This window comes from Euleptes europaea, chromosome 13, assembly GCF_029931775.1.
Source record: "Euleptes europaea isolate rEulEur1 chromosome 13, rEulEur1.hap1, whole genome shotgun sequence".
In the NCBI taxonomy this organism is placed as follows: Eukaryota; Metazoa; Chordata; class Lepidosauria; order Squamata; family Sphaerodactylidae; genus Euleptes; species Euleptes europaea.
Window position 1 is genome coordinate 20,935,930 of NC_079324.1, and position 70,287 is coordinate 21,006,216.

The following is a 70,287-nucleotide window of genomic DNA, read 5'->3' on the forward strand; positions in this document are numbered from 1 at the left end:
ATTCCTTTTAAATCATTGTATTTAAACTTCTACAGTTTTGTATTCTAATAAAATGTGGTGATATATAAAATCTGGTTTTGGTATATTTTTGCAGTGGGGGTTTGGTTTTTGTTTCTATATGCCAGCATCCATGCTTGCATGAAGTGCTGAAAACTGACCATAGGCTGTTCTGAGTGATCTCTTGAAGCTCTCTCTCTGCTCTTTCTCCAGGGAACTCAAGAAATCGACTGGGGACTGGTTCTATGACCAAAAAATAAACCGTTTTGCTAACAGGCTGGGCAGTGACCTCATTCGAATGTCCCTGCGGCGCAAGCCCCAAGGTAAAGTATCTTGACAGCTGTCTTTTGGGGATGAGAGTAAAGGAGTGAAGATCGCCCTCCCCCAAATAGTCCTTCATTGCAGCTGATAACTTGGCCAGTGAATGTTCTCTGCATGCCCCTAACCTGGCTCACTTGCTTGAGCTATCTGGATCAGTTTGCCCTGCTCGTATCAGTGAGTTTCCCCCCCTCAATCTCCTTAATATCCTTGCTCTCCCTCTATGTTCAGAGGGAAGATGCTTCAGATGATTAGATCAAGGAGGGCGGGGATTTGGGAACTTCTTGAAGCATTCTCAAATTCAGACATCCCATTCTTTGGTGCAGAGGGTGGGCTTTGTGGGTTGCTACCCATGGCTTCTCTTGACCCTGCTTCCTTTTTTTAGCTAACAAAAGGGAGACGGTTGGGCAAACCCTTCTTCAAAAGGCCCAGCTCAGTGATCCCAAAGCCGGGCAAAAGAGTCCCCAGCAGCACCGCAAGGCAGCCAGGTGAGTCTCCTCAGCCTCAGGTGGCCCAGACAGCGGCAGGGCTCAGCGGCTGCTCCAGGTCCCATTTTTCTTCCCTCCCCATCTCTCAAGTTGGGGCATGTTCTGCCGTTCGCCAAGTCTGCCCTTGTCAGTTTGACCTTTGCTCTTCCTTCCAGCTTAATCTCCAACTCCTCGGAGCCCCGAGACACAAAGAGTGACACAGAATCCACTGAGAACATGAGTCTGGATGGGTACCATCCCGCCTCTCCTCCTGCAGTAGCCAGGTGAGAACGACTGCCTCTGGTGCTTTTTGGCCATCTTGATCTGTCAGTCAGCATGTTATGGCCTGATGGATCTGAAAGGTTTGGGTGTCGTGAAAGGGGAGTACCTGGTGGAGGGATGTATCTTGCTCCGCTCACATCATGCTTTTGTCTTGCTGTCTCTGCTTGCAGCCCTGGCCCAGAGAAAATGAGAACTCTCAGCCCTTCTGGGTCCAACGCATCCAGCTTGACTGTCCCTATCCGCTCCAGAGAGGCTCTTCCCTCCGATTCAGACAGTGTAGGTTTATCCTTCTCCTTCTCTTGGGACTTTTGCAAATGAGCATGGATGGATGGATGAACTCCCCTATTTGGAACTGCTTCGGTAGTAATGTGCTTTCTGGATAAGCGGCTGGAGGTGCCCAGCAGTGAAACTGGGTCTCTTGGAGACAGAAGCAAGTCTGTGCCGGGCCTCAATATTTTCATGCTGAATCGCCGTCAGAAGGGAATTGCACAGTTGTTGGTGTTACTATGCAGAATTGCTCTCTCCATTCCTGGAGGGTTCTAGCTTAGTGCAGGATGGTATTGAGGGCATTCTTTCGGTCAATTTTAAGATGACCTAGAGAGAGATAAGGGAAGAGGTAGTCCCTTAAGTGGAACCCTCCAGTCCTATCAGAGATGCAGAATAAGTGATCACTTGGGGTACCCATGGGTGCCTGCCTTGGTCATGTTAAAGTAAATGCTTTCTTGATAAGTATTTGTAAACAGCTTGGTTTTTTAAAAAAATAATTCTTTCCCAGCTGTGTGCTGGGGTGTGTGTATTGTCCAGATGGCCTTTGGGAAATTGATTTTGGTTTCACCTGCCCTTCATTCACTCCATGGTACAAGCTGAGGGAAATTTATCTTCTTCCCCCTTTCCCAATCTAACAAACATGCCCAAGAGTGGATTTTTGATCCAGGTGGGGGAAGCACTGCCCCTTAAAATATTTGCAGCAAACAGTGAAGAAGGCAAATCAACAAGATGCTTGTTAAACAAAAGGCTTTTTGGCTGGGTGATCTGGTCTTGGAGTTCAATCCAGTAAATGAGTCTCTTGGGGAGTAAAATTTCTGCCTTCTGAAAACAGCTGAAGAAGTGAGCTGTGACTCACAAAAGCTCATGCCCTGCCAGAAATTGTGTTAGTCTTTAAGGTACTATTGGACTCACGGCAGTGGTTTGGAGTGGTGGACTCTGATCTGTAGAACCGGGTTTGATTCCCCACTCCTCCACATGAGTGGCGGACACTAAACTAGTGAACTGGATTTGTTTCCCCACTCCTACGCATGAAGCCAGCTGGGTGACCTTGGACTAGTCACACTCTCTCGGCCCCACCTACCTCAGGGTGTCTGTTGTGGAGAGGGGAAGGGAAGGTGATTGTAAGCCGGTTTGATTTTTCCTTAAGTGGTAGAGAAAGTCGACATATAAAAACCAACTCTTCTTCTTCTTCTTGCCCTTTTATACTGCTACAGACTGACTGACACAGCTACCAGTCATGATCTAGATAAAATGGTGTGAGAGATGAGGGGACACTCCTTCTTCTATTCTCTAACATTTGGCTGTTTCCCTTCCAGGAATCTCGTCTAGGGAGCCGGGGTACTGCTTCAGCAGATGAGAGTGAAACTTTATTCAAGAAGAATCCCAGGATAAGTCAGAGATCTTCGGGTAAGTAATCTTAAAAGAGAAGCTCCCTTGATCCAGCTAGATCTGTCCTTTAATTAGCAGCATCTTTTCAAGGTCTTGGGCAGGTTTTCCAAGTCTTAGGTCTTTTATGCATGGCTGTTTCCCTTGTTGTCAGCTCTGACGACTTCGGGTCTTTGTCTTGGTTATGCATGCCGTTTCCGACTGCCAGAGGTCTCCTCGCTCTCCCCCTGAGTTTCCCCACGTTTTCTGGGACCTGTTTTATCTTGAATTTGAAAACGCAGGGGGGGAGCGAGGCGGCCTCTGACGGTTAAAAACGGCATGCATAATCCAAACAAAAACTGAAAGTCATCGGAGGGGTGACCGCAAGGGAAACAGCCATGCATAAAAGGCCTTAATAATCTGAGATGCTTTTGAGAGTAGCTCTTCCATTTTTCCCAGTTGAATGCATGTGTCCACATAGCTGCCTTATACTGAGTCTGTCAAGGTCAGACTTGTCTCGTCTCACTGGCAACAGACCTTCAGGGTCTTGGCTAAAGGTCTCTCCCATCACCTGATATTACTTTAACCGGAGATGCCATGGGCTAAGCCTGGAGCCTTCTGCATGCCAAACTGGGCTCTAACGCAGAGCTGTGATCCTTCTCCTAATACGTACTCTTTCTGGACCCGAGGGTGTGAGGCAACCTCTTTGCAGGTCAGGCATCAACAAACTCTAATTTAGTCTCAAATCACTTTTATTAACTCTACATCCATCCAGAATAGATCTGCGAATTTACAAACTAGTTGGGGATGACTAATAGACAGACTTTGTGATGAGAATCCCTGGGTAGAAGACTGTGAAAAAGTGATTGATTTGGCACATCTCTCATTGCCTCAGATCTTCAATGAATAACAAAACGACAGTTAACCAGCAGTTAACCTGACTGCGGCAAGTTGGAGCTGCCAGGAAGAGGAATTCTGTCTAACCAATCAGTGAACTAATACAGGAACATCTGACCTAGCACAGTACTAAACTACAGTACACAGCATGCAGTATTTTAAAAGGATAGTTCTTCTTTTCTCACTCTTAGCCCTAATAGACTGCAAAACCTTACACTTTGAGCTAATACTATATAATCATACCTTCAAATACTAGAGATTATGCTAACTCTTGCTGGGGGCGGCAGATGTACCTTTGACTATGTGTGATTCAGCCCTGGAAGAAGCTGCCAAGGTTGGCATCTCCTTCCTCTGAGGGCTTCTCAGAAGGAAGTTTGGACAAGCACCATATAAATATGGTGAATAAATGTGTTTAGGTAATGGTCCGGGAGCCCCATAGCGTAGAGTGGTAAAGCTGCAGTACTGCAGTCAAAAGCTCTGCTCACAACCTGAGTTTGATCCCAAAGGAAGTCGGTTTCAGGTAGCTGGCTCAAGGTTGACTCAGCCTTATATCCTTCCGAGTTCGGTCAAATGAGTACCTAGCTTGCTGGAGGTTAAGTGTAGACGACTGGGGAAGGCAATGGCAAACCACCCTATAATTATAGCCTGCCTAGTAAATGTCGTGATGTGATGTCACCCCATGGATCAGTAATTGACCCATTGCTTGCACAGGGGACTACTTTTACCTTTAGGTAATGTCACAGATCCCTCCCAGCTCTGAGACACTGAGATCTCTGCTTTTCTGATCTCTCTTGCCATCTCAGTTGCAGAATACACCAAGTCAGTGATCGACCTGCGACCGGAGGTGCCCAGCAGTGAAACTGGGTCTCTTGGAGACAGAAGCAAGTCTGTGCCGGGCCTCAATGTTGACATGGTGAATCTCCATCAGGAGGGAGTTGCAGAGTTGTTGGGGTCGCTATGCAGAATTGCTCTCTCCGTTCCTGGAGTGTTCTAGTTTAGTGCAGTATGGTATTGAGAGTGTTCTTTTGGTCAATTTTAAGACGACCTAGAGAGCGATCAGGGAAGAGGTAGTCCCTTAAGTGGAGCCAGCCCTATCAGAGATGCAGAATAAGTGATCACTTGGGGTACCCATGGGTGCCTGCCTTGTGTGATATGTTCCGTGAATACAAGCGAGACCGCTCTGGTGTCCGCTGTCTGTCTGGGGAATAGACACAGTTGTTAAGGGGAAGAAGCACAGCAGCAGCAAAGACTAAACAAAATCAGATGGCCGATGTTCTGGCTGGTGCAACATGTGGTCAAATCAGGGTGGGTGTTGGGTTGGTGGGTGTAAGACTTCAATTGGTTAGAGAGCAAAAAGCCTTGGTCAGCATTGCCCTTGTGTGGGTGTTGGGCTGGTGCTGTGTATTGGCAGACTAATTAAAACAGCAAGTGCACAACCTGATTCACGTGTAGGTGAACCTTTATTCAGGAACTAACATACTTGATGGCGAAGAGGAGAGACAGAGATGATGTCCTAACTGCATCACTAGCTGAGAGAGAGAGAAAGTGCGGAACCTCCGAGAAGAAGCAGGATATTGCCCTAAGAGCTGTCAGATACAAGTGAGATCTTAACAAATAGGGTTGCTAGGTTTGCTTGGTTAGCAATAAAAATAAGACAGCGCCAGACCAAATGTACACAATAGCTATGGAGGTATGGGATGAATCTTGTTTGGAACTCTATAGATTGTTATTTATATCAACCCTATGAATTTCTGTGTATTGATTATTTCTGTAAAGTTATATTTCTTCTACATTTTTTGAATTTTGTTTTATCCTGAATATTTGTGTTCTATCATATACCATGTAACATTTTGTTTTAATTGATGGTCCATGACAGTAATAAATTTATCATTGATTGATTGCCCTAAGAGTAGCAATCTGGAGACAGGCAAGGAGGGACGCTTAACAGGAGAGAAGGTGCTGCCCTCACTACCTTGTCTAACTGGCCTGCAGGGCCACCTTCTCTTCTTCTTTGTACACCAGACATTGCCTATTCCAATACTGTAGGGATTTCAAGGTTGAAACCAACTCTGTGTCTCTCTTCCCAGGAGGAGGAGGAAGAGGAAGACATTGACAGCCTGGTAAAGATTCACCGGCAGAGGACAGCCAGGGGCAGCATGCGTAGCGGCGTGTCCTCGGTGGGTCCTGGGACCAATCATTATTGCATGCACAGTTTAATACAGCACAAAATAGGTGATCTAGAGCAGGGGTGGCGAACTCAATTGTTTCGAGGGCCGGATATGACATAAATGTTGCTTGGTCGGGTTGGGCCATGCCTCGCCATTTCAGATTGAGAGTGGAGGTGGGTGGCTGCCTCGTGGGCTGGATAAGAGCTCTCAAGGGGCCAAATCCAGCCTGTGGGCCTTATGTTTGACACCCTGATCTAGAAGGATGACTGATCCCATCTCCATGTGGGGGTGAATACACAGCCAGTGCACTTTCTGCAGCAGTAGTGGTCCTTTTTTCCAGTTCATACACAAAGCATTGAGAGCTACATGGATAAAAGGATAGTTTTAATAATCGGGACTTCCATTAAATCACAAGCGGGTTGTGAGCAAGCCGCTGGCCCTGCAATGTCCTGGAATCATTTTCTGTATGTATTTGTGATGCTGGATGGGAACCTTTGCAGAGAAAGATGGCTGAACTGCTGTTTGGGGCTGGGCAGGTTCCATTCTTTAGTGTTCCCTTGCCGGGGGATTGTTAGGCAGAACGGACACCCTGGTGGAGCTCAGAGCCATAGGTGGGGCCAGGCCAGCGGAAGACGTCCCCGGAACGGCAGCAGTTCATACTCCTTCCTTTCTCAGAGCACTTTGGGAAGCATGGTCAGCATTTACAGCGAGGCCGGTGACTTCGGCAACATCTGCGTGACGGGGGAGATTGCCTTCTCCTTGAGCTATGAGCAGAAGGTGGAGATCCTGTTCATCCATGTGAAGGAATGCCGCCACCTGGCTTACGCTGATGAGGCCAAGAAGCGCTCCAACCCGTGAGTGCTGAGGAGAGGAGTATGTCGGAAGGGCGTGTGTGTGTGGCCGCAGCAGTGGAACTCAACTGAGCATTGGGGAGGGGTCAGTTGGGGCCTTTTACTGACAGGAAAAGCCTGGTGAGTTTTAAAGCTGTGGGAACCCAGTGGACACCTCCGTTCACACAAGGCCCCAAATCCTGTGTGAGAAAGCTGAACTATCATTTGCCACGATGTCAGAACAAACAAATATTAATTTGTAAACCACCTTTATTCTTCCTTGGCTCTGTGTATGTCAAATGCCGTCTAGTCATCTCTGACCTATGGCGACCTTATGAATCAATGAATCAATCATGCTAGGAACAGTTAAGGCAGCAGGAAAAGAGAAAGACCCAACATGAGCCTAGAAGCTAAAATGACTAAACTGAGACTATCGTATTTTGGTCACATCATGAGACAAGAGTCACTGGAAAAGACAGTCATGCTAGGAAAAGTTGAGGGCAGCAGGAAAAGAGGAAGACCCAACAAGAGATGGATTGACTCAATAAAGGAAGCCACAGCCTTCAATTTGCAAGATCTGAGCAAGGCTGTCAAAGATAGGACATTTTGGAGGACTTTCATTCATAGGGTCGCCATGAGTCGGAAGCGACTTGACGGCACTTACACACACACACACACACACACACACGAATCAATGTCCTCCAAAACGCCCTATCATTAACAGCCTTGCTCAGGTCTTGCAAATTGAGGGCCGTGGCTTCCTTTACAGAATCAATCCATCTCATGTTGGGTCTTTCTCTTTTCCTGCTTCCTTAACGTTTCCTAGCATGATTGTCTTTTTCTAGCATGATTGTCTTTTCCAGTGACTCTTGTCTTCTCATAATGTGACCAAAGTACGACAGCTTGAGTTTAGTCATTTTAGCTTCTAGGGGACAGTTCAGGCTTGATTTGATCTAGAACCCACTGTTTTGTCTTTTTGGCAGTCCTGCTGTTCCCTTATTGAACACTGGGGAATGAGGTCGGGGTTTGTGTATCCAGTGGTAGAAGGGTTCAGTGTAGGTGTTTCAGTCACTGCTGCCCCCTGGTGGTGGAGTGCAGAAATTAGTTTAGTTGTCATTTGGACATACTCATGCAGGACTGGTCCATCCGTTGCTGGCGGCCACAATGACTAAATGGGACCTCCATGTGCAGAGGTTTGCAATCATTTGAATATCAGTGGCTAGGGGGCAGCAAGAAGGGGGAGGTTTTGGCCTCTATGCCCTGCTTCAAGGAGTATCTGTTTGGCCACTTCTCTAAAAGAATGCTGAACTAGATGGCTCTGATCTAACATGGGCGCTCCTCATTTAAAAGGGATTAGCGATGCTCAATGGTACACAAAGAAGTTAATATCAGGCTTGGCATTGAGATGGGTGCTCAGGTCCTATGGCGTATGCTCTTGACATAAAGGAGCTTTGGGTTGGCATGGTGACTGTATAGCCGGCTGGCTACATGCTGAAGCAGACACTACCGCTTCACTGGTTTAGCACACCCATGCAAACCGTCTGCAAATGATTGGGGGGCTCTGTTGGATATCTAAAATCCCCCAGCAGATTTATGAACACGCCTAATTGCTTTACCCCAGGTTGACCAGTCTCATTGACCTCATCACCATTAAAAGGAGGTTGTGTGTTCATTTGTGTAGCTGCAAATAGGTGGGGTGAAGTGTACCCCTTTGATTTCTCCAGGTATGTGAAGACGTACCTTCTTCCAGACAAATCCCGACAAGGGAAGCGCAAAACCACCATCAAACGGAACACTGTCAACCCCCAGTACAATGAAATGCTAAAGGTAAGGGTTCCGCTACTAGTTTGGGGCATAGGAGGATACCTGGGGTAGATAAATACTCATTTTCCACCTGCTGGTCACCCCTTGCCCTTTATCTCCTCATAGGGTTGTTCTGCCTCCCTCCTCCCCCACTTGCTATGCAACCCCATAATGGCAGCTGAAGGACTATGCGACAAGATCTCAGTGGCCATTTTGAGGTTGCTAGGCAACCAGAAACAACATTGCTGAGGCTTCCTCCCTTGAACATAATGTAAAATTTGCTGAAGGCCTTATGTCCCTCTTCAATGAATTAAGAGAGTGTCAGTGCATTTTCCTGGTTGCCATTTTTCTAAGCTGCAATGTCTGCATCATTGCTTCAATAATTGTTTGCGAAGGAGATTTAAACCTCCAATTTCTTCCTCCTTTTCTTTTTCTTTTTTTAGGTTTTAGATTTTTCTGCCCCTTATTTCTGGGTGGCCCCACTTTGTGGATGTTTGGATCCACATGATAGGGTCATCTTGGGAATTAGGTATACTTTCCTCAACTTGCATTTAACAATTCCACTAGCATCATGAAGCAAGTGCATACCTTATGAAAGCTCTACAGGTGCGACTGAATTTTCTAAATATACCTCGGTGGCTACCCTTGTTGAAGGTTCACCTTTCCATTTCATTTTTTCCAGTATGAGATCGATAAGTCCCTGCTGATGACCAGGACTCTGCAGTTCTCAGTCTGGCATCACGATCGCTTTGGCCGAAATATGTTCTTGGGAGAGGCAGAGGTTCCGATGGACTCCTGGAACTTTGAGAACCAGTTGGAGGAATGCCTCCCACTGCATGGCAAGGTGTGTCCCGCACCCATGCTCACTATTCTGACCTTGTTTGGGCTCAAATTCCTCTTAAAGGTGATAAATATGCTATGCTCCAGGGAAACTGCAATGAAGTTGGCCTTTGAATTTCTAGCTCTCTGTCATCGTCTGTGTCTTATCTGCTAATTGGTCAAAGAAACAAATGCGGAAAGTTATCTGGAAAAATATGAATGGCATCTAGATGGAAACTGGTAAATGTCCTCTTGCCCTGACCTTGCTTGTTATGAGGCACTTATCAAGAATAACGGCAGTCATAGCAGTGCAAACTATGGAACTGTTTGTTTTCAAGTACACATACGTTTGCACGTATTACAACAAAAATAGTAGGGCTGTAAAAATTTTATGAATAGCTTTGTAGTCTTATTTGGTATTTCAGCGGTGGAGAGCCAGTGTAGTGTAGTAGTTAGAGGGCCAGACTGGACTTGAGAGATCTGGGTTTATATCCCCACTGAGACGTGAATCTTGCTGGTTGACTTTGGGCCAGGCACACTCTTAATCGAGCCTACCTTACAGGAGAGTTGTAAGGATAAAATGCGGGGAGCCATTCTGTGAGCTAAATTATGTGTTACACAATCATCAAGTGTAGGTTCTGGGTTCCTGTGACCTGATTTTGACTCTGACATTGTAATGGTAAGCTACATGTACCCAACCCCATGGGGCTATTTTGGTTCAGTGTGTGTGTGTGTTGGGGGGAACTGAAGCCTCTTTTGCCTCTGCACCACAGTCATGATCTGAATCGGGCCCCTGCATACTTGGAAAACAAGTTCCCGTACCCCTGAAGTCTGATTGTCAAAGTCAAGTTCGGGCAACTTACCCTACATGATACAAATCATAACGTGGTTTGAGCCTGAGCTCCTAGGTGGGAGGATGGGATAAAAAAGTGACAGACATTCAGACAGATACCTCCCTTTTTCTTAATTTTCCTCCCCTCCCCCTATCCTGCTTTGGAATTGCCCTCCTCCATTAATGCAGCTCACATTCTTATAATTGTTTCTTACAAATATTTTCTTCCACCGTTTTGCAACCAGTTTAGAAACCTCTTCACCATACTGTGTACCAGGAATGGGCCCGGTCTTAGGTCAACCTCCTCTTCCACACTTAACTTTCTGGGCCCCTTTCCTCTATTTCTCTCCCCCCACCCCATCAATCAGCCCTGAAAAAACCAAGCTGGTTGCATGAATCTCCAATTCACAAAGGGAAGAGCTCAGTTCAACATACTGGATTGTCTGTTTTTCTTCTAGGTTGGTGTTGACTCGGCTGCCTCCCCTCAATATAAAGGCGAGCTGGTGGTTTCCTTAAAATATATCCCACCTGCTAAGCATCCCAATTCAGGGAAGGGACGAAAAGGTAAGGATTTAGGATGTTTGAGTCGCTTTTTTTCACCTTTTCCTCCCAGCTTTTAAAAAATGTTATAATTTTATTTCAATACATAAACATATACAATCGTATTCATATAGTTTATGTGGAGCTTACTTTTAAAATTACCATTTAATAGTTCACTTCTGTTTGAGTTACATTACTCTAGCTTCTCAATACATCTTCGTACCTAATATATTTGTTGTTAAACATGTGTTACCTACATCTTTCATCTTCCATTTTAATTTATTCTTAATTTTCAACTATGTAATTAAGAAACACATTTCATTTTCCCTAAAATTCTGAAATTGGTCTATTACAGGGGTGGGGAACCTTTTTTCCGCCAACGGCCATTTGGATATTTATAACATCATTCGCGGGCCATACAAAATTATCAACTTAAAAATTAGCCGACTAAGCCCCAAGCAGGCAGCTGCCCCAGATGCCCCCCCTCGCATGTTCAAGCAGGCAGGCATCCAACCGGTGGCTCACTCGCCCACCTGGTGGCACAGGATGGTCTGTTGCACCAGCTGGGCGTAGCCGTCCAGCTGCACGTCGGAGTTGCTCCTGCTTCGTATGGATGGGGCCGGATTCTACAGCCGGCTCCTGCTACCTCTGCCTGCAGGGGTGAAATGAGGACACACTGGCTAAGAACTCCGCCCCCCCCCCCCGCGCATTCTGGCCCTGCCCACTTTAACCCCTCCATTGTTGCCACTTCTGCCCTCGGCCCTCTTGGAGTACAGAGGGAATATGTTTCTCCACGGCCCGGGTGGGAAAGGGTTAACACAGTTTCTTGGGCAGTCTTAGCAGCTCCATAGCTAACGACTCTTCTGGAAGGGGAAAAAAAGGTTCCTTTTCTCAGCAAAACAAACTCACATCCGCCTTGAATAGAGGCCATTCCTGTCCGCGGGAGGGGGCTGATCGCCAGTCTTAGATCCTTCTGAGCTAGAGATCTGCCAGGACCCACGAAGGGCCAGACCAAATGATTTCGCGGACCTTAAACACCGCCCCCCCCCCCCGGGCCTGACATTCCCCACCCCTGGTCTATTATGTACAAAGGATGTTAATTTGGCCATAGTTGCATTTTCAGTTAACTTACTCATCCATTCATTCAAATCTGGGTATTTCTTTGCCTTCCATTTTGTTGCGTATGTTACTCTTGCCGCCGTCACCGTGTACTTGAATAATTCTCACTAAATATTATTTGAATATTGGTGAGATATTTAGTAGCATATATTTCGGATCCATCGCAAACTTGCGTTTGAATATCTTTTGCATTTCATCATATATTATTATCCAGTATTTTTTCACCAGTTGTAACATGAGCCACATAGATGCCACTTTCTGGTTTCTCATTGGGAACTGCCTTCTAATTTCCCAGTTTTTCTGTCTAGAAACTTGATTTTGCTATTTGAATTCAACAACAACAACAGCAAGATTCGTGGAGTTCTCAGATTTCAGGTCCTTGTTGCATGGTTAAAGGGGGCTTGTGGGTGCTTTTGTATTGGATTGCTGCCGTTCGTCTCACCACCTGTACCTCTTGCAGGCAAAAGAGAAGAAGGAGGTGAACTGCAGGTCTGGATCAAAGAGGCCAAGAATTTGACAGCCGCCAAATCTGGGGGGACGTCTGACAGCTTCGTCAAGGGGTGAGTGAACAGGAGCCTTTTGTTTAACTGGGTGAGGAAAGGAAATGGAGCTGAAGGTAGTGACCATTTTGATTAGTGTGGTCCCGTCCAGATCCCTGATTTGGGCTTGGGGGTAGAGGGCACAGGTCGGGTCATCAGAACAGTTTCCTTGTATCGGCGCTTCTTGTTTTGTGTCCTCAAATGAGGGATCAGCTGCACACGATGCTGGGAGTAGGTTTTCTTGTAAAAAGCAGGCCGGAAGGACCACAATCTAGATCTGCCTGATCTGGATTTGGGGCCCCACATGCCTGCTTTTTAAAAAGAACATTCCCAAGCCATTTTTTAAGGAAACTCCCAGCATCTCTGGCAATTTGGCCCTGACTATTCATGATACTGTTATGTGTATTAGTCTCAAGGGGGAGCTGGGGTTCCTCTGTTCCTAGTGCTGTTTTCCCAGATCAGAAATGCCCCCACTCTTCTCCCCCCAGCTGCTTTTAGGTGGGGGGAAAGAACAATGTGATATGGGGACGTTTGTCTTTGTTCTCTCAGCTTGGGTAAAGCAGCCTGAGTGGGCCAGCTTTGATACAGGAAATCTAGTGTGTGTGTGAGGTGGGGTGGGGGGTGTAATGGGGCCTCCCACAGCTGTGAGGGATACCCTAAGATCATATATCGTTTCAAGGTTAGCAGAGTGGCTTCGGAAGACAGGAATGTCTTTGCTGGCATCCCTCCACAAAGATAAACACCAAATATCTTTTGGAGAGTCCAATAACATGCTTATGTTGGAGGGGGTCTATGAGTGATGTCTTGACATAAGGGTTGCCAACCTCCAGGTGGCAGCTGGAGATCTCCTGGGATTACAACTGATCTCCAGGTGACAGATCAGTTCACTTGGGGAAATGGGCTGCTTTGGAAGGTGGACTCTTATGGCAGGGGTGTAGTACTCAAATGTTACGAGGGCCAGATATGATATGAATGTCACTTGGTTGGGCCATGCCTCGCCAGCCCAGATTGAGAGTGGGGGTGGTAGCTGCCTCGGTTGGCTCACAGGCTGGATAAGAGCTCTCAAGCGGCTGGATCCAGCCCTCGGGCCTTATGTTTGACACCCCTGCTCTATGGCATTGTACCCCCTTGAAGCCCCTCCCCTCTGCAAACCCGACCCTTTTCAGTTCATCTGGGGAAAACGGCTGCTTTGCATTATATCCCCTTAAAGTCTTTCCCCTTCCCAGACCCCACCCTTCTCAGGCTCCACCTTCAAAATCTCCAGGTATTTCCCAACCTGGAGCTGGCTACCCTACTTGACGTGTACTTTAACCTTAAAAAGCCGTCACAAAGAGCCCCAATTGTGGAATAGGCTGTGATATGGAGAAGAGGGTATGGAATCCTTTTGCACGTTCCGTTTCCCCGACGTAAGTCTCCCCAGATCCCCCAACCGCTTCTCACCCTGGTTGTGCTGGGAGGCGGGAGCATCATGTACTGATGCTCTTTCCCTAACAGCAACTCGGAGACCTGATTTTTCCGTCAGGGGAAACAACATGGGAGGGAACAGGTTGACACCCCTCCTCCCGCTGCAGCCTTTATACAAAACGGGGCCCTTCCCTTGGCTGCTTTTTAAGGTTACGTTGCAAACTGGTGGTGGGGGGAACCAGTTATTTCGTGGGCTTTGGGCAGACAAATGCTCCCTTTGCAATTTTGCCGCTCGCTCTTTCGCAGGTGCCAGTTCTGTTGTACCGGCAGATGTTTAGGCTGTTTGTTGCTTTAATCGAGATGGTTTGTACACTATACTTGCTGTATCTTGGACAGCAAGCCACACTGACGGTCTCGCCCGTGGATAGGGAGGGCATGATGAACGTGATAACTCTTGCCTGCAGGTATTTGCTCCCTCTGCGGAACAAGGCTACCAAAAGGAAAACCCCGGTTGTAAAGAAGAGCCTAAATCCCCACTACAACCACACCTTAGTCTACAACAGCGTCGCATTGGAAGAACTGCCCCACATCTGTCTGGAGCTTACTGTGTGGGACCGAGAGCCCCTGTCCAGCAACGACTTCCTGGGAGGAGTCCGGCTGGGGGTTGGAAATGGTGAGGAAGCTGCTTATGTGGCGTGGCGATGGGGGTCTTCTCAAGGGGGCGCACTGTTCCTGCGGTCTCCCTGTTGGCCTGTCTAGCTCAGTATTGTGAATCCCAAAAACACAGCACGATAGGCCCAATAATTATAATATATTTCAACAAATAAATCTATACATGACCTCATATCTACAAAATCTACAAATCTATCCCTACGGTACCATCTGTGAAAGTCAAAGTATCAATGTTGTCCCGTATGATCTCCCAAAAAGGGAGGAAAGTCCGTTGTTAACGAGCAATACAAGAATCTTTGTCGCCGGCAGGAATGGAACCTTTCCATTGGGTGAAAACGCACGGTCGCTTTAGCCTCCATTATTCCCTGTTTCAGACAGGATTCAACCAGGATCGAACGCACGTTTGGCGAAAACGCATGTGTTTGATCCTGGCTGAAACAGGGAATAAAGGAGGCTAAAGCGACCATGAGTTTTCGCCCATTGCCACAGCAAGTTGTAAAAAGAGTACTTTGGCTGAGAGCGCTTTCGACTCTGGGGAGTTACCGGCTTAGGGAGCTATCGGCTTTCAGAGCTATTTGGATGGAAATTGCCACCCTTTTGTGAGTTCCACAGACACTTGTTGATTGGAGAGCGGCCGTTGTGGATTCACTGGAAAGACTTAATGGTCTGCCACGGCACTAGACAGGCAGCTTTTCCAGTGCCTCACAAGTGATGGTGTTGGTTGTAACAACGGACATACCTCCCTTTTTGGGAGGTGATACAGGACGGCATTGATACTTCGTTCTTACCAGATGCATTTTTGTTTCATAGATGGTACCATTGGGATAGATTTGTAGATTTTGTAGATATTAGGTCATGTATAGATTTATTTGTTGAAATATATTATAATTGTTTGGTCTATCGTGCTGTGTTTTTGGGATTCAGTTTACACTTTCTCAGCCCGGGTAATTTTTTTGTTTTGGCTTACCAATAGCTCAGTCTTTCCCAGCAACCCAAGATTCATTTCACTGGAGAGGCAGAGGATTGAACCTGGGACCTTCTAGGGCATGAATGTGCTCTATCCCTGCCCATGGGACGCCCACACACGCTGGCTCCCTTTCTCTTTCATCTTTTGCTCTGTTGCAGGAATGAGTAACGGTCAGATGGTAGACTGGATGGACTCTACGGGTGAGGAGATCAGTCTGTGGCAGAAGATGTGCAAGTACCCGGGGTCTTGGGCAGAAGGAACGCTTCCTCTTCGCCCCACCATGGCTAGGCCGAAGCCGTGACCTTGTTCTTGCTGGACTGGGGACTGAAAACGGGAGGCCAAGGAGGACCAAGCCACTGTGCTGGACAGCAGCTCTCTTAAAGAGAAGCTGGAGCAAGACTTCCTGTCTCTGAGCATGTAGCAATAAAGTGAATTTTTCAGTGCTCCTTGAAGCCAGCTCTTTCCAAAGGCTGGTTCTTGGATGCCTGCTGTATTTAATGGGTCTTGTTTCGTAACTCTGTTGGAACTGGATTCCGTGCTGGCTCCATGTGGATTCCATGGAGACCCTTTCCTGGGGGTGGGTGGATCCTAAAGTGCCTCTTAACTTGTTTTCCATGTTCTCTTTTCTTTCTGCTCTTCCTTTTCTCTGCATGTTTCTTTTTGTAAAAGGTTTCTAGGGCAGCCTGCTTTTTACATCTGTTCCTGCTTAATGCCTTCTGTTTTATGTGCTGGGCTGGGGTCATTGAAATAAAGTTCAAGTCGATGAGCTGGAGGCTGCAGGAATCAAATGTCCGTTGCTGCGTTCACCTTGTGAAGTTAAGTGGATAGGAAGGGAGAGAATGATGCACTTCAGTGCGGTGTGGGGAGGGAGTCAGCCTGCAGTCCCATTGATCTATCTCTGTGGGTTTGCTTGAAACAGACAATATGCACTTTGAGGGGTGTAGCATTTGGTCTTATGAGCTTTGGTCTAACCAAGCTAGCAAAGGGACAGAGCCTTTGTCCCACCTTGCTAGCTGACGTCTTTTGATGACTTTAACACAGGGGAGCATTCAGAATGGTCTCCCCACCCACACTTGCACAGTTGCATTCTCAAGTAAGACAAGGCCATTCTGTTGCATGTACTCCTTGCTGAGCTGAAGCCAGCTGTGCTGCCCATTTCTCCTTTTTCGTTCTGCTCCCCCCTTGGAGGCCTATCCTGATAATCCCCCCCATAAACATAAGAAAGGCCCTGCTGGATCAGACCAAGGTCCATCAAGTCCAGCAGTCTGTTCACAAAGTGGCCTACCAGTTGCCTCTAGGAAGCCCACAAACAAGATGACTACAGCAGCATTATCCTGCCTGCATTCCACAGCACCTAATATAATACAAATGCTCCTCTGATCCTGGAGAGAATAGGTATGCATCATGACTAGTATTCATTTTTACTAGTGGCCGTGAATAGCCCTCTCCTCCCCTCTTAAAGCCTTCCAAGTTGGCAGCCATCACCACATCCTATGGCAGGGAGTTCCACAATTTGTTGTGTCATGAAATACTTCCTTTTATCAGTTTTGAATCTCTCACCCTCCATCTTCAGCAGAAGACCCCACATTCTAGTACTAAGAGAGGGATAAAATCTTCTCCCTGTCCACTCTCTCCAAACCATGCATAATTTTATAGACCTCTATCATGTTTCCCCTTAACGGCCGCCTTTCCAAGCTAAACAACCCTAAGTGTTTTAACCGCTCCTCTTAGGGCAGTTGCTCTAGTTCCCTGATCATTTTGGCTGCTCACATTATATTCATTTGGATAATGGAATCACACCTGGCAGAAATATATTTTTTTTGCTTAAGAGAGAGGAGGTAAAAGTCAGAGTTGCAAATCGGTGGGATTTCAGGATGGCTGTCCATGGCATATGGCTATATGTGGGGATAGCCGCTGCCAAATAAACAGGACAGAGGACTACAGACCCCCTCCGTTGCATGTCTCCATCCTTTCCCCTGCTAACTCGTGTTCCTATGCACGGCAAAACTTAAGGATTTAAGTAACAAAAGGTCTTTCCTCCACTGCTCCCACGCTAAGAAGTTGGATCGCCCTTCTTTTAATGACTTCTCCCATTTCCCCCCTACAAAAGTCACAGGACATATTTTTTTCTGTCTGAAAGTATTGCTTCACTTCTTTATTGGTAAGAACTTCAGGCCTCCTGTCTTCAAGGTTCTGGCCCTCCTCCTGGTGTTCTGCGTTAGGGTCTAGAACTTCAGTGGCTAGATTCATAGCTGTACCATTTTGTACGACGGAGTTAAGAAAAAGTTGTAGGCAATCGCATCTGTACCAGCAGCTGTTTTAGTTTTCAGTGAGCAAGGGAGTTAAAAGAAGGCAATGGCAAACCACCTCTGCTCATTTCTTGCCTTGACAACCCCACAAGGTGGAACTTCATGGGGTCGCCATGAGAAGGTTGCAGCTTGACCTTTAAGGGGGTTAAAACAGAGCAGAGAGCAAAAGTACGTACTCTGTAAAGAGTGGGTTTCTCTACTCATACAGTGAACAGTTTACATGAACAGAACCAAAATGGAGCTTCCTCTACTGGCTAAGGGCAATGTGAAATTGAGAAAACACAGCTTTTTGGATATTGTCTCGTGATCTGTTTGAATGGGGCCCTCCACCCAGGGAATGCATACCCTACATAAAGGGTCAGTGGTCCAGTTAGGTAATCTGGACTCAATGGTCCTATGAGGGGAGCACCCTTTAGATGGGAATGGATACTTCACGTGCCGCCCGCCTCTTCTCTTCCTCTTGAGCTCAGGAGCCAGGGCCCTGGACTTCCCAAAACACCACTGCATAGGGTGGGTGAGCAGTACAGAAGTCAGGTGCGTCCTCTCATGTGGTCCCTACAAGGCATATTAATATTTTGCCTTTGTTCGTGTGAATGCAGCCCTACTTCTATAGCTGTCTGTGTTGCAGTGACAGAGCCCCGGAGAAGCAACCTGCTCTCTGTCTGAAGGTTCAAAATTGGCAATTCTTCTTCTTTTGTCCGCAGTGAAGTATGAATGTTGAAAGGAAAGGCCCAGCTGCCTCTGTACAGGTGAGGGGGTCAGAGGCCTACTGATGCCCTTGTAGGCGGTGTGACTACCATCAGTCACACAGGTCCCTGTTCTGCTCCCTCCGGAGTTCTTCCTGGCTGGTTAGCAGGTAGGTATCGACCAAAGAAAAGAGCTCCTCGGGTGTAACAGGCTGGATGTAGCGGTCGCGGTCCATGCCGTCTTTGTCAACAAACACCATGTTGAAGCGCGAACGGGTGATATGCAGGAGCTGCCTGCAGAAAGAAGAAGGAGTTGCTGCATACCCTGACAGAGAATGTGATGGTTGAGAGAAGGGGCTGCTAACTTAGTCCTGGTTTGAATTTTATTTATTTATTTATTTAAAGAGTTTGCTTGCTCCTCCATGAAAAAAAAATGCTCAGGGCAGCTCACGGCACCATAATAGCTTTAAGACAGTAATGCCGGCTGATAGTTCCTGTTTAATTTTCTTCTTTGGTCTATACGGCCCTTATCTATCGAAACCAAAAATTTTCCAGCAGAATCAGAATATAAATAGGTCATCAATAAGAAACAACTGGGCTCATGTCCCAAAGTTGGTAAATGTTATCCGTTAAGCGTGTTGAAAAATGTATCAGTTTAAATTTATCAACACACTTAACGGATAACATTTACCAACTGTAGGACATGAGCCCAGTTGTTTCTTATTGATGACCTATTTATATTCTGACTCTTACCATAATAGTTTCAGCTTTTGCAGTTACAAACCGTAAAACAGAAGCAGCTGCTTAAAAATGAGGGTGCAAAGTTGTAAAAAAACACAACAGCAAATAAAGTTTCAACTTCTCATAGAGAAGCTACTTGATGCCCTAGGGAGCTGACACATTCATGTACATGGCAAGGATGGAGAGTGGTCATTCTCCTTTAAGAACGTGTTAGGTGGAAGAGACGGGTACTTTAAGAAGGAAATGGCTTCCCTCATGCTCCCCTGAGAACATTACAATCTTCGAACGCAAATCTGCTGGTGGTCCCCTGCCCAAAGAGTGTCCCGCTGACCTTGACCAGGGCCAGGGCTTTCTCTGCCCTGGACCTGGCTGGTGGAATAGCCTCTCAAATGAGACCAGGGCTCTGCGGATTTCCTCAGGGCCTGCAAGACAGAGCTATTCCACCAGGCCTATGGTTGATGCCAGCTACACAGCTTTGGCTAGTCGCAGTTCTCTTCGAGCTCTCTCAGCCTCACCTACCTCACAGAGTGTCTGTTGTGGGAAGGGGAAGGGAAGGTGATTGTAAGCCGGTTTGATTCCTCCTTAAGTGGTAGAGAAAGTTGGCATATAAAAACCAGCTCCTCCTCCTTCTTATATTGAACAGTAGAATCTGCTTGTCCAAAAATACTGGTCCCTCGAGTGCCCAGTTGGGGTTCTCGCCCTATTGTCTTGCCCTATCCCAACTTGCTCGCACTAACCTGAGCCCTTCGACGACGTTGTCCGACAGCTGGTGTTCGTGGATTCGCCCCACCTCGTGGGGGGGCAGCCCCACCAGCTCGATGATCGTGATGTGACGCAAATCCAGGCCGCAGGTGGCTTGCTGTGCAGAAGAGAAAACGTGCCTGGTCAGAGCTCAGCCTGTGGGGCGGTCAAGTGACAAGGGGGGGGGTGGCGCAGAAGGCTAAGAAGACTCACCTGCAAGATGGCGTTCTGCATCTTGTAGTTCCGGTCGGAGGGGTCAGGAGCAGAGATGATGAGCAACCGGCGCTTCTCGTAGAACTGGTCCATGAGGCCGGCTACAGAGTTCACGTCTGCGTTGATCCGCATGGCTGAGGTAAGGTGGAGAGGAGATAGGGAGGAAGGGGTTTTGTGTGTGTCTTTTTAGTATATCGGGAGGTAGAAACAAATTTCTAGCAGCTTGGAGGAAAGCTGCCAATGTCGTATAACAGTGGGCCGTGTCACGGAAAAAGCAATTCTCTCTCTCCCCCCTTCCCCTCTCTCCCCCTCTCCTACCCCCCCCAAAGCTGTTTACTAACTATAGTACTTATTAGTATTTGTATATATTGGGCAGTAGACTCAATTTTTTAAAAGGTTAACAGTGCCGTCCTGAGCAGAGTTACACCCTTCCCCAGCTCACTGACTTGAATTAACTTTGGATGCCGTTTTTGTTGGAAAATATGCCCTTCTTAACGGTGTCACTTGCCTCCACACTCAGAGGGGGGTGGGAAATTGATCAGAGAGTCACACAGATAGAGAAGATGGAGGGGGTCGTCTCCTGTTACACACCTCACCCTCATTTCCTTTCCCCTTTGATGTTTAGAGATATATTGTCAGGGAAAACTTCCTCTCTCTTCTATTCCCTTTTGCCCTTCGCCCGAGCAAGCCTCTAGAACCGAGCGGTCCTGCGCTCAGGCCTTCCCACCCCAAAGATGGAGTGGAAAGGCAGGTTACCTTTTTATATCTAGAGAACTAGCAAGGTAGATTAGGATAGTGTACCCTGTTTGTCCTTTCCTATCTAAAGTGTATTTCTACAATAAATGTACTTTTGTTTAATTAGAGCAAACGACTGATGCTCTCATTTGTTTTCACACACGCATGCATGAGTAAACTTCTGCTGTTCGCTAAGCTTAATGCACTCTGCTAAATACTTGGAATATCAGCACAATAGATATTCCTACATTTTGCATAGGCCTTCAGTGTAAGACTCTTGTCCAGTTTCTCAAGGGCACCATTTAATCAAAACTGTTTGGAGCTGACTAGATTTTGTAGGTTTTGCAGGTCAGTGGTCCTTTCTTCAGCTTTCTCACTATCTGCTGTTTGCATGCAGCCTAGCCATGGCCTTTTCCCCCTACCTACACATGCATTCAGTGCACAATAGCTGCCATTTTATGTTTTCCGCCCTCCCGTTGTGGCTTCTTTTTTGCTTTACATGCTTCGTTCCTGGGGGGGCTGCAGGTTGACCTGGCACGTGCCTAAAGTTTGGCATCTTGCTGGTTCTAATTCGCCTTTCCTCTGGTCCTTACCACCAGTGCCCTCCTTTCACACCCTGGAGAGGGGAAAGGTGAGGGAATGGGAGCAAAGCGGGCCCAGAAAATTGGAAAAACCCTCAACAGTATTAAACATGTGGCAACTGAATCTAATACTCCCTCCCCATATCGTCTGTTCCAAACATGCCGCTGACCCCTTCCTCTTACGGTGCTGTAAACATGACCCCACTGGGTGATGCAGAATTCAGTATGTCAAACTAGAGCTGTGGAAACCCAGGCTCAGGTCTCCACTTTGCCTTGAAACCTCACCTGGTGACCCTGGACTGCTCACTCCCAGATTCACCTCCCTCACTGTGAGGAAACCATGAAAGAGGGAAGAACTGCAAAGATCACTATAAACTCCTTGGAGGAGAAGAGTTGGTTTTAACATGCCGACTTTCTCTACCACTTAAGGAAGAAACAACCTGGCTTACAGTCACCTTCCCTTCTCCTCCCCTCAACAGACACCCTGTGAGGTAGGTGGGGCTGAGAGAGCTCTAAGAGCCGTGACTAGCCCAAGGGCACCCAGCTGGCTTCATGTGGAGGAGTGGAGAAACAAATCCCGTTCACCAGATTAGCCTCCGCCGCTCATGTGGAGGAGCGGGGAATCAAACCTGGTTCTCTAGTCTACATCAGAGTCTACTGCTCTTAGCTACTACACCATGCTGGAAGGGTGGGGTTTTTAAAAAAAGGGATAGATCTATAGATCTCCCCCCAGCACTTACGTGTGCAAGTAGGCTGAGAGCCTGACCACTGGCGGCTGGACTGACAGACCCGCAAGGGGGCGCCCTGCTGCTCATAGCCGCCGTCGCAATGATATTCGCAGGTGGCTCCGTAGTTGTTGCCCGCTGAGGTACAGGTGAGGTAACCATGCTCTGGTGGCTTCAGGACGGGACAGCGGATCACTGCAGGAGGGAAGACTAGTCAGCTTTGAGGACCAACAGAGAACCCCTTCGCTTTAACAGAGGTCATGGAAGGCCCAGGAGCCCTGTGGCGCAGAGTGGTAAGCTGCAGTATTGCAGTCCAAGCTCTGCTCATGGCCTGAGTTCAATCCCGATGGAACTCGGTTTCAGGTAGCTGGCTCAAGGTTGACTCAGCCTTCCGTGGTTGGTAAAATGAGTACCCAGCTTGCTGGAGTCAAGTATCAACGACTAGGGAAGGCAATGGCAAACCACCCCGTAAACATAGTCGCCTAGTAAACGCCGGGATGTGACGTCACCCCATGGGTCAGGAATGACCCGGAGCTTGCACAGGGGACTACCTTTACCTTTTATGGACCAGGAAGAAGCCCTGAGCTGATTCCTTAAGTATTCCATATTTCTCCAAAGTCACTTTCTACAACAGGAGGCGAAGCCTAGCCATAGTGAAGCTTAAACACTGGCAGCTGTTTAAGTGGCATTCACAAGTGGCATTCACAAGGAGAAATCTACCTTTAGTCTCAGTCCGTGCAATAAACGTGGGATGGATACCCTAATAGGGACTGGTTAGCCTGAGTTATGAACTGGGAAGTCATGGTTTGAATTTCTATTAGTCTCAGCCCCCCACCCCTAAAAATAATCCCTTCTTCCATTGCAAGAAGATAATATACATAAAGGTAGTGGATAAGCACATAAGAACATAATAAGAAAGGTCCTACTGGATCAGACCAAGGCCCATCAAGTCCAGCAGTCTGTTCACACAGTGGCCAACCAGGATGCTTGAAAATACTACGTAAATACTTTATTACTTTGATCAGAAAACCCAACTTCCCTGCAGATTTTAAAGCTCGTTCCCCTTTCCCAGACAGCATAAAGGAAAGAGAATGTGAGGTGTACAATTGTTGTACTGCAGAATACTTGGAGTCAAGGGCTTGACCCCTTCAAAATAATCAACTGGCAAAGGGAGTTGCTGGCCAGTGTTTTGGAATTCACTCCAGCTACATGGCTAGACTGAAATGGAAACGTTCCAACCCACAAATACTGGCATAGGATCTAGTTGTGTGAAGAAGCCAATGGCCTCTCCTCTGTTCCTTACCTTGGACCCTCACAGCAAACTTGCAGGTGGCTCGGTTGTGTGCCTGGTCATAGACGGTGTAGCGGATCACGTGCTCCCCTTCTGGAAACTCAGAGCCTGGTTCTGGGCCTCGGAGAGTCACGCTGGACTCGAAAGACAGAGAGCTGAGTCAGAACAGGATGGTGGGTGGGAAGTGGCATTTCCCCCTTGCTGGAACTTTTGTTTCCAGACTCAAATGAAGCAGTCCCCATCAGGAAGAAGGTTCTGGGGGCCATCCCCACAAGCTCACTGTTTGATTACGCCGTCCGCAGAATCTGTGGCCCGTGGGGGGTCCCAGTACACCGTGGCCGTCAGTTTGTCGGGCTCTGCTATTCGTTCTCGAGAGTCAGGGCACCTGATTTTTGGAGGGTCGATATCTGCTTGGGTAGAATTGGAAAGGAACTCCATGGAAACAAGCCGCAAGTGAGAAAGATTTTCCATGTCAGTCTAGACTGGCAAGTGACTGTTTATGCTGTATTTTGTACTAACGCAACTTGAGTTACTGGATTAAGTTGTCTATGCCTGTTTGATCCACACCTCATTTAAGAACCTGAGAATTTCCATGCTGGATTAAACCTATAATTCATATAGCTGAGCACCCTCCATATCAGTAGTCACTAGCCAGAATCCTCAGGCATGTTTACGAACAGGCTGTGTCTAGTCCCTTCCCCTATTAAATCTGCTGCATTTGGCAGATTTCTTCCATTTCCAAAGTCATCATGGACTAGCAGCCATCGCGAGGCACATTCCTATTGATTTAAACCATCATTCTGTCTCCCTCAGGATCCATGGAAAATGTAGTTCGGAGGCAGGTGGAAAGATTTTCATATGAAGAATTAATACTGCCTTCATGAAATCATAAAGCCCAGAGTTGGTTGGGGGGGGAGCATGACAGTCAAACTGTCAAGAATATAAGAAGAGCCCTGCTGGATCAGACCAATAGTCATCTAGTCCAGGATCCTGTCTCACACAATGGCCAACCAATTCCCCTGGAGGGCCAACGCATGGACCACAGAGGTCAAGGCCTGCCCTTGATGTTGCCACCTAGCACTGAGATTCAGAGGTTTGCTGCCTCTGGCTACAGAGGTTCCTTTTAGTCGCTATGGCTAGCAGCCACTGCTAGACATTTCCCCCATGAATCTGTCTAATCCCCTTTAAAGCCATCTACAGAAAAGGGCAACCAAGATAATTAGGGGGTGTTACAGCACCAATTTAACATTTATAATGTGGACAAACCTTCATTCTCCATATAGATTAAAACTTTATAAATCATCTAAAAAACCCCATTTTGGATTGCTGTCCCTTTTATGGATGGAGGTGCGGTGCTTTTAACTGCTGCATGATAAAGAGCTAAGGCTACCAATTTCCAGCCGGGTTCTGGAGTTCTCCCCAAACTACAACTGATCTTCAGACTGCAGAAATGAGTTACCTGGGAAGAAATGGCAGCTTTGGAGGTTACCCGGTGTACCATCACATCTCCACTGAGCTCCCACCCCTCCCCAGGCACTGCCTCATATCTCCAGGAATTTCCAAAGTTGGAGTTGGCAACCCTACTGCCAGAACAGAAGAGAGCCCTATTCGTAGGTAACTGATCTGGGATGCTTTCTGAAAAACTTACTTGCCTGGTGTTATTTTTTAATATACTGGGGACCCTATTTGGGTGGAAAGGCAGCATATAAATGCTTTAAATAAAATAAGGTGGGGTATGACTAGAGACAATCGTAGTGCCTCCTTCTTTTGGACTTTGTGTGAAGGCTTAAGGCTGGCCCTAGGTAGGGGGAGAATTTACCTACACAGATTGGGTCACTGCCGCTCCAGTGCCCGTCCTCGAGGCACATGCGCCTACGATCTCCTTCCAGGTGGTATCCCTGCTGGCAGGTGTAGGAACAGTAGGAGTCGAGCTTCACCCCATTTGAGCACTGGTAAGAACCATGATATGGTAGTGGCAAAGTATGGCATCGGATCTCTGAAGCCAGGGAGAGAACTGAGAGTTAACATTGGTACAGTAGCTTTCAGATATAGAATCATGCTATTCCCACAAAACCCCTGTAAAGTAGGAAATATGATCCCCATACTGTGGGATTGATGCTGACAGATTGTGGCTTGTTTAAAAGCATGTAAGGATTTTGTTCAAGACTTTCTATTCCTTGGCTCCATCATCAACCAAAAGGGAGACTGCAGCCAAGGAATCAGAAGGCGATAGAGACTGGGAAGGGCAGCCATGAAGGAGCTAGAAAAGTTTCTGAAGTGTAAGGATGTGTCACTGGCAACCAAGATCAAGTTAATTTATGCCATAGTATTCTCTGTTACTACGTATGGGTGTGAAAGCTGGACAATGAAGAAAGCTGATAGGAAGAAAGTAGATTCCTTTGAAATGTGGTGTTGGAGGAGAGTGTTACAGATACCGTGGACTGCCAAACAAATAAAAATAAATCAGTGGGTTATAGATCAAATCAAGCCTGAACTGACCCTAGTAGCTAAAATGACTAAACTGAGGCTGTCGTACTTTGGTCACATTATGAGAAGACAAGAATTGCTGAAAAAGACAGTCATGCTAGGAAAAGTTGAAGGCAGCAGGAAAAGAGGAAGACCCTACAAAAGATGGATTGACACAATCAAGGAAGCCACAGCCCCCAATTTGCAAGACCTGAGCAAGGCTGTTAAAAATAGGAAGTTTTGGAGGACATTGATTCATAGGGTCGCCATGAGTCAGAGGTGACTTGACGGCACTTAACACACACAAGGATTTCCAGATTCATAATTCAGTTTCACGCACCAATTTGAGCATACCTGAGAATCGTGCCCAGAAGCCATTTTCAAGCAAGCTCTGTGTGCCCTGTATACTTGGTCCCCATTCAATTTAGATGAGGAAGCCATAATCTTCCCCTACCCCAAGTAGGCCCCATTTACTACCTGGGTGCACTGGCTTGGCAGTGCCCAGAGCTGCCACTTGTTGTGACACCACAGCTCCCAATCCTGCCTCGGACCCAGCAACAGGAGAAGCCCTCACCTACCATCTGGATGCACCGCTGCCCAATCCAGCAGACTGGCTCTGCCCTAGTGCAGTGCTGCCCACTATGGTTGATCCCATGATGTTGAGGCAGCTGAACTGGCTCTGGGACAGACTGGTGCCCTAGCCTAAGCAATTGCCTAAGTAGGCTTAAAGTGCAATCCTTAGGGCTGCCAACCTCCAGGTACTAGCTGGAGAACTCCTGCTATTACAACTGATCCCCAGCCGATAGAGATCAGTTCACCAGGACAAAATGTCCATTTAGGCAATTGGACTCTATGGCATCGAAGTCCCTCCCCTTCCCAAACCCCGCCTTCCTTAGGCTCCACCCCAAAAAACCTCCCATTGGTGGCGAAGAGGGACCTGGCAACCCTATGCAGAGTTATTCCACTCTAAGACCACTGAAATGAATGAGCTTAGACTGGGATTGCACTGTTAGTCGATTGCCCGGCACTGAATACTCTCCTTATATCCATCTGCCTGACGGCCAGTTTCAAATTTTAGATATGCCTTCACCTGATGCTATGATCCCAGAAATGTTGACTTGCCTGTGTGTGAGAGAGCATCTGCATTTATATTTATAACTTTTATTATTAGTACATGAAGCTCCATGGCTTTTTTCATTGCGCTACTAGTCGCCGGCTCATGAAACCAATCTGCTCATCTAGTTGGATGGGCTATGGCACAACTTGGGTGGGATTTCCTGAAAATCACCATGTTTACAAGGGTGGGAGAACAGGTCACAAGAACTACTTTGACATCCGAACACAACAGACTGTCACTCACGTCGGCAGTAGGTCATCCCAGACCAACGGCGGTTTAGCAAGCACTGGACGGACCTCCGACCGACTAAGCGGTATCCCCGGTGGCAGGAAAGCTCACAGCGTGTCCCCATGCTGCTGGGGTAATTTCCTCCACGGGGAGAGTAGCAGGTAGCCTCCCCATTTTGAATATTTAATCGGTGACACCACTGGGGCACTAGGGGGAATGAGAAAGAGAAGCTTGACTGCAGGGTCTACCTGCCAAGAGCAAAAGCTGTAATGATTGCAAGGCCGGAAAAAAAATCGTAAGGGGTTACCAAAATAATTCTGCAGCGTTATTTCCCTTTTCCTATGTCCAACTGAAAATGAGAGATGCCAGGGTTCAACCCATATAAAGAATTGGACCTGCTAACTGGAAGTCTTTATTTTAATCTAGTTCAGATTCAGACACTTTTATTGGCATAATATTTTAATCTAGTTGCGTATGAGGGAGTCACTTCGCCTATGCAGAGAACGAGATGGTAGAATGGACTGTGTACCCATTCAGACTTCAAGTGGAGGATCGCATTTTTGGAATGATCTCATGTTTTTTTTTTTTTTAAGCACTTCTGCGCCTAGAAAGCCAGCCCATCAAACTAAGTGCAGGGGCAGACTCTTTCTCCCTGCTATGCTGTTCTCTGTTCTCTGAGTGTCTCTGTTTTCATGGCTTTTTAATGTGAAAACAACACATTTGAAACAGGAATCCACTACCTGTCATCCAGAGACTGCAGTCAATTCTGCTACCTCGGCATTCTACCAACTCATTCTCCTGCATGTGTGAACCAAGCCTTGATGGCTGAGAACACGTATGGGTCCAGGTTCAATCTCCAACACCTCCAGTTAGTAAAAGGACCTTTGAGAACCACTGCTACTCAGAACAGATAATACTGCATGAGATGCACAAATAAAGAGACTCTTTTTAGTGCAGTTTGCTATATTCTGATGTGTGGATTAGTAGTAGTTCTTCACTTGAGGGGGAAAGATACTCTACACATGGGCTTTGCCTGATTATTTCTCAACTTGTTTCAGGCATTGAAAACAGGACTGAATGCTCAGTTCTTTTGAATTTCTGCTTGGATTCAGCTTGCATATTTCCCCACCAGGCCAGCTGTTGCTAATTGATTTCAGCAACTGCAATAAATTGGATTTGTGTTCACTAATTTCCTCTTTGTAATAGCAATTAGTTTTTGAGGCCAACCCAGCCACGGAGTAAACAGCAGTTGCTGCCTGTCCCCCCTGGACCCCATGGCTGGCATTCTTCAGGCTGACGAGGGAGGCCTGTTCCCAGAAAGGATGAGAGGACGCACATGGAGGTTGCCTTTCAACCTGGGCTCAGCGACAATGAGGACTCCGCAGAGGAGGAGGGTTCCTGGGCAGCCAGCCCAACCAGCAGGGAGAACAAATGCAGGCCCTCCTGGAGGTGCAGCCGACAGTCGGCTCAGAGGCACCTCCACCCCCTGACCCTGAGGCAGTAGCCCAGCCCCCGGACTTCAGCTCTCCAGGGTCACTGGCACCCTTGGAATCTCGCAGAAGATGACTGGGACCAGAACTGCAGGCCTGAAGACGTAGTGCATGCCTGGCTGCTCAGCATCAGCTGCAGATGGAAAGCGACAGTGAGGATGAGTGTTTGCAAGACTGTTCTTGAGAGGTAGGCGGCATGCCCCAGTGCACGGCTATAAAGCCTCTGGACAGGAGCTGTTGGGTGTGGACGCAATGAGTTCGCAAGATGCTTTGTCTGCACCTGATTGATTCCATGTACCCTGACCCCTGGACTGGCTACTGAGTCTGCAACTGCTTTGGTTTCCCTGACTTCTGACCATTTGACTTCGCTTCTGGACATTCCTTTGACTTTGTTACCCTTGAGATGGAGAGAGACGCTGTAACCTGATACCAGCTGCCCGGCAGGCAGTTCAAACAGTATGAATTATGCCCTGTGGTGCAGACTGGTAAGCTGCAGTACTGCAGTCCAAGCTCTGCCCATGACCTGAGTTCGATCCCAACAGAAGTTGGTTTCAGGTAGCCGGCTCAAGGTTGACTCAGCCTTCCATCCTTCCGAGGTCGGTAAAATGAGCACTCAGCTTGCTGGGGGTAAAGGGAAGATGACTGGGGAAGGCACTGGCAAACCACCCCGTAAACAAAGTCTGCCTAGGAAACGTCGGGATGTGACATCACCCCATGGGTCAAGAATGTGACGTCACCCCATCGGTCAGGAATGACCTGGTGCTTGCACAGGGGACCTTTACTTTTTTACTTTTACTTTTCTTAGTACTATAGGCGGCAGAAAAGAACAGTCTTCTATAATTGTGCTTGGGCAAGTGAGGTGGGGGTGGGAGAGGCCTGCACCTATTTGCTGCTCTTCAGTCTCCAGGACTCTGGGGATGGATCTCCCAAAAAAATGGGACTTTGTCTTGGGTATTCCAAGCTGACTCTATGTCCCGCCCCCCCAGAAATCAATACAAAGAATTTCCAAAACAGCAGATCCAGAATTTACGACAAACGTCTTTGAAATGAAATAAATGAGAACACTTGAGGATAATCAGACATCCTAAGACACTTGGTTAATCGTCCCCAAAGGAAGGAAATCAACACATTCTGTTTAAGGATAAGAAAAAGGAGATCGGTTACAATGTTTGTTCATGAATGTCTGTACAATCTAGTCAAGACCATCCTTTTAAGAAATCCCCTCAGAGAAGGTTTAAGGTTATTCTTTCTTCACTCTAGGGGCTGTTGGTTGAAAACCTTTACCTCTGTACTCTGGGGGAGAAACGTGTTGAGTTTCCTCGATGTACACTTCATTGGTCTGCCTTTCTGCAGCAGCATAGCCGGATCCTAGCGTAAGGGGGAGAAAAATCATACTGTGACCAAGCTTCCTCCACAGAGCGCCTTCTTTCCTACTCAGGAATATGGTTTATGGCCCTTGGACCATGGATAAAGTGGCCAGAATTTTTGCAGGTGCTAGTGTCTGTCATTAGGAGCCCCATGGCGCAGAGTGGTAAGCTGCAGTACTGCAGTCCAAAGCTCTGCTCACGACCTGAGTTCAATCCTGACATAAGTCGGTTTCAGGTAGCCAGTTTCAGGTAGCCGGCTCAAGGTTGACTCAGCCTTCCATCCTTCCGAGGTCGGTAAAATGAGTACCCAGTTTGCTGGGGGTAAAGGGAAGATGACTGGAGAAGGCACTGGCAAACCACCCTGTAAACACAGTCTGCCTAGAAAATGTCGGGATGTGATCTCACCCCATGGGTCAAGAATGACCAGGCGCTTGCACAGGGGACCTTTACCTTACCTTTATAAAAGGTAAAGGTCCCCTGTGCAAGCACCGGGTCATTCCTGACCCATGGGGTGACGTCACATCCCAACGTTTCCAAGGCAGACTTTGTTTGCGGGGTGGTTTGCCAGTGCCTTCCCTAGTCATCTTCCCTTTACCCCCAGCGAGCTGGGTCCTCATTTTACCGACCTCGGAAGGATGGAAGGCTGAGTCAACCTTGAGCCGGCTACCTGAAACCGACTTCCGTCGGGATCGAACTCAGGTCGTGAGCAGAGCTTTTGACTGCAGTACTGCAGCTTAACACTCTGCACCACGGGGCTCCTACCTTACCTTTAGTGTCTGTCATAGTTCTATATTAATTTAATGGATTATATTTGCTTGTTTTAATATATGTAACTTTTTTTTATGTAACATCTCTGGTTATGTAGTTATTCTTTTACTGGTCTTTGACCATAATAAATAATTCATACACACTCAGAAATATGGTTTCATAATGTTCTGTGATGACGAATGACCTGGGATAGCCTTGGTTTTTTTGGTAGCCTTTTCTGTCCAGTTCAGTTGTATTGCATGTGGCCAAAGGCCGTTACGAAAAAATAAAACACTATACATTCGGATGACAATCGTTAATAAAAGTTAATTTTTAGTAACAAATTAAAAGCTTTATGGGTATGTTTCTCTAACCCTCCGGATCTTATCAAAATACAGCACATAAAACATTATTGCTGATATCTTATTGCACTGTGGCACCTAGGTACATTTATGGCCATCTACGTATAAATGGTTTATTGAGACTATGGTTTTAATGATGTTGACGATTTTATGTATTTATATATTTTATGTTTTTAATTGTTGTTACCCACCCTGAGCCTGGATTGCTGGGGATGAGGGCGGGCTATAAATGTGAAACATAAATAAATAAATATTTAACATTCAGAGTTATCTTGGGCTTATCTAACATGAAATAAACAACAAAGCCTTTTCTGATGATTCAATCACTGTCCTTGTTTTGACACTGGTGGATTCCTTTCTCTAAAAGTTTCTTACTGAAGGCACAAGGAAGTACCATTTAACTTCTAGAGAATCTGGGACAGGTCTTTCTGCTGGTAAACTTGGGGAGGATAAAAGGGAGTGTTACGACAGGACACGCCATTGCGGGCATCCTGCTTGCTACTTGTCACGTCCTGAAACATCTCTGGAAAGAGGGTTGAACCAGGACGTGGTGAGTCGCACACCTAGAGACATGCCGAACTATTCCATATGCAAAAAATCCACTGTGAAAAGCATGTCAACAAAGGATGTGTGCGTTAATTGGCCTTCCAAAGCTATGACTGAAGAACATATTTTCAGAAAAGGACTCTTGTACAGCTATTCCCCCCCTACCCTCTTACCAGGCAACAGTGTGAGTAAGCTTGCTGTCACACACCAGCAGACTAAACAGTTTCTTGTGCCAGACTTATTAAGTATAGGAAGTAGCCTTCCAAGCAGACAACGGTTTGCTCATTGCAAGACTTTCCAATGTCTGTGTTATAAAATGGCATCAAAATTCTTTCTTTGTCCTTTTGGATAAGGAACCCAGCCTAAAATACTGAATTTGATTGCCATGAAGAAGACTTGAGAGACTGCATTCATTGTAATATTGTCATTTATGGGATTCCTTTTTAAAGGGATTCCTTGGGCACTTGCCTGTCGAAAACTTGGAGTATCTGTGTAATTTTTCCAGACCAAGATCTAAGCAGAGTCTGGGATCCCACTTGTAGGATTATGGTAACTGGAAAAATTACAGTGATAATTCATTCCATGGCTACTTCCCCAAATGAATTGGCACACTGAATCACTTTGAAGGGTCCTCCTTTCTGTGCAGAACATTAGCTTGCTTAGTAATCAGTTGTGTAGATGAAATTAACCCAGTTTCTCCACTGTTTCTGCAAAGCTCAACGGAATAGAGCGGGAATGCAAATGGAGACAAAAAAAATATTTGGTGGTGAATGACCATGAATTAATTTTACTGGTGGCATTCCAGATGTATGAAGTCACAATTTCCTACTTTCCTGACTCCTTCCAGTTCTCACTTGTAAATGTACCAAAATTTCTTTACCTAATTTTAGTTGCCATGCCTGAGTGGCTGCATAATTGCTGCACTAGCCTTGAAATAGCATCTTTGCTAAGCAGAATCCCAGCGGTTTCAACTGCTGCGGGTGACAGCGATTTTAAGAGGAAAGATGCCAAGACACAAGCCTGGCTGTCATGCTGCGTGAGATGAAAGCCCTCCTCCCTCCCTCCCCAAGTGTGGTCTGCCTGTGATGATGCATTAGGGCAAAGGCATTCTGCACAGGATCAGAGGTACTGTGGTCTTCATGGGTATTTCATGTGATTCAGGAGCGTGCCCATGGGCTGGAACTAAGCATAAATTCCACTCCTGGATAAGAGAAACAATGGAAGAAGCTGCAACAGTGAAGGCTGGTTGAGAAATGAATGACACTTTGTGATTTCTGCCTTGCTTATTTTTTATTCCCTTTTCCAAATTAAGCTGCCAGGATTGCTTTATTAAGGAGATCTGCATGGGGTGGGGACTTTCTTTCCTCTCCTGCTGTTTTCTTGCTGGAGAAAACATCTTTAAGTATCTTTTATCCCTATGGGAGTAAACGGAGGGAGGCACCTATGGGTTTTCTGCAGTAGGAATGTAAACAGCTCCAGGCTACCCCTTTTCAACAACAAGGTAGCAGGAGAGTTAAGGGTTATTTTTTTTCCTTCTCTCCCTGTGCTCTTCTTCATTGGAAGAAGAAAACTACATAGCTGAGCATTGCATTAGATGCTATTGGGCTTGATTCCGCAGTTCCCTTTCAGAGCTGTGAGAGAGGCCCCATCTCTTTACTTAAAATATTGACATCCTGCCTTTGCTTATTAGAGACTACAAGGCAGTGTGTTCTCGCTCTCTCTTTCTCTCATACACACTAATATATAGTCAGGCAAAATAAATAAAACAGCTCAAATGCTGTAAAATAATGAGATTCAAAGAAACAGCTAACAAATATGAAGTATATAGGGTTGCCAACTTCCAGGTAGTGGAAAATTAAGGTTAGCCTGCTATACAGTTAGTTAGCAAATACAAAATAGCAGAAAAACAAGCATTCAATAAATGCAAAGTATCTCTTTGTTCAATTTAGGCATATAGTTAACATACAATTATATAATCATTGTCTGCATAATATTGCACAGACAATGATTATATAATTGAATGTTAACTATATGCCTAAATTGAACAAAGACATACTTTGCATTTATTGAATCATTGTTTTTCTGCTGTTTTGTATTTGCTGATTTCCGGGTAGTAGCTGGAGATCTCCTGCTATTACAACTGATCTCCAGCCGATCGGTTCGCCTGGAGAAAATGGCTGCTTTGGCAATTGGACTCTATGGCATTGAAGTCCCTCCTCTTCCCAAACCCCGCCCTCCTCAGGCTCCACCCCCAAAACCTCCCACCAGTAGCGAAGAGGGACCTAGCAACCCTAGAAATATAGCAGAAAGAGCCATCAACAAGCCTGTCACTCAAAAAGCACCTTGTAATAAACTGATTTAAATTGGTGCCTAGGGGACGTCTCTAGGGAGGCTATTATACAGTCTAGTGACCATCACTGAAACGGCTGTTCCTCAGTAAAAAAGATATGCATATTTTTGTTTTACTTATAAAATAAATAATTTTGTTCATTTAGTTACATGCATCTAGATGAAAATGTTCTTGGACTGTATCACTTCCGACTCCAAGCACAGTTTCACGTGTTCCTTCTATTTTTTTTTTTTTTTTAAGATCCTCATGTTCTTGTCGTCTGGGTTTTCTGTTCTATTTGTATTTTCTTCCCACATTCAATTGCCACCTCCTTCAGTATAAAATGATACATTCCAGGAATCTTTTTACCACAAGATGAGTTTTGTCTAGTCTGGACCTCCCTCCTCCTAAGGTGCCCCTATTGCTCAGCAAAGTAAAAATGTTGGGCCAGAGGCTAGACTTTGCATTCACCACAGGGTTCCCATGGGGATCGTGTGTGCTATGCGCGACAGCTACCCGTATCGTACCATCTTCAACTTTCCCTCTCCCCAAGACTTTTGGTCTCCAGCCTCAGGAATGTGGGATGTCAGTCATTCCATCTCTTGAAGAGAAAGGGCTGAGCCAGCCTTCTTGAGCCAAAGCTGAGATATCTCCAGGAAGCATAAATATGGCCACCCCCCGCCACCCTTCCTCTCCGAGGTGAAATGCAGAAATCAAAACCGTCTCCTTCTGGTGCTAAATTTATTGATGGTGGTAAGGATTACTTACGCTAGGCATTGGAGGATCCAGATAACCTCCTAACAGGAAAGAGTGGCGACACTCTGCAAAAAAGTAAAACTAACTGCGCTGCAACGTTTGGGGAATATAAGGTACGAGGAAGAACGCTGGCAGCCTTTACTTATATATTTAAATTTAGTAGTAGAGTAATGCATAAGATAGCGTGGTCTGTTAGTTAGAAGTCAATGTATGTCACTTGACTTTCAAACGGAATATTGTTTTGTACAATTGTAATTTATGTAATAACAGAGCCCCGTGGCGCAAGCACTGGGTCATTACTGACCCATGGGGTGACATGACATCACAATGTTTACTAGGCAGACTATCTTTATGGGATGGTTTGCCATTGTCTTCTCCGGTCGTCTACACTTTACCCCCAGCAAGCTGGGTACTCGTTTTACCGACCTGGGAAGGATGGAAGGCCGAGTCAACCTTGAGCAGGCTACCTGAAAAAGACTTCCGTTGGGATCGAACCCAGGTCATGGGCAGAGCTTTGACTGCAGCACTGCAGTTTACCACTCAGTGCCACGGGACTCCCTATGACCTTTCTACCACTCCTTAATTCATGTGCTGACAAATTCTTGGGAATACATTTTTCACATGGGCTGAAAATGGAATAAAAGGAATGCTCTTTCCAAAGAAGCAGGAAATACACTAATGAAAACCACTAACTCATTCGAACGCATTAGAGGCATTCCTAAATGTTTGTCTCTTTGAGGCTGCCAGGAGAGGAAGGAGGTATGATGATTCCCTTTCCCCTTATTGTGAGGAGAAACAGGTAAAACCATTAGCTGAGGCGAAGAAGAGAGTGCCTCGTGTTCACTAGAGAACTCTAAAACTTTCCGTGGCTGGCCTGCAAAGCTCTCCAAATGTCAAGGCAGTCACCTCTACGAATGTCAGTTACAGTTACCTGCTGCCTCTGTGGTTGTGTGTGTGTAAAGTGCCATCAAATCGCAGCCGACTTATGGCAACCCCTTTTGGGGTTTTCATGGCAAGAGACTAACAGAGGTGGTTTGCCAGTGCCTTCCTCTGCATTGCAACCCTGGTATTCCTTGGTGGTCTCCCATCCAAATACCAACCAGGGCTGACCCTGCTTAGCTTCTGAGATCTGACCAGATCAGGCTAGCCTGGGCCATCCAGGTCAGGGCAAAAATGTGGTCAGGAAAAGAAAACAAGCCAAGGTTGCCATCTCAGTATCTTTCTGGCAAAGCTCCTAAGCTAGGGTTGCCCAGTCCCTCTTTGCTACTGGTGGGAGGTTTTAGGGGTGGAGCCGGAGGAGGGTGGGGTTTGGGGAGGGGAGGAACTTCAATGCCATAGAGTCCAATCACCAAAGCAGCCATTTCCCCCAGTTGAACTATCGGCTGGAGATCAGTTGTAATAGCAGACGATCTCCAGCTAGTACCTGGAGGTTGGCAACCCTATCCTAAGCTGTGTGACTGGCAGAAACAGTTGTGGCTTTTCTTGGCCTGGAGATTCAGGGAGAAGCTTTTCATGCCAAAATTCTTCCTGTCATGCACCTATTAAAGTTGTAGAAGTTTTAGCGGGGGGAAAAATTATCTACAGGAAAGATCTTTTATGTCTCGCATGCATCCAGCTGTGCTCATATGCGCAGGATTTCAGGCAGAACTTTAAAGTATGGCAGGGAGAACTGTGACCGCCTCTTCTCCTCAAAATAGTTTGGCTTGCTACTGGTGACCAGCCAGGGATGGGTTTTTAATATGACACATGAGCCAAGGAACTGAAGCTTGGCATCTTCGCTGAGGAAGGAAAAAGGCGCTTTTTCTGCTTACTGTCTGTAACCAGTCCAGACAAACCACCTCTTGCCAAGTACTCTGCCTGCCAGCTGCAGTCAAGGGCATGTGGAAAAGTTTAGCTTTTGCTCCTGCGGCCATGAGGCGGAGGTGAATTATTCACTCATCTCTGGAGATGGTCCTAACCCCAAAGATTCCCACCCCTCCTCCCTCCCTACCCCCCAGCAAGGCAGACGCCACCACTAACCCTTGAGGGGTTCTTAAGTGTTGATTCATTGCCTGTCGGCTTTCCCCTTTTGGTCAATGCTCCCCTGTAGTTTCTTTGACCAAGTTGGCTGCATTTGAGAAAGAACCCAACTGGTGTCCTATGGCCAATGTATCAGTAGCTTCTTTGAACAGTTGCCCAACGCCCCCCAAAGAAGTCAGTGGCTGCAATCCTGAGAACTCTTTCCTGACAGTAAGCCCCATTGAATAAAATAGGACTTACTTCTGAATAGACCTGCTTAGGTTTGCTCTCTACGTGTAGTCTGGTCACAAAATAAAACAGGAGTCTGGGGGCACCTGAAAGCCTAACAAAGATCTCTTATGCGTGGCTGTTTCACTCGCCATCACCCCTCTGATGACTTTGGGTCTTTGTTTGGATCATGCATCCCGTTTCTGACTGTCAGAGGGAGCCTCATTCTCCCCCTGCATTTCCCCGCATTTTGAGGGACCTGTTTTATCACGAATTTGAAAACGCGGGCAAAACATGGGAAACGCAGGGGGGGAGCGAGGCGACCCCTGACGATCGGAAATGGCATGCTTAATTCAAACACCCAATGCCATCAGAGGGGTGATGGCAAGTGAAACAGCCATGCATAAAAGACCAAAATGTATTCCAGCAGAAGCTTTTGTGAGTCTGAGCCCACTTCGTCAGATGCACGGGGTGATCCTCCTTAGCAGTTATTTATATTTAGGGACACAAACGGGCAGGTTGGGCAGATGTTACAAAGAGAGATCAGTTTGAAAAGAATAACCAGTCCATGAGAAATCAAGCCGTTCAGATTAGGCGAGGACCAATCACAACTGCAGATAGGTGGGCAGAGAGGGACAGTCTAATCGAGGAAGATTCAGTGTGAAACAAAATAAGCAGAACTAATGAAAATCTGTAAAGGGTGGGTCAAGGCGAGCTATTAATACCTATGGTGAGGTAGATCATACTCAATGAAATCTTGGGCCATGAGTCAGGTTGGGGTTGCCCTAACCCAGCTCACTTTCACATAGCCCTATGGCAGCTGTGGGGAACTCAGGGCCCAATTCAGATCGGGGCTGTGGCACAAGGAGAGGATGCAGTTGCCTCGCCCCCATCCCGTGCCATTTTCTCAGGCTGAAACGGCTCTGGGAGGGGAGTGTTGTTTGTCCATTGCAGGGCTGCACATCCATTGAATTTTTCAGCTGCATGATAGGCTGAAATTCAAAAGCCAAATTTTCCCTGGCATGGAGCTAGAGATTCTCCGCTTGCTAAATTTCTCAGCTGCATAATAAGCAGAAAAGGCCATTTCTGTTTTCCTAGCTTCTTCACCTACTCGGAGGAGGAGGAGAAGCAGAAGAAGTGGTTTTTATATGCTGACTTTCTCTACCTCTTAAGGAAGACTCAAACTGGCTTACAATCACCTTTCCCCTTTCCCACAACAGACAACCTGTGAGGTAGCTGGGGCTGAGAGAGTTCAGAGAGAACTGTGACTAGCCCAAGGTCACCCAGCAGGCTTCATGTGTAGGAGTGGGGAAACAAATCCAGTTCACCAGATTAGCTTCCGCCACTTATGTGGAGGAGTGGGGAATCAAACCCGCTTCTCCGGATCAGAGTCCACCGCTCCAAACCACTACTCTTAACCACTACACCTCTGCACAGATGATACTGCGCCTACTGGATACTGCATGCTACCCAGTTGTCAAATGCAAGAGAACCTTGCCAGCAAAAAAGGACTGCTCCTTTCTTATTCTGAATTGGATCATCAGTGCCTACCTTCATACCACGTGGATGATGCTACCTTGGCCCAAAGAAACAGCAGGAGGCTTGAGGTGCCCTGAAGCATCCTAGAAGGGAGATCTGGCTGGCCGAGTTATCTGAACAGGGTCCAGTGGATAATTCTGAGCAGGATACAGCGCAAGCTTGAGGCCAATAAGAGAAGAAATGAGGTTAAAACAGGAAGGACAATCCTCCCAGGCTAACATTTGTGGCATTTACTTCTAAATGGCAGCTGAAATGAAAGAAAGCATACATTTGAAACATCACCCCTTTTTCAACTATTTGGAGACAATATCTCCTCGTTCATTTGTGGATTAAGAGTATGGGATGCAAATATTAATTTTTAAAACATTTAAATTTTGGTTTTCAGATCGAGCGCAGTACATTGGTTAGATTGTTGCGTAAGGAGACCTGAGTTCAAATCCCCAATCAGCCATGAAGCTCTCTGGATGAATTTAGGGCAGTTATTCTGTCTCAGCCTAGCCTATTTCACAAGGTTATTGTGGGTGATAAAATGGGTGGGGGCCATATCTTCTGCCTTGTGCTTTTTAAAGGCAGTGCAGGATAAAAATGTGACATAATGGATAAATCAGCTGTTTGATGGATGCTGAAAAAAAATGAAGAGGCACCGATCCAAAGTTGTGAGGGCTCTTATGCTGAAAAGAAATAAAATGTATTATGTTCCATGGATCTCTGTAAACCACTCTTAACATTTGGAAAGGCAGTATATAATTCTTTGAAAAACATAAATAAATAATAAAAATGAATGATCCCTGCCTTGGGGAATGGTAGATAGGAGAAGGTTTCAGTTCTGAGGCACATGCAGTACAATGAAAGTGTGGTTTGTTCCCTATGAAGCAAAAGAGTTTTAAAAATTTTATTTAAAACATTTTTATGCCACCTTTGCACCTAACCTGGGATCCCCAAGCCAGAGAACGATCAAAAACATTAAAACAAACTTGCATACATACGTAAAACAATTAAACAAACCACACAAATGGGAAGCGGAGTGAGGGGGCCTCAAATAAAACAGAAAAGTCTTCGCCCACTTCCAGAAAACATGGTAACCTTGTCTGTACCTGCATATCACCTGGACCTAGGGTTGCCAGCTCTGAGTTGGAAAATACTTGGAGATTTGTGGGGTGGAGGCTGAGGAGGGTAGGGTTTGGGGAGGAGAGGGACTTCAATGGTGTATAATGCCATGCAGTCCGTGTTCCAGAGAGCCAGTGTGGTGTAGTGGTTAAGAGCAGTGATTTGGAGCGGTAGACTAATCTGCAGAACTGGGTTTGATTCCCCACTCCTCCATGTGAGCGGTGAATGCTAATCTGGTGAACCGGGTTGGTTTCCCCACTCCTCCACATGAAGCCAGCTGGGTGACCTTGGGCTAGTCACAGCTCTTAGAGCTCTCTCAGCCCCACCTACCTCACAGGGTGTCTGTTGTGGGGAGGGGAAGGGAAGGTGATTGTAAGCCAGTTTGATTCTTCCTTAAGTGGTAGAGAAAGTCGGCATATAAAAACCAACTCTTCTTCAAAGTGGCCATTTTCTCCAGGTGAACTGATCTCTGTCACCTGGAGATCAGTCATAATAGTGGGAGATCTCCAGCTACTACCTGGAGGTTAAACCCAAAAGTACACAGAAAACAATATAAGCATTTCACTATCAATTTCTAATACACCAAATATCATAGAAACATGCAAATTACAAATTATACTGTCAATCAAAAATATCAATCAAAAATAGTTGTGTTCACAGCAATAGATAACCTCACTCCAAGGTACATAACAAGGTAAGTCAGGTAAGTACATTCATAGCAATATGTCTAACTGTCTTTTTTATTCACAGCTTGGACCAAAAGGGCTTGAAGTCCCAGGTAAGGCTCAAGGTTGAAGAAGGTTCCTCTGGCCGCTTTGGCAATTGGACTCTATGGCATTGAAGTCTCTCCCCTCCCCAAATCTTACCCTCCTCAGGCTCCTCCCCCCAAACCTCCCATCAGCGGCAAAGAGGAACCTGGCAACCCCATGAATTAAACAGCCAAGATATCAGAGTACTGGCACTATTTCACTGGTTCAATTCTACTGCTGTTTATGTAATATAAGCCAAAAATGATGGTTAGTTAACATGGAAGGTCCTTGGAAGAGAGGCTTACAGTAGGCATTGCCACTTAATAGCACACCAGCTGAGAACAAGGTAGAGCCAGTCTTATGGGAAAGGAAATTTTAGCTGCACAAGGAGAGCAAGAAGCTTGTCTTCCTTGCTGAGAAATGTTGCTTCTTGAGATTTGCATTATCATTCCGGCCATCACCCCTTTCATTAGCAGCGCCGGTGAAAGAAAAAGAAAGTCACCAGCTTTAAGTTTACTATGGATTTGGGTCAATGGAATGGAAAAGCCGGACAGCAAAACCAAGGGAGAAAGAGAGAAAGGCAGAAAGAGAGGAGTCTGATGGGGAGGCTGGTTGAGTAGCCGGAAATCTTAGCAAACAATGAATAACAAGGAGTCTCTAACAAACACACAGAAGCAGGCATCCTACGCATCAGCTTGATAAATGGGAGAGGAGGAAGCGGAACAAAATCCAAACAAACCAAGGGGTCCAGCTGTTTTCCCCCTCTTGACGCCAGGTTTGCGTTAACAAGACAGCAGAACATAAGAACATTAACAAAGGCTGTGCTGAATTCAGACCCAGGCCCATCAAGTCCAGCAGTCTGTTCACACAGCGGCCAACCAGGTGCCTCCAGGAAGCCCACAGACAAGACGACTGCAGCAGCATTGTCCTGCCTGTGTTACACAGCACCTAAGATAATAGGCATGCTCCACTGATCCTGGAGATAATAATAGGTATGCATCATGACTAGTATCCATTTTAACTAGTAGCCATGAACACCCCTTTCCTCCATGAACATGCCCACTCCCCTCTTAAAGCGTTCCAAGCTGGCAGCCATCACCACATCCTGGGGCAGGGAGTTCCACAATTTAACTCTGCGTTGTGTGAAGAAATCCTTCCTTTTATCTGTTTTGAATCTCTCACCCTCCAGCTTCAGCAGATGACCCCGCGTTCTAGTATTATAAGAGAGGATGATAATTCACAGTGGGTAGCCGTGTTAGTCTGTTTGCAGTAGTCAAAAAGGGCAAGAGTCCAGTAGCACCTTAAAGACTAACAAAAATATTTTCTGTTAGGGTATGAGCTTTCTAGCTGTATCTGAAGAAGTGAGCTGTGGCTCACGAAATCTCATACCCTACCAGAAAATATTTTTGTTAGTCTTTAAGAGAGGATGAGAGAGATAATATTTGCATGCAGTGGGCTTTTCTCTTTAAAGAGCAGTCCTTTTCCCCAAGGCCCTAAAGTGTAACGAGATCCTTCTGACAACCTGCGCCTCTTCAAGTACATGAGAGTGCCAATGTGGTGTTGTGTCCAGGGTGCTGGAATAGGACTCATTCAAATCCTATGTGCACGTTTTGTTTTCCCCAGGGATCAGGGTGGCGAGCAATGTTGTGACGTTCTGTGTTTCCCAGGCCCGTGTGGGCCCAATTTGGATCAGTAGCATGGCACACACAGGAAGGAGACTCCCCCCCCCTGCAATTTCCCCAATCTGAAATGGTGGTGGGAGTGCTATTTGTCCCACTGGGGCTGTGTTAGGGTTGTCAGGTCCTTCTTCACCACCAGCAGGAGGTTTTTGGAGCTGAGCCTGAGGAGGGTGGGGTTTGGGGAGGTTAGGGACTTCAGTGCCATAGAGTTCAATTGCCAAAGCAGCCATTTTCTCCAGGGGAACTGATCTCTATTGGCTGGAGATCAGTTGTAATAGTGGGAGATCTCCAGCTAGTACCTGGAGGTTGGCAACCTGAGGCTGTGTGTATATGAACAACATGCTGCATTTCCAAAATGGGGCAAAGAGCAACCCCTGGCCTTTCAGGTTGGGAAAAGGCACAGGAGGTAAAGTTGCCAGCTGAGGGCTAGCAACCCCCAGGAGCTTTGGGGGGCAGGGCTAGGTGAGTCTGCAACGTCTAGGGATGCCAGGTCCCTGTTCGCCATCAGGGATGGGGTTTGGGGAGGTTAGGGACTTCAATGCCATAGAGCCCCATTGCCAAAGCGGCCATTTTCTCCAGGGGAACTGATCTCTATTGGCTGGAGATAAGTTGTAATAGAGGGAGATCTCCAGCTAATACCTGGAGGTTGGCAACCCTAGCAATGTCACTTCCAGTCATGTAACCAGAAGTGACATCATGTTTTGCCATGACACTCCAGCAGTATCCCAAATCCCTAATATTTTTAACATGGGGCATTGCTAGAGCTCCTGCCATGGCACCAGGCAGCAGTGGGGTACTGGAGGCCAAGGACAATAGGTCTCCAGCTATAGTGGAAGACCTGGCCTTCCTACGCAGCAAGAGGAAAGTCTGTGTATTGTGGCCTTGAGCTGAATTGGTCCCACCTGCAGCTGGGAAGCATAGGACTTCAGAACCTTCCTCTCCACTCAGCCCAAGGCCATCCTCAGGGAAAGTAACATTGATCACCCTTTAGGTTTCCCCCCCAGTCACACTAGGCACAAACCATCACACCGGAACCCAGAGTAAAAAAAAACCTTTTCCCAGCAGCTCAGAATCTCCTCTCTTAAGCTCTGCTCACTCCCTGTATGTCCCTCTCACATTTGGCACTTTCAAACAGCCCAAATAATGCACTTTGAAGGTGGATTTTACTGTGTGAACTGGAAAAATCCACAGTGGGTTGAAAGTGCATTATTTGGGCTGTATGAAAGTGCCCATAGAGTCACTGACAGACATTAACCCTTAGTCCGTCACACAGGGTTGTTGTGAAGATAACAACAGAGGAGAGGAGATCCATATAAGCTGCCCTGAGTTTCTTGGAGTAAGGGTGGTGGATGACATAGGTGGACGGCCTTGTCTAGTGACAGAGGGTCAGGTTAGAGACCCTTGTGGTCTCTTGTAGTTCTTTTGTCATTTGCTAACAAATGTCTGTCCTAACCTAGTTAGCCTAGGTAACCTGATCTCATCATATCTTGGAAGCTAAGCAGGGTTGGCCCTGGTTAGTACTTGGATGGGAGACAACCAAGGAATGCCAGGGTCATTACACAGAGCAATGCAATGGCAAACCACCTCTGAACGTCCCTTGCCTTGAAAACCCTATGGGGTCGCCATAAATCGCCTGCGACTAGACACCACTTTTCACCACCAATGAACATCTCCTCTCCCCGCTCACTTAAAAGTAGAACAATCATTGCGCCTCTCAGCTGGCAGGAGGAGCTTAGAGGAACAGTCATGCATGTAGATTTGCTTTGTCAACTAAGGCATGGATTTGGACTCACATCTCCCACAGTCAAATGTGTGAAGCTATCTTATACTAGGGATGCCAGGCTCCAGGTGGGACCTGGGGATCTCCTGGAATTACACCTTATCTCCAGACTACGGAGATCAGTTCCCCTGGAGAAAACGGATCACATCAAATCAAATTTATTTAATACAGTCCAAGACCAATAAAAATAGAATCAATAAAATAATTCAAACTTCCAGAATATCAAATAACTCATGAGAAAAGAAAGATTTAAAATTATAAATTCACAGAATTATACATTATCTTATAAAACTTATAGCTAAAAAGCCTATATACGGCTTACCCAAGTTTTCCTAATCTTATAGGCTATTCATCCTAATTTGGCGACCTTAAAAGTGATCTCTTGATTCTTATCTGCTAGCATTACTAAGAGAAGAGTACTTCTGTTTTTACTGGGATGGTAGGAAATTATGGGGGTAAAGAGAAAATGGATGCTTTATGGCATTGTACCTTACTGAGGTCCCTGTCCTCCCCAGGCTCCATTCCCAAATATCCAGGAGTTTCCCAACCTGGATCTGGCTACCCTACCCTCCCATCCCCCACCAGTGGATGGGGGGACCTGGCAACCCTACCTTACACCAACACCGACCTTCTAGCTCAGTATTGTGGTCTCTTTAACCAGTAACAGCTCTAAAGCATCTCTGGCTGATACAGATTTTTCTTCAAACGTGCCACCTGAACTCAGTTAAGTGGCCAGGGACTGAACCTGGGACCTTCTGCATGCAAACCAGGGATGCTTCCTCAAGTCACAGCTCTTTACCTTCTCCACAACATCACTCTGACTTGAAAAAGCAAATGCTAAGATTCTTCTATTGGGTTCCATTGAAGGGGAGTCCCGTGCACATTAACTAAAGGGCTTGCAGGAACTCCTGTCCTTACCATCAGTGTGGTTTATCTTGAATAAAATTACCAGTTTTTTTAAAACCTGGCACGGTTCTTGTGACTTTGCCACAACCACTTCCACCAAGCTGAAATTCAACAGGTAGAGCTTACCCTGGCCTAGAATAGAGACGGGAACGACACCTGTTGAATGTCTATTTCTTAGTTGTTAAAGACACAGGAGACCTCCCAGAAAGAAGGCAGTGACCGTATCTATCTGAGTGTCTCTGCATGTAGCAGATTTCCGTGTGTGCAAAAGCAGTCAGCACGCAGGCTGCTCCAGCTCTTTCTCCTGCTATGGATGAGGCGAACAAGAACATCTTACCTGTCTAGTGCCGTGTCCAGCCGTTGCCCCTAGCTCCTCTCTCAATCCATGCAAGGAACCTTCTCTTTGACTTTCTCAAAACAAGCCTCTTTTCCCTCACAGGCTCAGCTAACGCTGCCCAGATGTGGGGTTGAAAGTGCCTGCCAGATGTTTCTTTAAAGCTGTACGGTCTCTCAGAGAGGAGGAGAAAAGAATGAAGTGGGTGGCAGAAGGGAGGGGGGAAGAGGCCCATAAGAACAGTCCGTTTTAGAGGAAAAACATAAATAGCTTAAAACAGTTAAGAACAGTTGCATAAGAAATTCAAGCATGATATAAATAATATTTTTATTATCTCCATTGTATGTTGTGAGATTAAACAAGCCAAGATATATATTTGATGTCAATCAATTAACATTATAGATTTGAAGATAAAGAAATACGCAATATAAGGTAAATAGTTTAAAATAGTTTAGAAAAGTCACTGAAGAAGCTTAAATATGGCACAATCAATATGTATTTTTATATAGACATAAATAGCTTTTAGGGATGGCAGATACAAATTGTAAGGCACACTTGATAATGACCAAAATGATGTTTGTTCTGTGTTATGTTAATGTTGATTTGTCTTTGCTATTGCAATTTGTAAGCATAAAATACAAATTTTGAAAGAAAAGAAAAAAGAACAGCCTGGCTGGCTGTTTCCAGAGAGGGAGAGATTTCTGCAGAAAGCACAACACCCCCAGCAGGATTCCAGGAATATAACTAACCCTTTCCTATTTTCCCAGATGCACAATATTGAGTTTTGTGGCTGAAAGAAAGGCAGGGTCAGTAAGAAAACAGACCATAATCTCACAGGGCCAGGGCAACACGCGAAGGGAGTTGTGCGACCTGGTTCCTTGCTCGGTGGGAAATACAGTGCAGCATCTGAAGAGGAAAGAGAGCAGTAATCTGCTCCAGCCTCCCCTGCAATGGTGTCAGCGGGGCAGGGGAGTCAGTCGCCCTGCTGCGGTCAGCCTAAGGAAGATATTTAACTGGCCCTCAGCTCTGCACTGCGTAGGGTTGCCAGTTATGGGTCGGGAAACACCTGGAGATTGTGGGGGCTAAGCCTGAGGAGGGCAGGGTTTGGGGAGGGGAGGAGCTTCGATGGGGTCTAATGCCAAAAAGTCTACCTTCAAAAGCAGCCACTTTCTCCAGGTGAACTGATCTCTGTTGCCTGGAGATCAGTTGTAATAGCGTGAGATCTCCAGCCACCACCTGGTTCCTACAAACCCTAACCCACCTTGCAGGCTTGTTGTGAGACTATAGAACCACATATGCTACTCTGAACTCCTTGGAGGAAGATTACGTAATAATTCCAGGGGGGCAGCCATGTTAGCCTGTTGTAGAAAATTACACTATGGGTTGGATCCAGATTAAATTTTCCGCTAACAGAAGGGGTGCAGACACCCAATTTATCTCTCATGCTTTTCCTGATTATCCTGTTCCTAGGGTTGCCAGGTCTTCCCCGGCCACTGGCATGAGATGGGGGGGCAGGGGGTAGGGTTGACAGCTCCAGGTTGGGAAATTCCTGGAGATTTGGGGGTGGAGCCTGGGGAGGACAGGGACCTCAGTGGGGTACAATGCCATTCAGTTCACCCTATGGTTGCCAACCTCCAGGTGGTGGCTGGAGATCTCCTGGTATTACAACTGATCTCCAGGCGATAGAGATCAGTTTCCCTGGAGAAAATGGCCGCGTTGGCAATTGGGCTCTATGGCATTGAAGTCCCTAACCTCCCCAAACCCCACCGTCCTCAGGATCCGACCCCAAAATCACCAGGTATTTCCCAACCTGGAGCTGGCAACCCTATCCACCCTCCAAAGCAGCCCTTTTCTCCAGAGGAAGTGATCTCTGTACTCTGCAGATGACTGTAATTCTGGGGATCCCCAGAGCCAGTGTGGTGTAGTGGTTAAGAGCGGTGGACTCTGATCTGAAGAAGCGGGTTTGATTCCCCGCTCTTCCATATGAGCGGTGGAGGCTAATCTGGTGAACTGGATTTGTTTCCCCACTCCTCCACATGAAGCCAGCTGGGCGATCTTAGGGTTAGTCACAGCTCTCTTAGAGCTCTCTCAGCCCCACCTACCTCACAAGGTGTTTGTTGTGGGGAGGGGAAGGGGATTGCAAGCTGGCTTGATTCTTCCTTAAGTGGTGGAAATTCGGCATATACAAACCAACTCTTCTTCATTGAAGTCCCTCTCCTCTCCAAACCCTGCCCTTCTCAGGCTCCACCTCCAAATTCTCCAGGTATCTCCCAAGTCCCAACCTGGAGCTGGCAACTCTATTCACCCTCCAAAGCAACCATTTTCTCCAGAGGAAGTGATGAGTTGTAGTTGTAACTCTGGGGATCCCCAGGTCTCACCGGGAGGCTGGCATTCCTACCTGTTCCCCAGAAGCAGCGTTTTGGGGAGATAAGTGGGCTGGTGGGGGAGGAAGCTGGAATGTTTTGTTTCACTGCCAGAAGACCCTTGGGACCAGTAGACAATGGTGTCTGGATTCTACCCTGTGCTACTAGTTTACATATCCCAGCCTTTAGAGTTAATTTGGTCCACTGTCTCATTTAATCGTGTATTAGATTTGTTTTGCCTCATTCTATTGTCTAGCAGGAAAAGAGGAAGACCCAACAGGAGATGGATTGACTCAATAAAGGAAGCCACAGCCTTCAATTTGCAAGATCTGAGCAAGGCTGTCAAAGACAGGACATTTTGGAGGACTTTCATTCATAGGGTCGCCATGAGTTGGAGGCGACTTGACGGCACTTAACACACTCACACACATTGTCTAACCACAAAGTTTTCCTCTGATTCTATTGTTTTGCCTCAATCTACTACTGCTTTGTCTATTCCTGTGGAACCACATTGGTCCTTAGGCTTGTTTCTATATGAACTCATTGTAGCCCATTGTATGTCCCTTTCAATTGATGTATGGTTTTGCATGTGATTCTCTTTATTGTTGTTACTGCTTTGTATATAATTTGATAATAATACTTAATACGCATATCAGGATTTGTAGTCTACGTTGCTGTTTTCCTTTTTTTTTTTGCTGGATTCTACCCTACGCTGTGTGTGTTAAGTGCCGTCAAGTCGCTTCTGACTCATGGCGACCCTATGAATGAAAGTCCTCCAAAATGTCCTATCTTTGACAGCCTTGCTCAGATCTTGCAAATTGAGGGCTGTGGCTTCCTTTATTGAGTTAATCCATGGCATTATCTTGTTGGGTCTTCCTCTTTTCCTGCTGCCCTCAACTTTTCCTAGCATGCTACTAGTTTACATATCCCAGCCTTTAAAGTTGTTAATTGGGCCCATTGTCTCATTTAATCGTGTATTAGTTTTGACCCGGGCGGGTCCTCAAAGGCCGAACGCCCCCCCAACCTCCGTCAATGTATTTACTTCTTTTAATTCACAGTGGCTAGCCGTGTTAGTCTGTCTGCAGTAGTAGAAAAGGGCAAGAGTCCAGTAGCACCTTAAAGACTAACAAAAATATTTTCTGGTCGGGTATGAGCTTTCGTGAGCTCACTTCTTCTGTATCTGAAGAAGTGCGTTGTGGCTCACAAAAGCTCATACCCGACCAGAAAATATTTTTGTTAGTCTTTAAGGTGCTCCTGGACTCTTGTCCTTTTCTACTACTTTAAGTTGCTCCTGGACTCTTGCCCTTTTCTGCTACCAGAAAATATTTTTGTTAGTCTTTAAGGTGCTACTGGACTCTTGCCCTTTTCTGCTACTTTAAGTTGCTACTGGACTCTTGCCCATTTCTACTACCAGAAAATATTTTTGTTAGTCTTTAAGGTGCTCCTGGACTCTTGCCCTTTTCTACTACCAGAAAATATTTTTGTTCGTCTTTAAGGTGCTACTGGACTCTTGCCTTTTTCTACTACCAGAAAATATTTTTGTTAGTCTTTAAGGTGCTACTGGACTCTTGCCCTTTTCTACTACCAGAAAATATTTTTGTTCGTCTTTAAGGTGCCACTAGACTCTTGCCCTTTTCTACTACCAGAAAATATTTTTGTTCGTCTTTAAGGTGCCACTGGACTCTTGCCCTTTTCTACTACCAGAAAATATTTTTGTTCGTCTTTAAGGTGCCACTGGACTCTTGCCCTTTTCTACTACCAGAAAATATTTTTGTTCGTCTTTAAGGTGCTACTGGACTCTTGCCCTTTTCTACTACCAGAAAATATTTTTGTTCGTCTTTAAGGTGCCACTGGACTCTTGCCCTTTTCTACTACCAGAAAATATTTTTGTTCGTCTTTAAGGTGCCACTGGACTCTTGCCCTTTTCTACTACCAGAAAATATTTTTGTTCGTCTTTAAGGTGCTACTGGACTCTTGCCCTTTTCTACTACCAGAAAATATTTTTGTTCGTCTTTAAGGTGCCACTGGACTCTTGCCCTTTTCTACTACCAGAAAATATTTTTGTTCGTCTTTAAGGTGCTACTGGACTCTTGCCCTTTTCTACTACCAGAAAATATTTTTGGTCGTCTTTAAGGTGCCACTGGACTCTTGCCCTTTTCTACTACCAGAAAATATTTTTGTTCGTCTTTAAGGTGCCACTGGACTCTTGCCCTTTTCTACTACCAGAAAATATTTTTGTTCGTCTTTAAGGTGCCACTGGACTCTTGCCCTTTTCTACTACCAGAAAATATTTTTGTTCGTTGCCCTTTTCTACTACCAGAAAATATTTTTGTTCGTCTTTAAGGTGCCACTGGACTCTTGCCCTTTTCTACTACCAGAAAATATTTTTGTTAGTCTTTAAGGTGCTACTGGACTCTTGCCCTTTTCTACTACCAGAAAATATTTTTGTTCGTCTTTAAGGTGCCACTGGACTCTTGCCCTTTTCTACTACCAGAAAATATTTTTGTTCGTCTTTAAGGTGCCACTGGACTCTTGCCCTTTTCTACTACCAGAAAATATTTTTGTTCGTCTTTAAGGTGCCACTGGACTCTTGCCCTTTTCTACTACCAGAAAATATTTTTGTTCGTTGCCCTTTTCTACTACCAGAAAATATTTTTGTTCGTCTTTAAGGTGCCACTGGACTCTTGCCCTTTTCTACTACCAGAAAATATTTTTGTTCGTCTTTAAGGTGCCACTGGACTCTTGCCCTTTTCTACTACCAGAAAATATTTTTGTTCGTCTTTAAGGTGCCACTGGACTCTTGCCCTTTTCTACTACCAGAAAATATTTTTGTTCGTTGCCCTTTTCTACTACCAGAAAATATTTTTGTTCGTCTTTAAGGTGCCACTGGACTCTTGCCCTTTTCTACTACTTTCAGATGCTCCTGGACTCTTGCCCTTTTCTATCGCTTCTTTTATGAAGACACGCCTGACTGGCGCCATCTGCTGGCAGAAAAAACAAACAAACGACCGCGGTTTCCTTACAGCCAATGACGCGCCCGGCTTCTCATCCCTAAGTAGGGCTGCGTGTTCGGGGGTCTGTTCGGCCGGTCTCGTGGGCGCTCGGAACCGTTCCGGAAAAGGGGCGGGGCTTCGGGGCCGTGGCGGAGAGGGCCGGGATTGGCGGGCGGGCGGATTTCCTCCCCCTCGGCAATTTCCGGAAGGGCTCGGCTTCCCTCGTCGTCGGCGAGGCGGAGCGCCGCGCCTGGCTGGCTTTCGGGACCTTCCGGCAACCCTCGGCTCGTTCCGACTGCGGACGCGGCGCTGGCGGGCGGCGGAGCGGGGGGCTCCGGGGCGGCGGCGGCGGGGGTCTGGGCCATGGCGTCCCCCTCGCGGAGGCTGCAGACCAAGCCGGTCATCACTTGTCTCAAGAGCGTCCTCGTCATCTACAGCTTCGTTTTCTGGGTGAGCTCCTCGGCGTCCTGCGAGCCCCGGAGAACAATGGAGCCCCCTTTCTCCCCCCCCCAGACCCACACTCCGGCCCCATAGGGTGCAGACAGGGCAGGCAGCCCCCTCCCTCCATCAAAGCGGGGCCCCGGGTGACGCTTCCATCCTGCCCCATCCCTGGCGGGCGAAGGGTGCTTCTCCCCTCCCATAGACGACTGGAAGGGTCAACTTTGCTTTGGGGCACGAAAGATCAAATCCCCCTGCTAGCAAGTTAATGCATTAATGTATTCTGCAAGGGGGTACTACTAGGCATATCAGTGTTGAATAATATTTATGTAATGTTTTTTTCCCCTTTTCCTTTTTTTCCCCTTTTGTACCCCTATTTATTATTGAAAATCAATTATATATATATATATATATATATATATATATATATATATATATATATATATATATATATATATATATATATATATTTATATTTAAAAGACCCCCCCCGCCCATTTCCCCCAGCCCCATAGAGAACAGCATCTCCCGGCTTCTGTAAAACTTTGCAAGATGCTGCCCCCGCGCGTCTGATTCCCAGGCGTGTGTGTGTGTGTGAGGTGCCCGCAAGTCGCAGCCATGGCGAGCCCAAGAAGTGAGAGCAAGGGAGAGGCTGTGGCTCAGCTTGTAGAGCATCTGCTTGGCATGCAGAAGGTCCCGGGTTCAATCCCTGGCATCTCAAAGGGGCTGGTGACGTGGAAGACCTCTACCTGAGACCCTGGACAGGGGCTGTGGCTCAGCTTGTAGAGCAACTGCTTGGCATGCAGAAGGTCCCGGGTTCAATCCCCGGCATCTCCGCTTAAAGGGGCTAGGCAGGCAGGTAGGTGACGTGGAAGACCTCTACCTGAGGCCATGGAGAGGGGCTGTGGCTCAGCTTGTAGAGCATCTGCTTGGCATGCAGAAGGTCCCTGGTTCAACCCCTGGCATCTCCTCTTAAATGGGCCAGGCAGGTGAGGTGGAAGACCTCTACCTGAGACCCTGGACGGGCTGTGGCTCAGCTTGTAGAGCAACTGCTTGGCATGCAGAAGGTCCCAGGTTCAATCCCCGGCACCTCCACTTAAAGGGACTAGGCACCTCCACTTAAAGGGACGTGGAAGACTCCTGCCTGAGACCTTGGAGAGCCGCTGCCAGACTGAGCAGACAATACTGACTTTGATGGACCAAGGGTCTGGTTCAGTACTAGGCAGCCTCATGTGATCAATATCATCTCCATGTTTCTGTAAAAACCTTGCAAGATGCTGCCCCCTCACATCTCTGATTCCCAGGTGTGTGTGTGTGTGAAGTGCCCTTGAGTCTCAGCCAACTTATGGCGAGCCCAAGAAGTGAGAAAAAAGGAGGGGCTGTAGTAGAGCATCTGCTCCGCATGCAGAAGGTCCCAGGTTTGATCCCCGGCTTCTCCAGTTAAAGGGACTAGGCAGGTAGGTGATGTGAAAGACCTCTGCCTGAGACCCTGGAGAGCCAGTCAGAGTAGACAATACTGACTTTGTTGGACCAAGGGTCTGATTCAGTAGAAGGCAGCTTCATGTGTTCATGAGAAGCAGGGATGGTTTGCCGTTGCCTTCCTCTGCGGAGTCTTCCTTGGTGGTCTCCCTTCCAAGTACCGATCCTGCTTAGCTTTGATTGGGCTGTACCATGCCGTCTTCCCTCCCTGATCCCCATAGAGAACAACAAAGAAGACTCCATCTCTCTTCTAGTGGCTGTTCCTTTCCCGCAATGTAGATGCTAGCTTCTGCTTCCTTTTCCTAAGCAGCAAAGGAACAGGCCACCCCTGTGAACCTGTCTTGTTCCTGTAGGGTGTGTTGGGATCGACGGTGCTTGTCTCAGTTTCACAGATCGCAATATATTCGCTCCCAGGACCCCAGTTCTGTGTCCCCTAACTGCACTGAGAATGCCCTCTCCCCATTCCAGCATCTCCTAGCCCCATAGACAACAATAGGAAAGATGCCCTCCTCCCTCTGATCACAGTTCCGACTTCTGTCCTGGCCACTTCTTCACCTCCCTTAACTCCATAGACAGCAACAGGAGAGGTTAACCATATAAACCTATCCTGTTATTTTAGAGCCCCTTGGGAGAGACAGTACTTGTCCCAATGCCATGGACAAGAATAGGGTCGATTCTGTCCTCACGTCCATATCCCATTATGCATTTCCTAGTCCAGTGATGGCGAACCTTTTAGAGACCGAGTGCCCAAACTGCAACTGAAAACCCACTTATTTATCGCCGAGTGCCAATGCGACAATTTAACCTGAATACCACCCCCAGAGGGGGCCCAGAGGGAGAGGCTAGGGTTGCCAAGTTCCTCTTTGCCATGAGTGGGAGGTTTTTGGGGTGGCGCCTGAGAAGGGCGGGGTTTGGGGAAGGACTTCAGTGCCATAGAGTCCAATTGCCAAAGTGCAATTGCCAAACTGCACGCCCCTCCGCCCGCACAGACCCAGAGGGTGCCGGAGAAGCCGCTGGAGGGAAGGAAGGAAAGAAGGGAAGGGAAGGGAGGGGGAAAGGGAAGGGAGGGAGAGAAAAAAAGAAAAAGAGGGAGAAAGGGAGAAAGAAATGGAGCGAGGGAGAGAAAGAAAAGTAGGTAAAGAAAAGGACAGAGGGAGACAGAGAAAGAAAGAGGCCATTTATTCATGGGAGGTTTTGCCTTGGATTTGCCACTCTCCAAATGCACATTTTCCCCATCTGGATTCTCAAAACTCTGCATGGGGACTTACTGATTAGTTTTGAGAATTTGGATGGGGAAAATGTGCATCTACAGAGTGGCAAATCCAAAGCAAAACCTCCCATGCTTGAATGGCCAGAGACAGAAAAGCCTTCCTGCTTTTTCTTTCTCTCTCTCTCCCTCCCTCTCTCCCTCCCCCTCTCCCCCTCTCCCCCTCTCCCCCTCTCTCCTGGGCCTCTCGCACGTCCCCCGGAGCCCCTGGGAGGTCCAAAGAAGGCAGGACTGAACCCCAAGCCCCCTTTTCTGTAACCCCCCCGACCCTCCTCCTCCTCTTCTTCCTCCCTCGGCCAGCCCCCCCCCCCGAGTCCCTAAGGAGAGCTGGACTTTGCAGAGCCTCCCCGGCCCCGCTTGCCGCGCCAAGGAGGGAGTCCAGGAAGAGCCACCCGCCCGGATCCAGTCCACGCTGGCCCCCGAGGAGGAGGCGAGGCCGATGCCCTTTCCCGCTCCGGGCTCCCCCAGCCCGGCGCCACGCCGTCCCGGAGGCGCTGTGCCACGAGGCGGGGGAGGGAGCGGCCGGGCCCCGCAGGGCGCTTGGACGGGGGGCGGTCCATCAAGGAAGGGGCTTAAGAGGCGGCTGAGAGCAGCACCCCCGTCTGCCCCCATCCATGCTGCCTCCTTGCTAGCTCGGCGCACGCTCCTCCCCTCGCCACCCCTTCCTGCAGTCGGACTTCCAGATCTGCCAGCTGGGCGGCGGGGAGTGCAGGGAAGGCGGTGGGGGCTTTGAACCACTCCAGCCCCTGCTGCCCAGCTGAGCCGCGCGGGCCGGAAGAGAGGGCTACGTGTGCCGGAGTTGGCACGTGTGCCATAGGTTCGCCAACACGGTCCTAGTCCCATACACATCATCTCCCTGCTTGTGTAGAATATTGTGTGTGTTAAGAGCCATCAAGTTGATTCAGACTCATGACGACCCTATGAATCAATTACCCCCAAACATCCGATTGTTACAGCCTTGCTCAGGTCTTGCACACTGAGGGCCATGGCTTCCTTTATGTAGTCGAACCGTCTCATAATGGGACTTCTTCTTTTCCTGTTGCCTTTGACTTTTTCTAGCATTATTATCTTTTCCAGTGACTCTTGCTTCTCATAATGCGACCAAAGTATGATAGCCTCAGTTTAGTCAATGTAGCTTCTAGGGACAGTTCAGGCTTAGACTATTACAGGACAGAAAACAACCTCCCTGACTCTCTACAGCAATTTAGGGCAGAGACCACAAGCTTTACAGGACCTTTCATATAGTCCCCACTGCGTCCAGCATCTTCTCCTATAGAGAGTAATGAGATCCATCCTTCTTCTGCATTCTTCCCCCAAACACTATAAGGGCATGCAGAAGGTCCCAGGTTCAATCCCTGGCATCTCCACTTAAAGGGGCTAGGCAGGTAGGTGATGTGAAAGACCTCTGCCTGAGACCCAGGAGAGCCACTGCTGATCTGAGTAGCCGATACTGACTTTGATGGACCAAGGGTCCAATTCAGTATAAGGCAGTTTCATGTGTTCATGTGAGGAAGACATTCTCCCCCCTCCTGAATTTCCATTCTTGCCACCCCATAAAGAACAATAATTGAAGCAATACACAAGATGGTCACCTTTCCCCTGCAATTCTTTCCCCTCCTACTGGGGAAAAAGCTATACAGCAGTCCTTTGCTTTATAACCTCCCTCCTCATCTCCATGAAGCTTGATACTGTAAGATTCATAGCTGGAACGAAATTACATCCCTTTGTCTTCACAGCACCCTTTAAGGCACAACTAAAGGCAAAGGCTCCCTTTCCCATAGACCTTCAGTGCTTTAGGGCATGATGGGACAGCCTGGCATAACTGTGCAAAGGAAACCCAAGGCAAAAAGCAGGTTGAAACTGTTGACATGCCCTTCCATGCCAAATTGGCCTTCGGCCATGACATACCCTATGCTTTGTTGACCCTTGTCTGTGAGTAGCAGATAACATGTGGAATGCACTCAGTAATCCTGTCCTTTCCTTCCCTTGCTGCTCGCTTCAGGCCTCTGGGTCAGGTGAGTGTGGCTTTACTCCCTAGGAAGAGGGTCGACTCTTCTCCACGCAGCGTGTGGCTTCTTTGCCTTTTTTTTTTTTTTTTTAGTACAAATGACTGGTGAAGAATGTTTTCTTGGGTTTGGGGAGGTCTGAGATACCCTTACTTGATTCTGAAGGTAATCCATTCAGTTCCCTGAGGCTTAAATACCTTTCAGGTCTGTCATGTTTCTCAAATGCTACAGGGACTAAGTGGGAGAAACCCACATTACACCAATTTTTTTCTGGGCTTGCAGCTTTGTCCCCCTCTCACCCCCGGACAACAAGTTTACGTAAGCCCTTCCTGCAGTCTTCTTTCTGGAGCGCCTCTTGTGTACTTAGCATGATGCCTACAGGCTTCTCCGCTCGTGAGAGCCCTGCTAGGGAAGCCGCTGTTTGCCTAGCTGTACAGTGGAAAGACACCGGGTGTGCCATGCTCAAAAATCAGACAGTGAGCTGGCAGGGGTGGGGAGGCTTGCTGCTGTTATCTCCCAAGGTGCGTCTGTGAGATAACAGAGCTGTTGCCCCTTGAACCACTTTGTCAGAGTGAAATTAAGACTGGGGGAAAGATTGTTTCCAGGCCTGCAGTGTGTCTTTACGGCAGAAGGAGCTAGTGAATCCCTGCATATTATTAGTGTGCATGAAGGTGTGATCTTGTGTTATGTTGTACCAGTTCTTTGCAAAACTATAAGGGTTATAAAGGTAAAGGTAGACCCCTGTGCAAGCACCAGGTCATTACTGACCCAAGGGGTGACGTCACATCCTGACGTTTACTAGGCAGACTGTGTTTACAGGGTGGTTTTGCCATTCGCCTTCCCCAGTCGCCTACACTTAACCCCCAGCAAGCTGGGTACTCATTTTACTGGCTTCGGAAGGATGGAAGGCTGAGTCAACCTTGAGCCGGCTACCTGAAACTGATTTCAGTTGGGATCGAACTCAGGTTCTGAGCAGAGATTTTGACTGCAGTACTGCAGCTTACTACACTGTGCCGGTGGCTCCTGACAAGGGTTATACTTCCACAGAATGCAAATTTGTTCAGACAGCTCATTTTGATTAATAAGTGATTTTCCCTCCTGCTTTCTCTAGTTCTCTGGCATTATCCTCCTGGCAGTTGGCATATGGGGAAAAGTGAGCCTGGAGGTGTATTTCTCCCTGTTAAACGAGAAGGCTACCAATGTTCCCTACATCCTGATCGGCACAAGTGGCATTGTCATCCTCCTGGGGACCTTTGGTTGCTTTGCAACGTGCCGGGGAAGCACATGGATGCTGAAATTGGTAAGGGGTTGAAGGAAGTGTAAAATTTCAATTTGTTTGATTTAATCCTAGCATGTTAGTCATTCACAAGATAATGAAATGAGCACCAAAAGTATTATTCTACTTTATATGAAGAATATGAGAGCACCAAAATTATAAAGGCACAAGTTTATAAGATAATATCATTTTACTAAAATATATGGGAGCAATTAATACTTGTAAGCTGTAGTTATTTATATAAGCTAGTAGGGAGCAGTATATCCTAACAAAAGTTTACTTCTGCTAAAACTTCTGTACAGATACCTAATCTTAAAGATGACATCAGTGATTGGTACAAGGAGGTACTAATAAACAAGCTAGTGAGCTAATTGGTAAATTGAGCTCATGGGGTGGGCACATCATGGGGCTATACAGACTGCGTCATGATGAAATTTGAAGAAACAAAGAATTCGAAATTGTATAAAAACTGAGATGGGAGGCGTGACATTTTGGAAGTCATATTTCTGGCCATGAGGCTGACTTTTCCCTGCTAGCAAAAATAAATCTACCTCTTGCTTCTAAACCTGAGTTGTCTCCGTTCTTGTTTGAATCTGGCCAAAGAGCGGGGTGGCTTTTTGCATCCATCAGGGTCTTGGGCTGAGAGATGCTCTTGCACTTCCTTTGAGATTCTCAGGACTCTGCCGGCAGCTGCCTGCCCTGTTCTCCCTTTCCTTTCTTTGCCTGGTCTGGCTTTCTGAGTTTTGAGGTGGCTGAAGTTTATTTATTAGCGGTACTTGTAACTGACTCTTATGTAGAGACATAAAACATCTAGAAATTTTGAAGCCATGGAAGACCCCCCACCCCAGCCAAGGAACATCGGACATATAGGGAAAAACAGAAATGTTTGCAATTCTTACTATCTTATGAAACTGAAATTAGTTTACTGCTTTAGCAACATAAAATGCATCATTTGAAAGTATTTTAACAGTATACATGCCATAGGTATATACAAGTAAAATGATAAATATACCCATTATTTGAGAGAATTCTGTCAACTGCTTCCTTGGCACAAGTATCTTAATTTTTGCCATTTCAGAGGTAGGCCAAAATGAAAATATGAAATTAGGAAACAAATGGTGTTTTTTTTTTTTTTAAATCGATAAGGTTATTCTGATGTATTGAGGTGGGTTTGATAAATGTAATTTCCATGCTAGTGAAAGCTGAATTATAGCTGCGTACTTCATGCAGATCCTTTTGGCTCTCATAGGTAAAGAAATATTCATTTGCTGCTGAGTAAGTAGCTGGGTAAAAAAAAAGATTCAACTTGCACTGAACTTCTCCTGCCTGGGTACATAAAAAGGGCAGGCAGCTAGGTCTCCATGTGCCCCCTTGTTCTGCAGAGATGTGGCACTAGGGTTGCCAGCTTCATGTAGGGAGATACCTGGAGATTTTAGGGGTGGAGCCTAAGGAAGGCGGGGTTTGTGGAGGGAAGGGACTTCAATGGTATATAATGCTATCGAGCCCACCTCCCAGGCGATCTGATCTCTGTCACCTGGCGATCAGTTATAATAGCAGGAGATCTCCAGCCACCATCTAGAGGTTGGCACAAATTTATAAGTTGGCCTGTGGCAACAAGACTTTTCACCTAGAGTAACTTTTCTGGTCAAGGAAAAGCAGCAGGTGACTTTTCAAAAATGTCCCTGCAATTCATAGTTGGTGCCACGGTCTAATGATGCAGCTCTGGGGTGTGTGGATTTGTTGTAGTCACTTGGAAAGGCCAAGTGGCAAAGTTCAGCTAAACGTATGGAAACAATAATGGGAGCAAACTCTGTCCCTTCTTTCTGCAAGTGCTGAGTTGCACGATTGTATCTCAGAATTGCCTTCCGATAGTGCCTATGGTTAAGGATGTAGCTGTGCGATTTTGTATTGGTAGCGAGTGGGAGTACTTGCCCTGATTTGCCATTTCTCTGTCCACAGTATGCCATGCTCTTAACCCTCATCTTCCTAGTTGTGCTGGTGGCCGCCATTGTGGGCTTTGTTTTCAGACATGAGGTGAGTGGTTTTGTTTCTTGGGAATGTGATATCCTGGGGTTTGGAAGTGTTCGCTTACTTTTCTGTCTCCCACGTGCATGCAGCCGAATGTGTGGTTGCTTTCTCAGAAATGGGAGATGTTTGTAATTGATGCCAACATAACATCTTAAATTTGGAAAAAGAAGAGTTGGTTTTTATATGCCAACTTTCTCTACCCCTTAAGGGAGACTCAAACCAGCTTACAATCACCTTCCCTTCCCCTCCCCACAACAGACACCCTGTGAGGTAGGTGGGGCTGAGAGAGCACAAAGAAAGCTTTGACTAGCCCAAGGTCACCCAACTGGCTTCATGTGTAGGAGTGAGGGAACCAACCCGGTTCACCAGATTAGCCTCCTCCGCTCATGTGGAGAAATGGGGAATCAAACCCGGTTTTCCAGGTCAGACTCCACCACTCCAAACTACTGCTGTTAACCACTACACCACGCTGTGGTGAGAATTTTTTATATTAAACATTAGTTTGGCTTAAGAAGAACCATCTTTATATCTTAATATTATAACCTGTAGCTTAGAAGCCACATGAGGGCCTGACTATGGCTTTTAAGGGGGCAGACCTCTAGCTGACCCCAGCTTCAACTAGGCTCCTGACCTTAAAGGGTACAGGAGATTGCATTGCTAGAAGATAGTCAACCAAAAAACATTAGGTGCCCCAAATTATGTTTAGGGATAGCAAGGTCATTTAGACAGGCAGCAAATTATCTGCTTACGCATGGGGGAAATTGTTTTTGTACACGGGCTGACGGACGAACAAACAGTTGTCAGGGACCCTGAATCTGGGAAACTTATTTGGGAACAGGATATTTTCCAAACAAGATTAGCCATGATTTGTGAAAACCCATCTCCTGAAGAATTTGAAAGGAGGTGTCCGGTTGGGACCCCCTTCTCACGGTTTAGCCCAGGGGTCTGCAAACTGCGGCTCCCGGGCCACATGCGGCTCTTTGGCCCTTTGAGTGCTGCTCTCCGAACTTGGTTTGGAGCCCCTGCTCTTGCGCCCGCTCGCGTCGGCAGCCGGGCTGCGGAGCTGGTGCGCCTGAGAGAGAGAGCGCGGGCGAGCGGGTGCGCTGTCTCTCTCCCCCCCCCCCTGCTGTGGAGAATGGCCGGGTCCCCCTTTCCCTCAATGGTTGGGAGGCTAAAGCCTCCCCTCTAGCTGCGCGATTGCTGGGCGGGCGGCTTGGCGGTTCCTGGCCCCCCTGCCTATCAGCTGTTGGGCGGGGCGGGCTTCCTTTGGTAGACCTGGCCTCCGGCTGAGTCCCATTGGGAGGCCATGTCTACCCACTGGCTTTCTTGGCGGTAGACCTGGACTCTGAGGAGGGGAAAAAGTCCCCCTTCAGAGGCCAGGTCTACCAATTGGCTTCTATGGGCCTCCGGAGGCCAGGTCTACTGCCAAGAAAGCCAGTGGGTAGACCTGGCCTCCCAATGGGACTCAGTCGGAGGCCAGGTCTACCAATAGGCTTTTATGGCGGTAGACCAGGCCTCCAGACGAGGACTCCGGACGGGGAGGGGGAAATGGCAGGGACTTACAATTTAATTTTTATCAATAAATAAGATCACTATTAAGTATGATATCAAGTTTTATTCAGTGTACCTATAGTTTAATTAAGACTTAAAACTTTAGTTAAAGTTTATTAAGTTAATAAACAGTGTACCTACCTATATAGTTTACGTTTAAGAAATTTGGCTCTCAAAAGAAATCTCAATCGTTGTACTGTTGATATTTGGCTCTTTTGACTAATGAGTTTGCCGACCCCTGGTTTAGCCTATAAAAGGCTAGTCCAGCTGCCCAGTCCTTTGTCCTTCTCAAGGAGAGACCAGGCTCCACAATTTGTGGTTTCCATCTCTGTCTCTTCTTTGGAATGACCCAGAGTACTCTGCTAGCTGTTTGTTGGTATGTCAACTTGTGTGTGGGTTTGTTAAATTCTGTCATATATATTTAGCCAATTATTGCTTCTTTCTTTGCCTTATATTCTCTTGTAAGTCCAATAAACTGCATGGTATACTGTTATACGTTTGGTGTGCTGTTTTATGTGCAAGGTCTATCTTTCCTGTCAAATTCTCTGGGCTCTGCTTTTGGTTAGTGAGCAGGCAGAGAAATCCAATCACAAAAGAACCGGGAGGGGGGAAGCAGAATTCCCCCCCCCACACGCAAGTGTAACTTTCTAGATCTGAAATGTAGAAAAGTTTGAGTATGAGAAACTTTTGCTCAAAGAACAACTTCCTTATTTTAACACAATTATATAAATTTGTTTGTTTCCTGGCTAAATAAGGGTCAACTTGGTATTCCTGAAATCAGGATTGTAGTTTGGGGTACTTAGCTCCCTTTCCATAAACACCGCTGTGCAGGTATTGGGATGGTGGTGTTTGACTCTAGAGTCCATAGGAAGTATGTCATGGCTGAAGAAATTTGTCTTTGCTTTAAGAAAGGGGAGTTCAAGAATGTGTCACATGGCATTTAAGCATAATGGCTTTGAATCTAATCTGTGCCCGTAGACTTATGCTCACAAAATGGGGCTTTGCCATTTCCCCATTGCAGCTGCTTGTGCCCCTGAAAAGCCGCTCCAGGGGGCTGAGTAGCCCGAGATCGAGTAAAGGAAGGGGGGGAGTATGCAGAAAACGAGCAAGATCACCTTGCAGAATCAAAAATGCCTTCTTATTGTGTGAGGCCACTTTGGGATCCAAGTCTATGTCTACAAAGTTTCTCTTGCCACGTTCAGTCCCCAGCATCTCCAGTTCACGTGATCTCGTAGTAGGTGTAGTGAAAGACCTCTGTCTGGTCACTTGAGAGCCGCTGCCAGTCTGAGCAGTCAAGGCTGAACTTGACGGACCAGTAATCTGATTCGGTACAAGGCAGCTTCATATTTTCATGTGACAATTAAAAAAAAAATAGTACTTGTTAAATGTGAAAGTATTGTTTTTCAGTGGTACACAGATTTAATCCATTAGCGTTCATACAAGTGAATAATGTTTCTTTAATTTATCGATAGCCTTGTATACATGTGATTATGTTCATTTTTCATGCAGATTAAGAACAGCTTTAAGGCTAACTATGAAAGCGCCGTGGACGAGTACAAGTGGATCAGAGATGAACGAAGCCGGGCAGTGGATACTATCCAGAGCACAGTGAGCACCGGCTTGTGTCTCCTTACGTGGCATAGCTAGTGGGGTTGCGTGTCTCCTCCAGCACATTGCGTGTCCTCCTTTTTCTGTGTGTGGGAGTGGCAGGAGTTATAGAGCAGGCCTGTTCTTCAAAGCAAGGCATTAGAAAAAAGCCGTATTTCTGCAGGTTACAAGGTGAGGCTGCACAGAGGCAGTTGAAATGTGGTTGGTTCTGAATCATAGAATCCTAGAGTTGGAAGGGACCACCAGATTCATCTAGTCCAACCCTCTGCACAATGCAAGAACTTCACAACTACCTCCCCCCGCCACACTCCCAGTGACCCCTATTCCACGCCCAGAAGATGGCCAAAAAACAAACAAACAACAAAAAAAAACCTCCAGGAAACCTGGCCAATCTGGCTTGGAGGAAAATTGCTTCCTGATCTCAAAGTGGTGATTGGCACTACCTTGGGTATGCAAGAAAGGGCCACTAGAGGCAAACACTGATGCAAACCTTCCTGCCCTCCCTCTCATGATCAGCCTAAGGTCATAGAATCAGCCATCTAGGCTCTGCTTAAAAGCCTCCAGGTAAGGAGAGCTGAGTTGTTAAAAACATAAGAAAGGCCATGCTGGATCAGACCAAGGCCCATCAAGTCCAGCAGCTTGCTCACACAGTGGCCAACTAGGTGCCTCTAGGAAGCCCACAAACAAGACGACTGCAACAGCATTATCCTGCCTGTGTTCCATAGCACCTCATATAATAGGCATGCTCGTCTGATCCTGGAGAGAATAGGTGTGCATCATAACTAGCAGCCATGGATAGCCCTATTCAAACTTCTTCAACTCTCCCTTCCCTCCTTCAGCAGACGAGCATTGATCATCAGAAGAATCCATGTGCAACAGTCTTTAGAGTGTGGCGCGAGGGATAATTTTTTTGAAGTGAGGAATGTTGGGGTGAGGTATGCTAAATGCGCTATGTTACACCCCCTCTGTTCCCCCCCCCCCACAGTTACACTGCTGCGGCGTTTCAAACTTCACAGATTGGGAGAAGACCGAGTACTACAAAGAGAAAGGAGTACCCTTGAGCTGTTGCAAGGCGGGGCAGAACTGTACGATGGAAGATCTGAAGGATCTAGACAGCGCCAAGGAGAAAGTGTACAATAAAGTAAGCAAACCCAAAGCTGTGTCCTCCTTCCCTAAGTCCTGGGAAGAAGTGTGAAGGACCAAGGCTGCTGTTGTAGAAATGAGATTTTGGTTTGAGTTTTTGATGGAAGATCAGATTACATTGTGGAGGTGGGAACCAACAAAAAACAAAACAAAAAACCAGGGGCCATTTATGCATGGTCAGTTTTGATGCTTGCTCAAAGCTCTTTAAAAATGCCTATTCACGGTCCTGATGCAAAAGGAGAAATTCCACCCACCCCCCACTCACCTGCTCCTTCGTTAGTTTGCATAGCCATTAGCATGTGCATAGCTAACCAGCTTTGCTAATTACCATGCAAAAATTGCCAGGGAGTGTGTTTTGTTCAGTCCCAGGTCTTAGTGGCTGGCAGCAGTAACTTCCCAATGTGAACATGAACTGAGATACAATCATGGTGTAGTGGTTAAGAGAAGCAGGTTTGATTTCCCACTTTTCCACATGACTCTAATCTGGAGAACCGGGTTGGTTTCCCCACTCCTCCATATGCAGCCTTCTGGGTGACCTTGGGCTAGTCCCAGTTCTCTCCAAACTCTCTCAGCCCCACCTACCTCACAAGGTGCCTGTTTTGGGGAGAGGAAGGGAAGGAGATTATAAGATTGGAGCGGTGGACTCTGACCTGGAGAACCAGGTTTGATTCCCCACTCCTCCACGTGAGTGGTGGAGGCTAATCTGGTGAACTGGATTTGTTTCCCCACTCCTACACACGAAGCCAGCTGGGTGACCTTGGGCTAGTCACGCTTTCTTAGCCTCACCTACCTCACAGGGTGTCTGTTGTGGGGAGGGGAAGGTGATTGTAAGCTGGTTTGATTTTGCCTTAAGTGGTAGAGAAAATCAGCATATAAAAACCAACTCTTCTTTTTCTTCTAAGCCAGTTTGAATCTCCTTAAAAAAAAAAGCTAGAGAGAGGGCATTAACTCTTGGCTGTTTTGTCTCTTGCTTCTCCCTGGAATGGAGTGAATCCCCCTTGTCTGAACTCATGGGTGCCTCCCTCCCACGGGATCAACCCACTCCCTTGTGCTACATTACCAGGTCTTCCAGTCCCTCTTATTATCCAATTATTATTTTTTATTTTTGTTTTTTTAGGGATACAGGAAAGTGAAGGGGAGGGTGGAACACAGGGAAAGGGGAATGTTACATATGATATGATCCTGCTGCCCACCTCCGTTTTTGCACCGGATAGTGCTTCATGCTAATCTAGACTATTCATTGCTAAATTTTGTTCTAAAGTGTTGTCTATCTCTAAAACATCAGAATGAGCATTTGGTCTGACTTATAGAAAATATCGTGCATTCCTTTTTCTATGGCTTGAATGAAGCTCTAGATGTCCTGTCCTTGTTATCCAGTTATCTCATTGCTTATGTCCTAGATCAGATCTCATCCGTATTTTTCGTGAAATAGTCGCCACTTTTGTTAGTGCTCTTCTATTTGCTTGCTATGGATTAGGTTTGTCAGTCTTGCCATTGTTGCATCCAATTTTAAACTCAGTAGCGCTGCAGCCTGAAAGTCATGCTTGTGCGTTAGAAGGTCGGCTCCACTTCCGGTCCCTTCTTCCCCCGCCCCTCAGCAGGCACTCTCCTCACCGCCACTGCCACACAAGAGAAGCAACGGCAACGAGGAGAATGAGGCAAAGGAGCTAAGAGAAGTGGCGGCAGCATTTGCCGCCGCAGGAGAAATCAACGGAGGCACTGAGAGAGCCGGTGGCAGTGGGCAGGCTGCCGCTATGGGAGAAGGAGGCGGGGCCAGCTGCCAGTGCAGGAGGCAGATGGGCCAAGAGAGACGGACACCTGGGGGCTGGAGAGTTGTTGGTTTGTCCTCATGCGCTCAGTTTTTTTAACGCGGCTTGCTAAAGTGTGAGACATGAGAGGGACGAACCGACAGCTCTCCAGCTATGCGTTATTGTCCAGAGTCGGCACATAAAAACCAACTCTTTTTCTTTTTTCCTCTCTTTCCTGGAGGAGGAACTGGAAACTACAGCCTGTGAGCAGGACAGCATGATTCGCTGGCTGGAGTTGTTTTAGGAGCATGGAGTCTCTTCTCCTGTGACTCTCTGCTGTTCATTGCAGCAGAGCAAGGGGTGCTTACTCTTGTCATATGCTGAGCCAGCAGTTTCCCAAGTATACTGCAACCAAAAAAAGAGCTCTGTTGAGATCAAAGCACTAATACTGGCTCAACTTGCCACTGAGTCAAATTACACATTAGACTGGGTCAGATCAAAGAACATTGTGCTGGCAAGCTAACTTGCGATGCCTGAGTCATTTGTCCAGATTTGAGGCCTGTGAGTGTCTCTGGTTTTTCCACAGGCAGGTGTTGCCAGGGAAGCTCATTAGTATATTATTCTCTTCCCCCCCCCCCAACTTTGTAGGGTTGCTTCAGCATGGTGACACAGACAATGGAGTCCAAACTGAGCATTGTGGCTGGGATCTCATTTGGCATCGCTTGCTTCCAGGTAAAGTCTTCCTTCAGAGTGCTTCTTCTCTTCTAATGGGGTTGATTTACTCCCCTCCCTTTTGTTCCTTGTTTATCTGGGTTCAAAGAGCACAGCACGCCTCAGATAGGAGAAAGCCACAAGGCGATTTGGCAGCGACTGGCTGCCATGCTGATAAGACCTTGCATTTTTCTCTTGCGTGGACACTGAAGGTAGGAGGTTCCTTGCCAGGAATGCGCTGGGCATGGTCAGGCGGCCACACGTGGTATCAGTGTCTGGACTTGGCATGACAGTCTGTTGTTTCTAGCACGTTGGCAGTGGCAGAACAGCAGTGTCATGGGCTGGCTTGCTGCCTGATTCTTCTGGGAGTTGATTTCTTAAGAGTTAACAGACCTGTCCAGATCAGAGCAAGAGTCCAGTAGCACCTTAAAGACTAACAACATTTCTGGCAGGGTGTGACAGCTCACTTCCGAAGCATAGCTGTGCTGGTGGCGGACTCCCACATAGAGGCATGGCTTACCAATGCAAATGCCCCCCATGCCAGCATAAGTGCCCCTTATCCTCAGTTAAATGGGCACTTACACCGGTGTGGGGTCACGCCGGCTCCTATGCTAATTGGGGTGTCCCCCCTTTAGGATTGTGCTCTTAGTCTTGTAAAAGGAAATAAAACAATAGGGCTACTTAGAAACACTCATGCCCTGATGTGCAGCCAAAGGTTTGGTGTGAACAAGGTCTAAATGAGCTGGCTGAATTGCTGCTTACAGACAGTGGAGGAGAAAAGGGTACCTTTCCTTTCCAGGCTGTAGGTTTGGGTGCCAAGGCCTTGTGAAGTAAATCCGTGAATCTCTCTCAGTCCCAGATCCAATTAGGCGCTTCCTGTTTCAGCTTCCTCTTGCGTTGCCAACACTGCGAATAACGTAGGGTTTTTCTGCACCAATATTTTTCTTGAAAGAATGCCTCCGGCACACATCTCAACAACACCGCATGTGTGTGTGTGTGTGTGTGTGTGTGTGTGTGTGTGTGCTGTACCCTAAGCGGACAGTTGATCTGGCAGGAAATGAGAGGCCACTTGAAGAAAAAACTGGCATCCTCTTTGAGCCATGATTCACTTGGAAGTGTTGGACAATTGGCAAAATAGGATGCGTCTTTAAGTATCTTTATGATGGTTGGCTCTTGAATACTTCCTGATGTTTGGGCTCCCCTGGCGCCCCCCCCCTCAAAACAAAATGGACCCAAAATTGAACGTGTTTCATTCAATTCAGGTATCAGCAGGAACCCACTCTTGGTTTATTTAGTTCATTTATATGCCACCTTAGAGAGTCGGTGTGGTGGTTAAGGTGTCGGAGTAGGACCTAGGCAACCCATGTTCAAATTGCACCACGGAAGCTTGCGGGATGATCTTGGGCCAGTCACACACTCTCTCTCTTGTCCCCTATGCCCTTTTACATCTGTATGAAACTTGGGTGAGGTCATCTGGAGATTGTCACCAGGGGTCTTTCACATCACCTACTTGCCTAGACCTTTAAACTGGAGATGTCAGGGATTGAACCTGGGACCTTCTGCATGCAAAGCAGATGTTCTACCACTGTGCCATAGCATTCCCTGGTCTGGAGATGCTCTTGGACCAAGGCCTATTGCTTGATAAGCAGGTGACAGTTGTGGCCAGGAGCGCATTTTACCAGCTTTGACTGATTAACCAGCTGCAGTATTTCCTGGGCAGAAAAGGTCTGGCCATTGTGGTACATGCCTTGGTTACATCTAGATTAGATTACTGCAATCTGTTTTGTGTGGGGCTGCCCTTGAAGAGTGTTTGGAAACTTCTTGCCACAGCATTCTGCAGCAACTGGATGTTGATCGAAGTGGGTTATAGAGGCCATTTCACTTCAGGCCCATCTACACTGGCTCCCAATCTGTTTTAGGGCACAATTCAAAGTGCTGGTGCTGACCCCTAAAGTCCTATTGGGTTTGGGACCAACATACCTGAATCATCGCCTGCTACCTTATGAACCCGCCTGACAACTGTGGTCATCTTCTCAGACCCTGCTTCGGGTGCCTTCTGATATTAGGCAGGTGGCAACCTGGGATAGAATCTTCTTAATCATGGCACCAAAACTCTGGAATTTCCTCCTCAGGGAGACTTGTCTGACCCTTCTGTTGCCATCCTCCGCCAGCAGGTGAAGATTTTTTTGTTTTGGTTGACTTTCCCTCAATGACCGCTCCTTTCCTGAGCTATGTTTCAGTTGTTTTTTTTAAAATGTTTTTGTATGTATTTTAGCTCTGATTTAAATTGTTTTAATGTATTTTTTGTTGGTTTTAATGGTTTTTAAGATGCGATTTCATTTCTTAGGCACTTTGGTGGCTTTTATAAGGGAAGAAAGGCAGGGGATACATTCTGTAAAATAAAATACATTCTTCCTCTTTGTTTGAAATGAAGCTGGAAGTCACCTTTTTGCCCACATAACCAATTGTCAGTAGATGGCAGTTTAATGATGTTGCAAATATATTATGCAGTGGAAATAGCATCTTGTTTTAGAAAATTAAGACCTGTAAAGAATTTTTGAAGGGGCTTAGTCTGACTAAGGAGCCCCGTGGCGCAGAGTGGTAAACTGCAGTACTGCAGTCCAAGCTCTGCTCATGACCTGAGTTCAATCCCTACGGAAGTTGGTTTCAGGTAGCCGGCTCAAGGTTGACTCAGCCTTCCAGCCTTCCAAGGTCGGTAAAATGAGCCCGCAGCTTGCTTGGGGTAAAGGGAAGATGACTGGGGAAGGCACTGGCAAACCACCCCGCAAACAAAGTCTGCCTAGTAAATGTCGGGATGTGACGTCACCCCATGGGTCAGGAATGACCCGGTGCTTGCACAGGGAACCTTTACCTTTTTTTTAGTCTTACTATATATAGTGTTTATATTTTACTATATGTGCTTTTATGAATCAATATAATCTTTTAGAGACCAGTGAGGAAGACTATTTAGTTGAAAAGTGTTTGGTTTACATGTTTTTTTATCTATATATTTTCCTACTGTGGTCTATATGATATTTTCTGTGTTTAATTTATAAATACCTTATGTATTAAAGCAGGATTGTTCTACTGGGATTATATATGTCATATTTCGGTCACGTTACGAGAAGACAAGAGTCACTGGAAAAGACAATCATGCTAGGAAAGGTTGAAGGCAGCAGGAAAAGAGGAAGACCCAACAAGGGATGGGTTGACTCTGTAAGGCAGGGGTGGGGAACCTTTTTCATGCCAAGGGCCATTTGCATATTTATAAAATCATTCAGGGGCCATCCGGCCATAAATCTCCGGGGGGGGGGGGGGGCTAGGGTTGCCAGGTATTCTTTGTCAACACTGGGAGGTTTTGGGGGTGGAGCCTGAGGAGGGCAGGGTTTGGAGAGGGACTTCAATGCCATAGAGCCCAATGGCCCAAGGGGCCATTTCCCCCAGGGGAACTGATCTCTATTGGCTGGAGATCACTTGTAAAAGCAGATCTCCAGCCAGTACCTGGAGGTTGTCAACCTTAGGAGAGGGAGGGAAAGAGGGAAGGAAGGAAAAAAGGAGAGGGAGGAAGGGAGGGGAGGGAAGGAGAGAAAGAAAAGTAGGGAAAGAAAAAAGACAGAGGGAGACAAAGAAAGAGACAGAAAAAGAGGGAGAAAGAGGGAGTCAAAGAAAAGGAGAAAGTGACGGAAAAAGAGGAAGAGAAAACCCTTCCGCCACAGACACTCACCCGGCCTCTCACCCGAATGGAATGAAGCCTTCCCGCTGCCCCCCCCCTACGGCCCCACCTCCGCCCTCGGTCCGCAACGGAGAAGTCGGGGGGTGCACAGAACAGCCCGCAGCGAACAGGGTGCCGGGAGACCCCCCCCTCCCGCGGAGGCTCGGTGTCCTGCCCCATTGACAGCTGCCCCCCCCCAGCCGAGCCCAATGCCTGATGCATCCGAAACTTGAAGAGCAGCTCTTCTGTTGGGGGAGGGGGGAAAGAATGTCAGACCCTCAGAGAGAGGAATTAGAACTGTAACCCCCCCCCCCCATCCCAGGGATTCCCAGCGGAGGCTGCCGAGCGGCAGGAAGGGGCCCTTTGCAAAGGCAGCTGAAGGGTGCGCAGCGCGGCCCTCGCTAGGCATCAGCCACCGGTTCAGGCTGCCTGGAGGCGGGGACAGGAGCGGCGGGTTGCCCTGATGGCGCCGAGCCACGCTCCCTGGCCAGCGGCGCCCTGTGGGGATGGCACTCCGGGCAAGCTGGCTGTGCTTCAGCAACAGCAGCGCCCGGGGCCACATCCTGCCTGCCTGTCCGGAGGGACTCGATGGCGGGGCGCAGGTCGCAGGCTCTGCCTGGCCAGGGGGAAGGGAGCGGCGTGGTCCGGCAGATCATAGGAGTGGGTGCGCTGGGGCGGAGCCGGCCACTCCCACGGAGTTCCTGGCCGGGCTCTTAGCGCACCTGTGAGCCGGGCTGGGCCCCGCTGCCTCCCACGTGCCAGGGGCAAGCAGGAGGAGGAGGAGGATCCCCCGCCAGGCCTCGCCGCCGCCTCCCCCACCCCCTTCAGACAGGCTATACAGAGGCCCACCGAGCTGGCGGGGCGGGCAGCGCGCAGACCGGCAAGGCCCCAGCGGCACCAATCTTGGCCACCCCCTCAGCGCTGGCTG

The 70,287-nt window shown here is 47.1% G+C and overlaps 3 protein-coding genes across 3 annotated transcripts in view; 2 read left to right on the forward strand and 1 right to left on the reverse strand.

Moving 5' to 3' along the window:
- Positions 1–976: 976 nt before the first annotated feature.
- SYTL4 (synaptotagmin like 4) lies at positions 977–15,634 on the forward strand. The gene is made up of 12 exons (XM_056859895.1): positions 977–1,066; positions 1,235–1,340; positions 2,648–2,738; positions 4,403–4,506; positions 5,681–5,770; positions 6,437–6,615; positions 8,316–8,418; positions 9,077–9,238; positions 10,504–10,609; positions 12,165–12,264; positions 14,112–14,320; positions 15,445–15,634. The coding sequence occupies exons 1-12, from the start codon at positions 1,020–1,022 to the stop codon at positions 15,585–15,587; spliced, it is 1,440 nt and encodes a 479-aa protein (XP_056715873.1). The 5' UTR covers positions 977–1,019; the 3' UTR covers positions 15,588–15,634.
- A 2,760-nt stretch (positions 15,635–18,394) lies between these two features.
- On the reverse strand, positions 18,395–38,604 carry SRPX2 (sushi repeat containing protein X-linked 2). Its single transcript, XM_056859896.1, has 10 exons — positions 38,494–38,604; positions 29,894–29,977; positions 27,135–27,326; positions 25,128–25,304; positions 23,589–23,715; positions 23,321–23,442; positions 22,033–22,212; positions 19,977–20,110; positions 19,760–19,881; positions 18,395–18,575 (listed from the first exon to the last, which is right to left on the reverse strand). Exons 1-10 carry the CDS (start codon positions 38,561–38,563, stop codon positions 18,395–18,397), a joined length of 1,389 nt encoding a protein of 462 aa, XP_056715874.1. The 5' UTR covers positions 38,564–38,604.
- A 12,150-nt stretch (positions 38,605–50,754) lies between these two features.
- TSPAN6 (tetraspanin 6) overlaps positions 50,755–70,287 on the forward strand; it is a 21,888-nt gene continuing 2,355 nt past the window's right edge. Inside the window, exons 1-6 of the mRNA XM_056859897.1 lie at positions 50,755–50,842; positions 56,694–56,882; positions 58,818–58,892; positions 61,947–62,045; positions 63,031–63,186; positions 65,585–65,668. Coding sequence (XP_056715875.1) covers positions 50,756–50,842; positions 56,694–56,882; positions 58,818–58,892; positions 61,947–62,045; positions 63,031–63,186; positions 65,585–65,668 — 690 coding nt within the window. The 5' untranslated portion in view covers position 50,755. The remainder of the gene's footprint in view (positions 50,843–56,693; positions 56,883–58,817; positions 58,893–61,946; positions 62,046–63,030; positions 63,187–65,584; positions 65,669–70,287) is intronic.

Coding starts and splice junctions, on each gene's coding strand:
- SYTL4 (XM_056859895.1), top strand. CDS start 1,020: ATGAGTCTGGATGGGTACCATCCCGCCTCTCCTCCTGCAGTAGCCAG. Junction 2,739..4,402: donor GATAAGTCAGAGATCTTCGG/GTAAGTAATCTT, acceptor TCTCAGTTGCAG/AATACACCAAGTCAGTGATC. Junction 14,321..15,444: donor CCGGCTGGGGGTTGGAAATG/GTGAGGAAGCTG, acceptor GCTCTGTTGCAG/GAATGAGTAACGGTCAGATG.
- SRPX2 (XM_056859896.1), bottom strand. CDS start 38,563: ATGCTTCAGGGCACCTCAAGCCTCCTGCTGTTTCTTTGGGCCAAGGTA. Junction 27,327..29,893: donor TTCTCCCCCAGAGTACAGAG/GTAAAGGTTTTC, acceptor CATTCCCCCTAG/TGCCCCAGTGGTGTCACCGA. Junction 25,305..27,134: donor TGGGATGACCTACTGCCGAC/GTGAGTGACAGT, acceptor CCCTGGCTTCAG/AGATCCGATGCCATACTTTG.